Source organism: Heterodontus francisci, chromosome 31, assembly GCF_036365525.1.
Source record: "Heterodontus francisci isolate sHetFra1 chromosome 31, sHetFra1.hap1, whole genome shotgun sequence".
Taxonomy (NCBI): Eukaryota; Metazoa; Chordata; class Chondrichthyes; order Heterodontiformes; family Heterodontidae; genus Heterodontus; species Heterodontus francisci.
This window is the reverse complement of record NC_090401.1, coordinates 41,469,776-41,537,516: the sequence shown is the minus strand read 5'-3', so window position 1 is coordinate 41,537,516 and position 67,741 is coordinate 41,469,776. Positions and strand designations below refer to the sequence as shown.

Genomic DNA, 67,741 nt, shown 5'->3' with positions numbered 1-67,741 from the left:
TTTACCATATTTCCTTGTATCTGTTTTATTTACACATGGTTCTAACAAGTGTTTCAATGTATGTTAATCCTTGAAGGGCTCCTCAAACTGCATATGCCCGGGGAGGTGAGGGCCACAGGTATAAAAGGATGCTGCCTAACCAACATTGAGACAAATGAAATACTCATTTAAAACCATGATAGTGAGGTGGCATAGCAAATTGAGAGAATGACAGGACGTGAGCAGTTGTCAAAACCTCCCAACAAAGTTCCCAATCTCCATAATGGAGAGGCACAGTGCTGTGGCCAGTTACTTCCCCATGTTGGCCAGAAAGAAGGCGCCACCCCTGGTAGCTGGCTCACCATTCTGGGCGGGAAGTAATTCAGTGCCTTTGGCAGAGGCTGAGCATATGTTATTTATCTGCAGTCCAGGCCAGGGTTTACCTGGATACCTAATATTCTGAAAAATTGCTTTTATTCAGCTCCGTATTTAGAGGAGGAGAGGAACAAAATGGTGAAATGACATCTTTAAAGCCAGTACCAAAGCATGGGTTCCTAATTTTATAAAACAACCTGCTCTACTATTGCAGAGATTTGTAGAATTTTTATGTATATCATGTTCATAAATTGCAAATAAAATATTTTTGATATAAAAGCAGTTTTGTTCTCCCTTACTTCATATTAAGCATTAAAACATTTAAAGACAAACCTTTAATGAGTATCTAAAACCGTGAAATTACTCTGTGGGATAGTACAGCACAGAGAACTTCTGACACTAGATGGCATTGGGTGCATACATATAGATTTCACTGTATGTTCAGCATTGGCTTGCCTATCATGATGTTCTGCCCTGTGAACAGATTTTTATTGCACGTCACCTTTTTCATCTATATACAAATAAAAAGCTCATTCATCAGCATGCAGGCAAATTTTAAACTGCAATATTTATAACTGTTTACTTTCAATATTAATTCTCTCTGGTCTACCATTTCCCTCCTTTGATATATATTTTTATATATATAATAAATGGAATTGTTATCTTCCAGCAATTTCCCTCTATAGCTGGGTGAAGACAGATGACCTGGTCGGAAAGCTTCACATTTGCTGCTGAGCATTTGCCAGGACACACCAAGGGACCATTACGTCTTTGATCTTTCCTTTTCTCACTCTGGGAAAGCAATTTACCTCCGATTTGCGGGAATATAGCACTTCATATTGTACTGCTTGAGTTGTGTACCTATCATAACCTCTGCATCACCAACTCGTTCTTTCACACTAAACCCTGTCACCAGGTTTCATGGAGGCACCCAAGATCACGTCGTTGGCACCAGCTAGACCTCATTGTCACAAGGCGAGCCGCCTTAAACAGTGTTCAAATCACACGCAGCTTCCACAGTGCGGACTGCGACACCGACCACTCCCTGGTGTGCAGCAAGGTTAGACTCAGACCAAAGAAGTTGCATCATTCCAAGCAGAAGGGCCACCCGCGCATCAACACGAGCAGAATTTCTCACCCACAGCTGTTACAAAAATTTCTAAATTCACTTGTAACAGCCCTTCAAAACACTCCCACAGGGGATGCTGAGACCAAGTGGGCCCACATCAGAGACGCCATCTATGAGTCAGCTTTGACCACCTACGGCAAAAGTGCGAAGAGAAATGCAGACTGGTTTCAATCTCATAATGTAGAGCTGGAACCTGTCATAGCCGCTAAGCGCATTGCACTTTTGAACTACAAGAAAGCCCCCAGCGATTTAACATCCGCAGCACTTAAAGCAGCCAGAAGTACTGCACAAAGAACAGCTAGGCGTTGCGCAAACGACTACTGGCAACACCTATGCAGTCATATTCAGCTGGCCTCAGACACCGGAAACATCAGAGGAATGTATGATGGCATGAAGAGAGCTCTTGGGCCAACCATCAAGAAGATCACCCCCCTCAAATCTAAATCGGGGGACATAATCACTGACCAACGCAAACAGATGGACCGCTGGGTTGAGCACTACCTAGAACTGTACTCCAGGGAGAATGCTGTCACTGAGACTGCCCTCAATGCAGCCCAGCCTCTACCAGTCATGGATGAGCTGGACATACAGCCAACCAAATCGGAACTCAGTGATGCCATTGATTCCCTAGCCAGCGGAAAAGCCCCTGGGAAGGACAGCATTACCCCTGAAATAATCAAGAGTGCCAAGCCTGCTATACTCTCAGCACTACATGAACTGCTATGCCTGTGCTGGGACGAGGGAGCAGTACCCCAGGACATGCGCGATGCCAACATCATCACCCTCTATAAAAACAAAGGTGACCGCGGTGACTGCAACAACTACCGTGGAATCTCCCTGCTCAGCATAGTGGGGAAAGTCTTTGCTCGAGTCGCTCTGAACAGGCTCCAGAAGCTGGCCGAGCGCGTCTACCCTGAGGCACAGTGTGGCTTTCGTGCAGAGAGATCGACTATTGACATGCTGTTCTCCCTTTGTCAGATACAGGAGAAATGCCGTGAACAACAGATGCCCCTCTACATTGCTTTCATTGATCTCACCAAAGCCTTTGACCTCGTCAGCAGACGTGGTCTCTTCAGACTACTAGAAAAGATCGGATGTCCACCAAAGCTACTAAGTATCATCACCTCATTCCATGACAATATGAAAGGCACAATTCAACATGGTGGCTCCTCATCAGAGCCCTTTCCTATCCTGAGTGGTGTGAAACAGGGCTGTGTTCTCGCACCCACACTTTTTGGGATTTTCTTCTCCCTGCTGCTTTCACATGCGTTCAAATCCTCTGAAGAAGGAATTTTCCTCCACACAAGATCAACCTTGCCCGTCTAAGAGCGAAGTCCAAAGTACGGAAAGTCCTCATCAGAGAACTCCTCTTTGCTGACGATGCTGCTTTAACATCTCACACTGAAGAATGCCTGCAGAGTCTCATCGACAGGTTTGCGTCTGCCTGCAATGAATTTGGCCTAACCATCAGCCTCAAGAAAACGAACATCATGGGGCAGGATGTCAGAAATGCTCCATCCATCAATATTGGCGACCACGCTCTGGAAGTGGTTCAAGAGTTCACCTACCTAGGCTCAACTATCACCAGTAACCTGTCTCTAGATGCAGAAATCAACAAGCGCATGGGTAAGGCTTCCACTGCTATGTCCAGACTGGCCAAGAGAGTGTGGGAAAATGGCGCACTGACACGGAACACAAAAGTCCGAGTGTATCAGGCCTGTGTCCTCAGTACCTTGCTCTACGGCAGCGAGGCCTGGACAACGTATGCCAGCCAAGAGCGACGTCTCAATTCATTCCATCTTCGCTGCCTTCGGAGAATACTTGGCATCAGGTGGCAGGACTATATCTCCAACACAGAAGTCCTTGAAGCGGCCAACACCCCCAGCTTATACACACTACTGAGTCAGCGGCGCTTGAGATGGCTTGGCCATGTGAGCCGCATGGAAGATGGCAGGATCCCCAAAGACACATTGTACAGCGAGCTCGCCACTGGTATCAGACCCACCGGCCGTCCATGTCTCCGTTATAAAGACGTCTGCAAACGTGACATGAAATCGTGTGACATTGATCACAAGTCGTGGGAGTCAGTTGCCAGCATTCGCCAGAGCTGGCGGGCAGCCATAAAGACAGGGCTAAATTGTGGCGAGTCGAAGAGACTTAGTAGTTGGCAGGAAAAAAGACAGAGGCGCAAGGGGAGAGCCAACTGTGCAACAGCCCCAACAAACAAATTTCTCTGCAGCACCTGTGGAAGAGCCTGTCACTCCAGAATTGGCCTTTATAGCCACTCCAGGCGCTGCTTCACAAACCACTGACCACCTCCAGGCGCGTATCCATTGTCTCTCGAGATAAGGAGGCCCAAAAGAAAAGAAAAGAAGAATATTGTACAAGTACACTTGCCCCTTGCTTCTCCCTTTCCTGAAAATAAGAGCACCATCGTGTGACATACATACAAACATATGAAATAAAAACAAGAAATGCTGGAACCACTCAGCAGGTCTGACAGCATCTGTGAAAAGAGAAACAGAGTTAACGTTTCGGGTCAGTGACCCTGCTCCGCCATTCAATAAGTTCATGGCTGAACTGATTACTCCACATTTCCACCTACCCCCGATAACCTTCCACCCTCTTGCTTATCAAGAATATATCTACCTCTGCCTTAAAAATATTCAAAGACGCTGCTTCCACCGCCTGTTGAGGAAGAGAATTCCAAAGACTCACGGTCCTGTGAGAGAAAAAAATTTCTCCTCATCTCTGTCTTAAATGGGCGACCCCTTATTTTTAAACAATGACCCCTAGTTTGAGATTCACCCACAAGGGGAAACATCCTTTCCACAACCACCCTGTCAGGACCCCTCAGGATCTTAGATGTTTCATTCAAGCCACCTCCGACTCTTCTAAATTCCAGCAGATACATGCCTAGCCTGTCCAATCTTTCTTCATAAGACAGCCCACCCATTCCAGGTATTAAATTATTAAATACTGGTGCCAGTGCCCCATGAATCAAAACCCCTGTCTTCCACACTCAACTCTGATCTGTTTGACCCAATGCCAATTTGCACCTGGCTCAGGTAGTAATCAAGAGATTACCACCTTCGAGGTTCTACTTATTAATTTGGACCCTAGCTCCTCAAACTTCTTCAGCAGAACTTCAGTCTACTTATGTCCTTGATTCATACTTGGACCACAACAACTGAATCCTTCTCCTCCCACTCCAAGTTCTCCAGTCACGTGGAGATGTCCTGAACCCTGGCAGTGGAAAGCAACATGACCTTGGGAACTCCTGATCACGGCTGACAGAAAAGCATCTATCCCCCTGACTATACTGTGCCCTACCACCGCCACATTCCTTTTCACTCCTCGCTGCCTGGGTCATATCCTGGCCTGGAATTTCCCTCCACCCTGCACATGGATGACCCTGATTGGGATGGATGGCGATTCCACAGATAGTTTATTAGGTTCATGTGGAATATCATGTTAGCAGGAAATGTTATCTAAAAAGTTAACTGAATCCCAGAGTACTTAAGGAAGTGGCCCTAGTGGATGCATTGGTGGCCATCTTCCAAGATTCTATAAACTCTGGAACAGTTCCTACAGATTGGAGGGTGGCTAATGTAACCCCACTATTTAAAAAGGGAGGTAGAGAGAAAGCAGGGAATTATAGACCAGTCGGCCTGACGTCGGTAATGGGGAAAATTCTAGAGTCCATTATTAAAGATTTTAGAGCAGAGCACTTGGAGAACAGTGGTAGAATCGGGCAGAGCCAGCATGGATTTACGAAAGGGAAATCCTGCTTGACAAAATTACTAGAATTGTTTGAGGATGTAACTAGTAGAGTTGATGAATGAGAGCCAGTGGATATGGTTTATTTGGACTTTCAGAAGGCTTTCGACAAAGTTCCACATAAGAGATTAGCATGTAAAATTAAAGCGCATGGGATTGGGGGTAGTGTATTGCGATGGATAGAAAATTGGTTGGCAGACAGGAAACAGAGTAGGGATAAATGGGCCTTTTTCCGAATGGCAGGCAGTGACTAGTGGGGTACCGCAGGGATCGGTGCTAGGGCCCCAGCTATTCACAATATAAATGATTTAGATGAGGGAACTAAATGTAATATCTCCAAATTTGCAGATGACACAAAACTGGGTGGGAGGGTGAGTTGTGAGGAGGATGCAGAGAGGCTTCAGGGTGATTTGGACAAGTTAAGTGAGTGGGCAAATGCATGGCAGATGCAGTATAATGTGGATAAATGTGAGGTTATCCACTTTGGCAAAAACAGGAAGGCTGATTATTATCTGAATGGCTATAAACTGAGAGAGGGGAATATGCAGCGAAATCTGGGTGTTCTTGTACACCAGTTGCTGAAGGTAAGCACGCAGGTGCAACAGGCGATAAAAATGGCAAATGGTATGTTGGCCTTCATAGCGAGAAGATTTGAGTACAGGAGCAGGGATGTCTTGCTGCAATTATACAGGGCCTTGGTGAGGCCACACCTGGGATATTGTGTGCGGTATTGGTCTCCTTATTTGAGGAAGGATGTTCTTGCTATAGAGGGAGTGCAGCGAAGGTTTACCAGACTGATTCCTGGGATGGCGGGACTGACGTATGAGGAGCAATTGAGTCAGTTAGGATTATATTCACTGGAGTTCAGAAGAGCGAGGAGGGGATCTCATAAAAGCCTATAATATTCTAACAGTACTTGACAGGGTAGTTGCAGGAAGGATGTTCCCGATGGTGGGGGAGTCCAGAACCAGGGGTCATAGTCTAAGGATAAGGGGTAAACCTTTCAGGACTGAGATGAGGAGAAATTTCTTCACCCAGTGAGTGCTGAGCCTGTGGAATTTGCTACCACAGAAAGCAGTTGAGGCCAAAACATTGTATGTTTTCAAGAAGGAGTCAGATATAGCTCTTGGGTCTAAAGGGATCAAAGGGTATGGGACGAAAGCGGGAACAGGTTGCTGAGTTGGATGATCAGCCATGATCATAATGAATGGTGGAGCAGGCTCGAAGGGCCAAATGGCCTCCTCCTGCTCCTATTTTCTATGTTTCTATGACCACCCTCGATCTCCGCAAAAGGCAAAGTAAATTCAAATATCTCCTAATTGGCTCATTTTTTTCATCTTTCCTAAATTTCAGGAAAAACTTTTCGACTAGGAGTACTGACCAAGGGATCATATTTTTACCTGCAGTTGTAGCTGCAAGATTCTTTATGGGAAGAGTACTTTGCAAAGTAGTTCTCAAATAATGGAAATAGGAAGGCAACTTGTATAGAGTCTATAATAAAATGGTTTTGGGTAAGGCAAATAGCTTGCATAATTATCTTTATCAGTACCCTCACTGTAGTAGTGATGCATTGTTCCCTGTCCTTTTTCTCTGTCACAGACTCGGTGGGCCGAAGGGCCTGTTTCAGTGCTGTATCTATAAATAAGTAAATAAAATTGGACAGTACACAAGGCTGGTCTTATTCATCTGAATGTAACATTTTGTTGTGTTTCTTATTATTTTCTGCCAATTCTCTTCCCTCATCTTCTTATGAAGGCTCTTGTGTACAGTTTCAAGGTGAGTTCCCTCTGGTACCTCACCCAAGTTACCATTCTTCACGTAAACGCCCAGATAGTGAGGGCTTGAATTTAACTAAGGTGGACAGGGGGTGGGGAAAAAAAAAGATTCGATGCTTGGTGGCCCTAAGTGGGCATTACACCAGGAAGTTGAAAAGTAAGCAAGGCCCGGCCAATTTTAGCCATGGGGCTAATTATAAGATTGGCCAATCGCATTGATAGCAGACTGCCTGCCCACCTACACCACACAATTCCAGCACAAGACCTGGGCCATTATTTAAAGGTCTGTCAATACACCTCTTAAAGGGATTGACTCAATTTTAAGATTGCTTCTGGCTTCCAACATTATTTTGGTGTTTCTAGAAGATATCTGGAAAGTGGTGTAAGGTTGACACCCCCCCCACCCCCACCCCACCACCCTCCCTTCTCTGACACCTCCCTGGATGGTGTTTCTCACAGCAGTCAGGACCATGAAGGAAGGGCTCTTCCCACAAAATGGAAAGAGAATATCCAACAGTGTCAGCAGGAAAGCCTAGCCTGGAGATGGCAAAGAAAATCAGCTGCACAGGAAGTCCTGTATCCTGTGCTACAAGAGATTCAATGGCTACACTAGAACTGCTAGAAGCTACAGTATTCGAATGAGCAAAACACCTCGAATAATTGGAGATGTCATTGATTTAGTGTTTTGACAACTAATATTTTAATTCAAATATATACAGAGATTAGGATTTCTACATAAATTTACATTATACTAAGCTATCTGTACAGTTTTTCTGAATTAGTACATACATAATGTACACTGTACATATCCTGCGCTCAGCATGAACAGAATGTAAACATGTTATACAATGGTAAGGAATTAGCTTGAATGCATTTATGTCTTGACTTTAGTCTTGCTTGGAAGATGTGTTGCTTTCACATTTTAACGTAATGTACACTGTACACAATTCTGAAGCTCAAATTTTTAAGTGCGCAAATATTTGTCCGTTTGTTATACATTGCTGCAGAGTTCATTTGAATCTGTTTCTGTGTCATTACCATTGTCTCTGCAAAGGAGAAAATAAAAGAACAATGGCAAAAATTATTAACTCAGGGCAAGAAATTGTGTTGTAAGAGAACCACTTAATGCATACCAGCCTTATGGCCTCTCTATGTTTAACTAAACCATTTCAAGAAGGTGCAGTTCTGCCAGGTCTAGGTTCTTTGGTTACTGTGGAATTCTGCCTCCCCATCTCCCCTATCTATATTGTGTATTAGATTCTACATCAATTGCTACAGCCAAACTGTGCATGTGCAAACATGCCCAGTTCACTGAAAGTTGCAATTCATGTCCAATGAATGGTAAAATCCAGACAGGCCAGCGATGTAGTAGTCAGGTCAACCTATATGAAGCAGCATTTATTTGCTCTATCAGGACTTTGCTGGTTTTAATGACACCAGTGAAAACCACTGCTTTACGTTAGCCTCAGGCAACTCTGGTTAACAGGACGATTGCAAAAGCCAGGATAGCCACATTATGCAAAGCACCAAAATCACAGCAGAACTATAATTCTGTAGCTTAATGGTATCAAATCAATGTGTTTTCTTTGCTCTTGAGCCAACATAACATCAGAAAGTCTGATCTAAAGGTTAATTTGAAGCATTATCTCAATTACAGTGAGATACAATTGTAATCAGAACCTTATTCTCCACAAACGGTGCAGTGTATCTGGATTAAGTTTCTGATCATGTGTTACTTCTGAGGAATAGGCCAGTTCTTTCCCAGGCCACCAGTCAGGTCTACTTACAAAAGTAGAATGCTATATTGCACATTTTCCTACAATCATTGATATGTGGCAGAATTTTCGGGTGAAGAACATTCCCTCTTATATATGTCTACATAGGAGCAAAGGTTTTTTTTTAATGCAACCTGCAGGAAAAGTCCATTTTTTTTGATGTCATAACATCTTTCAATTTCTTATATATTCTGGTATGTAGACTGCCTAAATATTTACTTGAGAAATATTGGCCTTGATTTTGCAGCAAGTGAACAGTGTTCAAAGTTCATTGTACTTGCCCCAAGACTTTCTGTGGGCCTTTACATTGCGAGTTGTGGTTATTAGTCAAAACGGTACGGTGCCCTCTACTTTCTGGGAGCTGTGTGAACAGGGCAAGCAACGTTGTGACTCTTTAACTAATAATATTGAAGAATCCTTACTGAGACACGCAGAGTCTAAACCAGCAAGTATAAATTAGAATAGTTAATTCAATGTCAAATCATGTACAGAAAGTGAAATAAAGAGAGGGAAAGGGATGGTATTGAGAAAGAGAGAGAAAAGCGACAGAAAGAAAAAGTAAATTTTAACATTTCAATATTTTAAAATCTCCAATAATAATTAAAATCTGAAGGAATGAGACTCCACCATTGTAAAATTTATTTTTCAGTGTCAGAGAGGTTGTTTGCCAGTAATTAAGACTTATCACACTGTTAAAAATTCACTTTCTCCTGAATGCACAAGCCCTAACTTCTTCTGGTGTGTTTACTGGGTATCTACTGGGTAAGTACCGCTACTTCACGCTATTCTCTTTGTTTGAAAGCTGAGTCTCTCGGTGAGATGCTGTTACAGCGGAGCTTCAGGAGGAGCAGGGCAACGTGGACAGCAACTTCCTGATTTCTGCATTTAACTGCGCAAGTGCAGTCGCCAGAATTTCTGATAAATTTACAATTTAGTAACGGTGACCGCTGATAGCCTAGATTTTGCAATAAAAAATATGGTGAGGCTATCGTCTACTGAAGGCACTTGGAGTGGTGTTGGCACCAGAAACCCAGGAATTTTTCAGTTGTCCTCAGCCAAGGGGTCATGGAAGATGTCAGCAGGGATGGATAGAAAGGTAAAAGCAAGAATGAACTTGAAATTTCGTTATAAACTCACCGTAAATCTTCAAGTGCTTTCCTGTTCTTCATTCTAATCTCCTCATCAATAGGGTATAATTTAAAAATAATCAGTCCAAGTATAATTAGGAAAATGGGTGCTGGAGCAACCAACATCTTCAAGGTTAGGTGCACTGCATCAGGCTGGTCGCATCCCCGGGTTTGATAACCTGCAAAACTGCGGAAGAAAAAGCAAAGAGAAAATAGTTCCAGTAATTGCTTACTACTGTACCAGCCTGGTGACCAGATTGGCATCGCTGATGATATTGATAGTTTAAAAGAAATCTAGATCATTAAAAAAGACCATTGTCACTCATTCAAGAATTGACTGGATTTGCTGTCAAGCCCTTAACATTTGCTGAATTATACAATAGGGGTGGATAGATTATTCCCACAAAATATAGAAATAGATTGAGAAAATTTAACCTTTTTAACTGAACGTAAAGTGGAATAGATACAGTCAGTTCCCTGAATGTGTGGGTGCGTAGATCAATAAATTAACACTAAAGGTGGTCTGTCAGACATGTAGATAATGAGAAAGTACACTGGGCAAAATAAAAATCACGTGGCTCCATATAATACATTAGTTATTAATATTTACCAGCCACCGTGATTTTAATTGACATGGGATAAAGTAAGTTAATCTCCATGATATATATCTCTTACATTGCATAAACATAATGATGTAATGGAAAAACACACAAAAATATAATTTCACAGAGGTAATTTTGGAACCATTGTACAATCTATAGATTAATTCACATTTAAAATCTATTACTTCCAGCAATCATATTTATTTAGCCCAAGTAGAATACAAGTGGAACTGTGGGTTAAGATCTAAATTCCGCTTGTGCTGCTAACTCTACTTTTGCTTATGAGTTAACAGGTCAGCCCCTTAAGGTGTCTTTTTAGATTTGCTTTTGGGATGTGGGTGAAACTGTCTAAGCTGCATTTATTGCCCATCTCCAGTTCTCCTTCACAGCTCCACATTGTGTGCTTAATTATGAAAGTAAATCAAAAGTTCCTTACTCAAGGCTCAGTGTGGAGATTCCAAGGGACACTCCAGATGCAAACTTGGTGAAAAAGACATAGAAAGAGTAAAAAATTGCTTCATGTCCCACTGACTCTGGGTTCTTCAGCTTGAAATCATCAATAACATCAGGTAACATAGACCTGTTAAGAGGGTAAACAGGAATCTGTTTAGCATTGATAAACCAGAACAGTTAGAGAGATGACACAAGTTTTAATTACAATTTGTAACAGTAAAGTATCATGATATATTTGGAAATGGTGAAATCATTCTAAAAAACGGCACCAGGATAGAATTGTTATTTTTCATTTCATGCTGATTAACTATAATTATTGTGAACTCATAAACAGCACGATAATATTTTGCATACTGAAATATTCGTGTATAAAACTACACTGCAGGAATTGCTACATTTCACTAATATTCAGGCTTCTCCACTCATTGTTCACGATGTGCCAGTCATTGAGCAAACAGAAGGAAGAAAGGCTTTCATTTGTAGAGGTTTAAGTCGTAATTATCCCAATCAATAGCAGTTCCGAGATTTGTTTATCTATTTTATGTGCAAGAAATGTAATAGATGTCCATGAATATAGAATTAAGGCTCTGATTCTGAAACAAAATGTCAGCAATGATCATGTACACTAACGATTCTCTTCTCTGGGGAGGGAAAGGAATCAATATTCTTTAATTCAGTCAGTATGTTTATCTATGCAATGCATGCGCTCCTAAACTAATGGAAAGTATGAGGGGGTAGTATATGATGGATTCTCAGATCTCCCACTGTAACTTCAACACAAGATCAGTGGGAACTTTGGGAAAATTGCATAAATGACCATTTATACCATTTTGCCAAATTTTCGGCTGATCTCCCAACAAACTTACAGCAGGAGATTGTGAGAGGTCTGATTAGGAATATAGATCTCTCATGGCCCCATTCTGTTGCACTGCTGGGTCCTCAACACCCTCTGCTCTGCCAGTAAAGTTATTAGCAAAGAAATGAACGAAAAATATAGGTGACAGCACACTGGCTGTTAAAGTGCAATGTGCTCCATTTGGTGGCTTCACTTCTTTGTTGCACTGCAGATTTTTCACCAGGAAAACACAAACTGCAAAGTAACTGAGTCTTTGGTTTCTAGATTAAGTTCCTCAGTCGTTTGGAGTTCTGTAAAATACTTGCTTAAGCGGAATGACCAAGTCAGTGAAAGTAATTGTAAATTGCTGAGGAAATGTCACTTACCATGGCAACAGGAAAGCAGCTGCAACGCTTACTCCAGAGGCAAATGACACAACGTATGCTATGATTAGATTGCTCCTTACCAGAACGTTCAGGATAAGGAATGGGACAGCTGACTGAAAAGGCAATGAAAGAAAACATGCAGACATTAGAACACTGACCCTCCGAGACACTACTCAGGTGGCACTGTAAAAACGTACTGAGATTGCACAAAGAAGTACTGATCCAAAAATAACTGTTCTGGAGTTCTATACCTCCTTTGTAGCTTTGGCAACACCCAGAGACATTGGCCGGGGGGGTTTCTGCTTCTGCACTCACTGCCTTTGATTTTCCACCTATTCAAGTTCCGGCTAACAAAGTAGAAGTGGAAAACCTGGGCCATCGTCTAGAGTTAGAGAAATAAATAGGACACATCCTCCACCTCATGTAAACATACTCAGTAAACTGACCAATCCTGCACTGGATCATAAAGATAAAAGGAACTTCCTAGAATGCTGCTGACTTGCAAACTTGCAGTTTCTTTGTCCAGTGTAATATAATCACACATACAAATATAATTAAATCAGATCATTTGTCAGATTCAAAAATGTAACTGGGATTGACCAAGTAGTCAAACAAAGGTCCAGCATGTAGTCAATGGGTATGGCTGAGGCGACTACCCCTGTTGAGCTAAACACCAACAGTGAGGGTAATAAGAGCAAAATACTGTGCATGCTGAACTCTGAAATGAGAACAGAAAGTGCTGGAAATACTCAGCAGCTCTGGCAGCGTCTGTGGAGAGAGAAACAGAGTTAACGTTTCTGGTCTGTGACCCTTCATCAGAACTCTGTTTCTCTCGACACAGATGCTGCCAGATCTGCTGAGTATTTCCAACAATGAGGGTGATTAGTTTAACTTCAGTCACTGTGGCCCGGCAACTAGAAACAGACTCTTCGAAATAAGCAATGTGACCTGGCCATATTCTGAAAGAGGACATGTGGAAATCAATGCATTCCAAAGCAGTACTGGTTTCCACTTAGACAACCTGAACTGGTGACACAATGCAACACAATTCAAATCAATGTGAGTCCAGAGTACAGCCATCGAGTACAACATTGATGTATTTTTGGCTATGAACTTTTTATCTATATAGATAATAGGTCGTATGCTTCTTTGTGTGTTGATATTTTGGACGACTCCACTATGATGTTAAGATTGATTTGTTCAAAGTACATTACAAAGTTATCTAATTTACTTTTCAAAATACTTTCTGCTCAACATCCTCGTGCTGCACCTATTTGACATCAAATACAGGAGAACAGCAGAACTTGCCTGAAAATAAATCTTTCCTAAATCGGAAAGCAATAAAAAGCTTCCTGAAACGGTCGACACCGTTCCAAAATTCAGAGGAACATTCAAACCTGAACTGTTGTCAGATTTGAAATGCTTGGCCTTTTAAATATAACTGGCCCTTTGTCAATCTAGTGGCAATTTTATGCTCTCCCCCACGGTAGGTTTGGAGGCAGGGAGAGCATATAATTGCGTGGGCAATTGGGCAATTAATGCCCAATTAAGGGTCTCATCCCTCCACTGTTGGTATTAGCCCATGCAGGTTGCTTGCCAGCTTGGTGGGGGGGGGGGGGGGGCACAGGGGGTGGTCCCTCATTAAAAGGCACAGTGCCTGAACAAGGGACCAGACATCAGGAAGCGGGGTAATAAAAACAAGAAATGCTGGAACCACTCAGCAGGTCTGGCAGCATCTGTGGAAAGAGAAGCAGAGTTAACGTTTCGGGTCAGTGACCCTTCTTCGGAACAAGCAAATATTAGAAATGTCAAAGGTTATAAGCAAGTGAGCCGTGGGTGGGGCAAGAGATAACAAAGGAGAAGGTGTAGATTGGACCAGGCCACATAGCTGACCAAGAGGTCATGGAGCAAAGGCAAACAATATGTTAATAGTGTGTTGAAAGACAAAGCATTAGTACAGATAGGGTGTTAACAAACTGAAGATTGAACAACAGCAAGTACAAACATGAAAAAAAGTGGGTAAGCAAACTGAACAAACTACAATGAAATGAAATAAACAAAAGAAAAAAAATTGTAAAAAATGTCAAAAAAGAAAAAATAACTAAAAATAAAAGTAAAATGGGGGGCCTGTCATGCTCTGAAATTATTGAACTCAATGTTCAGTCCGGCAGGCTGTAATGTGCCTAATCGGAAAATGAGATGCTGTTCCTCGAGCTTGCGTTGATGTTCACTGGAACACTGCAGCAAGCCCAGGATAGAGATGTGAGCATGAGAGCAGGGGGGAGTGTTGAAATGGCAAGCAACCGGAAACTCAGGGTCCTGCTTGCGAACTGAGCGGAGGTGTTCCGCAAAGCGGTCACCCAGTCTGCGTTTGGTCTCCCTAATGTAGAGGGGACCACATTGTGAGCAGCGAATACAGTATACTACATTGAAAGAAGTACAAGTAAATCGCTGCTTCACCTGAAAGGAGTGTTTGGGGCCTGGGATAGTGAGGAGAGAGGAGGTAAATGAGCAGGTATTACACCTCCTGCGATTGCAGGGGAAGGTGCCATGGGACGGGGACGAGGTGGTGGGGGTAATGGAGGAGTAAACACTCCCCCCTGCTCTGATGCTCACATCTCTATCCTGGGCTTGCTGCGGTATTCCAGTGAACATCAACGCAAGCTTGAGGAACAGCATCTCATTTACCGATTAGGCACACTACAGCCTGCCGGACTGAACATTGATTTCAATAATTTCAGAGCATGAAAGGCCCCCCATTTTACTTTCATTTTTAGTTATTTTTTCCTTTTTCTTTTTTTACATTTTTTAACAATTTTTTTTCTTTTGTTTATTTCATATCATTGTAGTTTGTTCAGTTTGCTTACCCACTGTTTTTTTTTCATGTTTGTACTTGCTGCTGTTCAATCTTCAGTTCGTTAACACTCTATCTGTACTAATGCTTTGTCTTTCAACACACCATTAACATATTGTTTGCCTTTGCTCCATGACCTCTTGGTCAGCTATGTGGCCTGGTCCAATCTACACCTTCTCCTTTGTTATCTCTTGCCCCACCCCCACCTCACTTGCTTATAACCTTTTACATTTCTAATATTTGCTTGTTCCGAAGAAGGGTCACTGACCCGAAACGTTAACTCTGCTTCTCTTTCCACAGATGCTGCCAGATCTGCTGAGTGGTTCCAGCATTTCTTGTTTTTAGTTCAGATTTCCAGCATCCGCAGTATTTTGCTTTTATATCAGGAAGCGGGGTGTGGGGGGTCACTGAGAGTCACCCTCCCTGCCCTTTCTGTGGACACCCCCTACATCCCCGCCCCCACCCTGCAAAATCCCTCCCCGTCCTGACTTACCTGTGGCCTGGGTCCAGCACCTCCAGTAAGTACAGTACCAGCAGCGGCCACCGCCTCTGCAGTGGTACTGCTCAGTTCAAGAGCTGCCAGCTTCTGATTGGCCAGCAGCTGTCAAAGGGCGAGACTTCTGTCACTGAGGTTCTTGATCCCAGGAAAGGCCAAGTGCTGTCCACTTAAGTGCCTAATTGGAGGGCCTTCCCCAGAGGAGGCGACGCGGGGCTCTCACCGGCGTTTTTCCCAATGGTTGAGACCCTCGTTATCAAGATAAAATCCCAGCCTAAGTTTGTATTGAACGAGCTGGATTTGGTCCCAGATGTGTAAACACAGTATATTAATCCAGCATGCCACTTACACCCTGACAATTGTTTGAACAGATTTTTGAACGAGTAAATAATTTTGTTTAAAATTTAAAGCTGGCTTTCTTTCAGAACAGGACTGAAGATGGGCGAAGTGATGGAAGATATCATCTGGTAAGCAGAATTTCCAGCTGCCTGCACTGATGCAGGACGTGGGAAACTATCACGTAGATTTGGGCGCAGATGAGGAGACAAGACAGAGCAGCCGGAGAGACAATTATTTTCTGTGACCTACAACACAACCTTTTTTTTAAAGCTTGAGGCTGATGTGAGCTGGTGCAGGGAACAAAAGCTGTGCCTGACTGAGTAGGCCCAAGGCTCACTTGATAGCGAGCTTCGGGCCTCATTTACTTAGACTGCCGAGCTGCAGACACCTACTGGGAGTTCCCTGGCAGTTCACCCATTCTGGGCCACTGCGTCACAGGCAGAGGCTCTCTGGTAGCTCTTACAAAAGTGGGGAGCAATTGGGAGAGGGGTGCCCAGGAGGGCGGTTGAGGGAGCTATCAGGAGGGATGGGGAGGTGGGTAGGGCTGAGTGGTAACCAGCAGTGCTGCATAGATTAAATGTGGAGTCAGAAGGAGTATTCCTGCTCCACCCAGCTCCACATTCAGATAAATATGTTTTGAAAACGTATCTTTTTGGTGGCAGTCCATAGCAGTCCCTCTAAACGCCACTGGTTAGGCCACTTGTAGATCTGGTTTCCTGAACAAAGGTAGCCCAGGATCAACTGTGATCAGGCCAAACAGTTTAGTAAAAGGGGCATCAAACAGGTGCTAGGCCACTTATTTTAAAATGAAAAAGCCCAACACCTGTTTCAGCCATGGGTCCTCGCCTATATCAATATGGTGAGGGGTGCACTTCCAGCTCAGAGTGTGCATGTGCTCGCTGCACACCACAATGGACACTTTGGCCCTTGTTTTACCTGTATAATGGCACAACACCATTGAATTTCTAAGCCAAAATATTTGTTTAAATATATTATGTATCTATATATATAAAATTAAAAAGCAAATGTACAATCCGATGACCCAACTATATGCAAAGATTTGATATATATTCCATATATAGACAATGGCTAATGTTCAAAAGGGAGAAAAATCCAACTACTTTAACTTATGTATATTTCTTTAGTGCAACTGTACAATGATGGCTGTTGAGGATACATAAGCCTTCAATTCACTCAGCTGCAGTTAAACAGTGCCTTGACTCCTCGCACTTCATTAAAATAAACGGAATTCAACCTCTTTCCCTCTTCCCCCACCTCCCTAAAGTATTTTTTCCTGCCCTTCAAGTTTCTCCACTTTCCTATCTGGAGGTCTGACTCCTCACTGGGATACAGCTACGCAGGCACTAGTTGCCCTTTGCTGTCTTGCCCAAACAGCCATTATTTGTCAGTGAGAAATGACAGGCCCATTCGACCCAAGTCTTATACAATCTTCATAGTCCACAGAAACTCACTAGCCAGCAGGTTTTGCTGAAGAGCAATTGTAAGCTGGAGCTCTCACTGATTTATCCTGTCCTGAGCCCAGAGTCACTGCGGCAATTGCAGCACTGCCCTGGCGGAGGTTAATTTACCAGCACACAATGAGCGTCAAAAAAAGATTACACTTTCAAGTCTGGACTGCTAAACTGCTCACTTATCCCTAGATTAAATATTCCAGCAGAACAAATGATCACTACTTGAGCTGTCAATATTGCTTCTGCCGTATTTTCTCATCATTCACAACAAATGCTTCTGGCTTTTGTCAATAACTATTATCTCCACCAATACTAAAGCAGAAGATTTAAAGATGGCAGCCCTCAGAAGCAAACAATAAAACATCTCACCAGCCCGTCCGACATGTTTAAGCAGTGTGGTTAAACTTACCAAAATGCCAAAATACACAGCCGTTTTCTTGCCAAATCTGGTCAAAAACCATTGCCAAAAAGGGATGGTTAATGTTGCAGAAAGCTGAAAAACAGTGGAGATATTTCCCATTACATCATAGGATTGGATATGCTATGTTCAAATTCCATACAGCTGACTCCACCATAGGAATTTCATCTTCATTACAGCTTACCACATATTCATTTCTACAAAAGCACTCATATCTTTAAAAGACCCAAATGGGATAAGAATATGCTCATTAGAAAATGTCCATTTATTCATAATAGTATTGTCAGGGGCCTAATGTGTTCATAACGCCATGCTTATATTCACTTCAAAACTGGAGCAATTTTCTCCAAATGGACTATATGCAGTTCACTGAAGCATTTCCATTTTTGAGAAAACTATAATGGGATGAAAAGTAACAGTATCAATAAATGTAAAATTTTAACTATGCCTATGGAGAAGGTCACTCTCCAATCAGGTTGTTGGGTACATTCAGTGGCATTGCTCCTTTAGTGTTCATTGGTCAATGAAAAACTTTAACCTTCAGCCTGCCAAACCATAAAGACAAATTCAGTCCTAATATGGTCAGTCACATCTTGCAAAATACAGCATCATTTCCAGGCAACTTGTGGTGTGTCTGTGTGTGCTTAAGAGGGTATCCGGCACTATATTATTTAACGTTCAGAAGATGAACAGATTTTACCTATATTAACTTGTTGTAAGCTCATCTATAAAATGTAGGTGTCCCAAATAAAGTTTTACATGGCTTTTTTAATTAAAAAAAACTTAAGTTTCTCTTCACCCTGAAAATGTTGCCGATCATTTGAAAGGCTAGACCACAATAGATTTTGTTCAATACAATTTCCCCTTTCTTCTCATGACCGCGGGCTATACCCCACCTCTTAGAAAGGATCACTGTCTGCATCTCACCCTTTAGTTTCAATGCAATGGGTTTAACAGACACTAATACGCAGCATTCAAAAGGAGGCACCACCTTCCCCCCAGAACATCTCTAACCGCAACAAACTGATGCTGACAGTTACTTAGTAAATTTAACCAAATGCACTCTCCCTGGCAAAAGGCTCTTTGAAAAATAGGTTTTGTTCCAAAAACCCTGTGAGTGACATGACCATTATAAGACTATTACTGTTGAGACGTGATAATGAAGATCAGAATGTTGGAGGAGGACTAAACGGTGAAGGTCTCCAATTCTGTTCTGAGGAGTTTACACACAAGTGTTCATGCACTTTAGCAGCAAGCTGCCTCTGTCTCAGTGTCCCTTACCCTGAATTTGAATGATCTCTAGGGACCTTTATTCAATTTTGAATTCCATCAGCCACTTTTGAAACCTTTATTTTTACTGAAGTAAGTGTCTATCACTCAGTGAAATTTGTATAAAAGAATACACATGCACTTCTCCATATCACGATGCCTGGGAAACAGCTGAACAAAGACATTACTGTTCAGCTCAAGGACACACACACTCTATTCACATTTTACTATCTGGCCAGTACAAATGCTTTTAGTTACAATTGAAAGGAATGCTATTTGCTATGCAGAGTTGTTCATTATAATCTAAAGTTACTTAAGCAGCTTTAGAAGTTATAGAAATTTTGGGACTTCTATAGACAAAAATCTAATGAAGCAATACTCTTCAAATCTGTGCACTTTCTCTGCTGTTAAAATGATGCTTGTGTTTAGCCAGCAGCTGCATTTTTCTTGATCCAATGATTAAAGCTGCACGCCTGTGTCCAACTTTATATCCACCTTTTGTAAAGCATTATCCTCTCTATCTGACTATAGAAATACCCCAGCATACACTAGGGAGCAATTCTGATCAATAGCAGAGGATCAGTAAAACAGGCTCAGTTTCCTTGGATGATGTTTCTGGTGCATCCATTCAAGATTCGCATACTATTTGGAACGTTCTCATCTCCATGACTGCTGCCCGCACTCTGTCTCTGCCCATGGGAGTGCTATCTACTCCCACTAACGGAGACCTCAGGCAACGTCCTGGCTTCACCAGCATCAGTGCTGCCCGCACTCTGCCTCTACTCAGTTCCAATGTTTTTAATGACAATATCCGCAGCTTTCAAAAAAAAAGGCACTTCTCTCCCTCACACAGAAGACGCACTATCTCAGCAAATGCTGACAGTGACGCAGTAAACCTTAGACCAAAGTACTCCATGAGTAGAAGGATCTTTGGTCTCAGAAATATTAGAGAGACTTTTCAAATTAGAGTTTGGTAATTTCATTGCTGAAGATGCATCCAAGGAGCAGTTTTCTCTTGTTCCCTTCCGGCACCTCTCCCACACTCCTGGACAGTGTACACATGCATCTATTAGCTGATTCTTCCTTCACTGCCAACGAACAACATTTCTTATCATTCTGAATTGTAACAAAATTCTTACAAAGGGTTTGTACCCTAAACACTATCAGGTCTTTTCTCCTTTTGGTTGCTGACTGATCTGCTGTGTATTTATTCATTTTATTGATGTTTTTGTGGTGAGTGCCTCTTTGAATATTTTTCTACTTTTTTGCTCTAAATAGTCCAATCTGCACACTCTTCTTCCTGCTTACACCTACACAGTTCCTTACTCTAATTTGTTCTTTCCCATGACCTTGAAGCTATGGAATTCTTTATCTCCTTCAGCATTTCCTTTCTCCTACAATCTTCAGACCTTTAAAACTGAATCAGAGGTTCACCTAAATACCACTTCCTGATTTACTTCACCTCCAACTTTACATTGACTAATCTTTAGTTTCTCAATTAAAGTGATTATGAGAAGTGATAATGGAGATCTCACAGATGAAGTAGGACTAAGCTATAAAGGTTTCCAATACTGCTGCAAAGATCTAATGTTCATGCATCGCAACAACAAACTCACCACAGCACAAAGCTAGTGTGAAGTGTTATTCCTGTACAAAAAAAGTGTAGCTTACACACTTACCATGATAACCAGCAGTATATTCTGGAAGTCATTGGGGAATCCCAGTGTGTAGGAACAGTACAGTGCGTAATTCCCTTCCAGCAGCTAAAAGACGAGTAGTTCATATGTTTTTAAAAATAATTTGAAATACAAATCATGAATATATGATGGAAAACAACAAGTATCTGAACCTTAAAGCAGTACATTTCATTGTGGGAGAGTCAAATGTATAGCTGAAGCAATAAATTAAAAGTTGCCCAACTTCCCTTCACTCTTTCTCCTCCCACTTCATTTTAAAACTTGGAAAATAATTTAATATGCAAATCTTCAAACAAACACCCACCTTTTACTGCAGTAATCTATTTATAGGCGCGCCTGTTCCTCATGCAGTGTTGAATGAGGATTTGGCTGGCTAGTAACTCTTAGTTTCAGCAGTAATGCATTTGAACTTAGAATTAGTGCAACCATAGATTAGTTAAATGTGAATACCCAAGAATGTCACTAACACAGGAACATAAATAACTGTTGGGAATATTTGTGGTGAATGCTTAATTTATTTGTGTAATATTCCTGTGACTACTATTTTAACACAACTAGGATAGTGCCTAAAATACTGCCCCATCTCCAACTTCCCTTTCCTCTCAAAGTTTCTTGAACATTTGTCACCACTGCTCAGATCTGTGCTCGTTCTCACACAAGTCTCTGTTTGAATGACTAAAATCATATTTCCACCCCTCACACGGCACTGAAACAGTTCTAACCTCACAAATGACATTCGTTGTGACTGTGACCATGGTGCTTTATTCTTCCTTATTTTATGTGACCTTTCTGCAGTCTTCAACTTGATCAAAGACATTTGGAATTCGGTCGCAGATCAACCATGATGTCACTGAATGGCGGAACGGGCTTGAGGGGCTACTCCTGTTCCTATATTCCTACATCGTCGTAGTCTAACACCTCTCCTCCATCATCCAGCTCAGTGGGACTGCCCTCGCACACCAATCTGACTGTAGCCAGAGCCTCTCTAGCAGAACCTTGTCTTCCTACACTATCACCTTGGAAAGGCCCCATGGATTCACTCTTGCCCTCCACCTCATCTACATGCTGTCCCTTGGTGACATCATCCACAGGTCTGCTTGCACATTAATACTGATGACACCCAGTTCTACGTCTTCATCATCTCTCTCAACCCCTTTATAGCCTCTGCGCTATCAGACGTCTTGTCTGACATGCTGCCTTTGATGAGCTGTAATTTCTTCCAGCTAAACACTGGACAAGCCTAAGCTAAGGTCTTTGGCCCTCTGGCATAAGTGTCATACCCTCGTCCGACTCCATCCCACTCTTGGTCACTGTAACAGATGGAAACAGACTCTTTACAATATCAGCATCCTGTTTGGCATCGAGCTGATTGTTCAACCCCACATCTCTCCGTCACAAATACTGCACCAGCAGCCCTCCTATACATCACTTAACTGTCTCAGCCAACACGGAGACTGTTTAACATCTAAACTACACAGGATCATATTTAACAAGAACAATTTGAGACCCTTTTTTTGGACATTTTGTTCAGAAATATTATTCTTACCATAAAAGCCAATGACGTGAACAGGAAGCCAATGATCAGCTTCACATAAGGCCCGTGGCTCATTACGAGTTTCAATCCCTTCCAAAAGGAGTATGATTTCTGTGCCTTTCTGTTGCGGGGCTCTAGAGACAAAAATAAAGCTTATAACTAAAAAGAAGTTAAAACCAGTTGTACAATGAAATTCTTGAAGTACTGATACATAATTTTCTTCCGTGTTATTTTAAAGCAGTATAATTTAGCATGTGTTAAACATTCATATGTATGTGCTGATTGTAATTTCTCTCCTAATACAACTCACTTGTACTTTTATCCCAATACAACCCCTTAGAAATTACTACACTAGATCTTGAAAACCATTTCTCCAGTTCTACAAAATTAACAGCAATCTATTAGGACATAAAAGATGATTAAAGTTATGCAGATAAAATAGTCTGGTATTTTAGAATTCTACAGTGATGACGACAACATTGAAATGAGTTCTCTAATGAGGTGAAATATTAAGCAAGTTCTACTGTCCTGTACTGCTCCTTAACACACGAATCTCTGATTGTAAATGGTTATTAGCATCTGGAAATGATTTGTTTGTCTTCTTTCCGCTCATCTCAGGATCAGGAAGTAATGTGATTATCTAAGTATGATGTTGTAATTCAGGAGCAGGAAACAAGCTCAGATAAGTTTGCAAACACAACGCAATAACGTACATTATGTGAAAATTCATCAAAACACTTGCTAGCAGTGTCATGTTGTGAAAGTAATACCTGGCTGCTTTTCTACCCTTTGTCACCACACCTCTCACCCCCACCAATTAAAGTTTGCTAAACACATTCTCATGAAGTCAGTGCCATTTTGTAATTGTGTGCCATCCATCCAGTACTTTTTATCACCTGCCTTTATGTTTAAACAGAGGGATGTGGATGCATTTCACTATCTGCTTAGTGCTGCCTAGGCAGCCCAGGCAATATCAGCCATGCAGCAAATGTGGGGGAACAGCTTTACATTAACATTCTACACAGAAATGACAGCACACTATACATAACAGTGCAACACCCATAATCTACACTTACTGCGGGCTGATAAAGTGTTTGACTCGGCCTTTAATCGTTAAGATTGAATAAAGACTTGAATAAATATACACTTGCTCTGGTTAGAATAATAAAACTAAAGCATTCTTGGAGGTGATTACAGTAACTGCTCTTTTTGAATCAAATGCACTATGAATACAAATTCAGCAATTGCCCAAGTTGCCCGAGACCGAACCCACTTCACAATATGGGTACTACGGAGTAACCTTTTGTTACCAATGCCTCCAACCTCATTCGCTCTCCATATTATCCCATTTATGCCACCTGCTGCTGGATGGAGAAGACAAACAGCAGCTAAAATAGGAGAAAACCAGCTATGAGGAATTGTGAGCAAACTAGAGGGCAGAAAACCATGGGGCATAATGTTCTCCTCCCAGTTGGCTTGGAAATCTGGCCCTAAACAAAGAAAGTTTTGCAGTGCTGGCAGGGTCTCATTTCTAACTCCACCTACTTTGATAGAGATTTAGACACGAAGAGGCAAATCGGTCACTGATTATTTTTGTTCCTGTCAGGAGACAACTTTGCTAGAGGTGTGTTGGATGATACGTGAAGTTGCACCAGTGTCTTTGGGCCTCCTTTTCACATCGTGGCTCCTATTATTGAAGAAGTCAAGAGCATTGCCTATTTGTTTAATCTTTTGTACCAGGAGGTTTTGTTTAAAAAAACAAACATTTACTTCATGATTTCTGTTTAAAGTCAAAGTCTGTTGACTAATTAAAAACTGCAAGGAATAAAAAAGAGCCACGTGAAAAGTTTTATGCCTCCTTAATTTAAATAGAGCTCAAGTATCAGAAGGTGAACAGTTTGTGTTTGTTTTGGGAGGTTATGTACTTTCCCAAAGAATTCAAAGAGACCGTTTCATCCCAGCCCAGTATAAAGAAACTGACTGCAAGTTGATGAGAGTTTCATTTTTTTTAAGTGCACATTCTCAACCTTGTGGAACGCAAAAGGCTGCACTCTGATACTGAGGCCAGGATTTTATCTGGGCGACAGGGGTCTTGATGTCAGGAGAAAGCACACCGAGAACTCCGAATTGCCTCTTCTGTGAGAAACCCGCTGAATCTAGTGCCAATCAGCCACTTAAGTGGATAGTGGCGGGCCTTCTACAGTATCAAGGACCCTAGCGATGGATGTCACGCCCTCGGAGAGCTGTCGGCCAATAGCAGCATCCTATTGTCCAGCAGCTCTTTCACTGAGCAATGCTACCGCGGAGGCAGTGGCTGCTGCCAGTGAAGCACCTACCCGAGGCCCAGGAGGCTCGCTGGACCCAGGCCACAGGCAGGTCGGGCAGGAGGGGTCTTGTAGGAGGGGGTGTAGGGGGTCGTTAGCAAGGACAGTGGGGTGGCTCTCAGTGACCCCCTACTTCCCAATGCCAGATCCTCGAACAGGCACTGTGCCTTTTAATAAGGAACCCCCCACCACACCCCCCCACCCCCAGAGCTGGAAAGCAGCCCGCATGGCTTCTTGTGCCATGCTCCCCGTGCGGCAACAGGGCCGCCTGCCACGTGGCTAATTCCGGCAGTGACAGCATGAGGCCCTTAATGGTGCATTAATTGCATTAAGGGCCTCAATTGCCAGCGGGGCAGGAAAGCCATTCACTAGCTTTCCCACCCCAGAATAAATTGTGGCAGAAGCTGGAAGGTGGTGGTGTTCTCCCCCGTCACCATCCCACCCGATTTTATGCCCTCCCTGCCGCCAAGCCTGCCGCGGGGTGCACATAAAATTCCTCCCTGAATGTCACAACTGGTATTGTGCAGGAATTAGATAAATACTGAAGTGGGATATTTGCATGGCCATTGGAAAAGAGCAGGGGAGCGGGACTAACTCATTAGCTCTTTCAAAGAACTAGCATAGGCATGATGGGCCGAATGACCTCTGCTCTGGATCATTTTATCATTGAATGAATATAAGCAGTCACAAGGTAGTAAATGTGAATGGATTACTGAATATGCTGGTCTGCAGCAGGATGTTTATTAGCATGCCAGCAGAGCTCGACAACTATAAATGCCCAACCTTTGCTTTATCTGTGATAGGAATCGTTACAGCACAAGGTAAAGCTGAACAGTAAAACAGTCCATCACTGGAGTCATCTACACCTTGATATATTTATGCCTTATCCTTTATTTATTGCCATCACTGGACATCTTTAGAATATTTTATTTCTTAAAGTAAACATAGTTTAAAACTAACAATAGCAGTCAGGCCTGCAGAGACACATGATGAGAACTGGCTGATATGCTTCCCTAGACCCAATGCATTGAATTCAAAATTCTTGTCCTCATTTATAAATCCCTCTAAAGCCTCACTGTGCCCTCTCTCAACAACCTCCTCTAGCCCTATGTTCTAGCCTGCCGTTCGAACTCTGACCTCTAATATATAGTTCCATCCTCTTTTGCTGCACCCCTCTATTGGCTCTCTGCTCAAACTCACTTTCTAAAACTCTCCAGTTTGCTGCCACTTTCCCCACATTCAAAGACTTCTTTAAAATCTGCTTCTTTGGCGATGCCTCCAGTCAGTTCCACTAAATCTTCTAACGTTTGGCTATTCCGTGTGGTTCTGTGAAGCACCTTGAGACATTTTTTTAATGTTGGGTGTTGCTGTGACATGCCGCCAATGATACAGGACCGTTTCTGTGCAATTTTTAATGCCTCTGCAAAGTTGATCACGTTTGGATGGTGGGGGGAATGGGCAGTGAAGAAAGGTGGGTACCACCCACTGGAGTACAAATACAGAGTGGAAAGCACTTGGGAGCCAACAGGTAGAGGAGTAAAGAGAGATTATCTGGAGTGGGGGTGCAGGAGAAGTGAAAGGGAGAAGAAAGGAACAAGAAAGAAAGACAGAAGAAAAAAAAGACAGAAAGAAAGAAGCTTTGAATTTTCTTTGGAAGTGCATCATTCTTGAAAATGACATAATATTGGTCTCTATTGGCGGATGGTTTTTACAAAGAAACATTGGATGACTTGCAAATCTGTACTTAAAATGGTCACAGGGAGAGGTGAGTTTTATACATGAATCTGGAATATAAAGTGCTTGCTATTGAATGGAGCACAATTTCACTTTGAATCATAAATGCAAACAAAAATGTACTATTATTTTTTGAATGTAGCTTCACTGTCTATTATATTAACATATTTAAAAACAGACAGCATTTACCCTCTCTTTCCTGGACTCCAGCAAACAAAATAATGGTACATAGAACATAAACCCCACCAATAACTCCGGCTGCCATCATGTATGCACTTTTCTGTAGACAGAGAAAAGAAAACAGCATCCATCATTTTCCAGAAAAGAAACAAAATCTCGCAAATGATAAATTCCTATTTTACGCAATATTCAGTGTGGATTGGCCTTTGAAAAACATAGCTGAGACACATTGGTCCCAATTTTAACTCCCTCTGCCTGGTGTAAACCAGCTGGGGACAGTTAAAATAAGGGCAGAAACTTATCCTCTCTGATCCCACTATCTTCCTGCCGTGTTCCTTCCCAATGTTAACTGGCTCTTTTCAGCAGGCAAGCAGACAACTGCAGAAAGGCAGAGGGATCCTGTTTAAATATGCAGATCGGGGACTTCATTGCAACCTGGTATGCAACTTTACTTGGAGGTCTGAGCAGAGGAGCAGTAATGGCTTCCCCATCAGCCCAGATCTGCTAGGAGGGGGACCAGGGGCCAGAAGAGGCCTCGGTTTCCAGGGACTCCACCACCAACACATCCCCTTGATCACGTCCAGTGACCCACCCCTTCCCTTTTGACTGGTGGGGGCCGATCCTGCTGCTGAATTTCCGCTCCTGCCTGCCAGTCAGGTCGTGGATCTGGCTGAGTTCAGGCGGGTGGCCATGGAATTTATAGAAGAGGCCTGGTTGTTGAGATTGGCCGGGCCCCAATGTTGTTGGATTCTCCGGGCTCACTGTCCCCTTTAGGGCTCGCAGACACCATGCCGACCCCTTCCCATTACAACTGGACCATTGCATGAGCAATGCCATGTGAGATGAGCTCTGGATTGATGTAGCTACCTTCTAGGACCAGATGCTATCATAGCGGTTTTCAAGCTTTTCTGTTCAGGGGCAACTCTTAGAAATATTAACACGTCCACTTCTGGAAAGCAATTATCAGCTATTTAGAAAACTTTGGTATCAGACAGAAACTCAATTTGTTGGTATTCAACAATAGAAATATCATAATAGTATTTTAACACCGTCTGATGACTGCAGGGGCTCTAGAATGTACTCAGTTTGAAAACCTATGCGCTAACACACGAGGCAGGATTTTCTCCGTGAGCTTCAGGGCCCTGCCGTCAGGCTCAGCTGGGGGTCAGAAGCCCGCACTGAGTGGGGAACAGTCGCTCATCTGACATTTTCCATGAATTGGCCAATTAGTGGCCAGAGGGTGGGCTCATAGTCCATTTAAGGATGTTAGGTGGGCTCTCGAAGTTGGAGGGCGAATAGAAGGCTGTTCAGCACAGAAGCAGCAGCAGCCTGCCTTCGGAGGTAAGTGAGAGTGAGGGTGTCAAAACAGTGATGCCCTCTCTCCAAATATTTTAACTTTCAAATCAAAAATGGCCTCAGCAGCTGGGCCACCATTGTGCAGGGGGAACCCCTCCACAGGGTGGTCTTCAGCTGAAGCCAGGCAAGCAGGCAGGGCCTCTAAGCTTGCCTGGAGTGGTAGCCGACCCCCCGGCCCCCAATCTGCCCCCAGGTGCCCACTTCCAGGCAGCTAAACTGTTCCCCAACGCCTCCGGGGACCTGGAGGCTGACTGGAAAATTCCAGCCGACCTCCGACAATAGACCTTAATTGACCCTTAATTCATTGAGTCAACTACCCGCAGCTTGCGGGTGGGTAACCCCGCTGACCACCCCCCCATCCCACTCGGGGAAAATGTGAAATTCCACGTCCACCCCCATCAGAGCTAAAAATTCTCTCCACTGTGTCTTTAAACCTCCCCAGCAGTTTTTAAAAACACGAAATTGGATTGTGCTATATCTACCTTTAAAAATTGGAGACATGAATACCTACCAGTTGACTGATGGAAGAGTTGTGGTTGTACTGTGTACTGTTGACATCAATTGTGGATATTGAAGAGTTCATGCCATTTTTGTGAATGCATGGGGCATCAGCCCCACCTACAATCTGGCCCTGTATTGCTGTTCCTAATACTGTTCCCAGCACCTCCACTGTCATACCTGCAATGGAAGGTGGAAAAATCATTAACTTTACAGGAACCCACTTTCAAATACTTAGAAATGGAGAAACTGACGGGTTACCAACTCTAAGTTCTCTCAGGATCATGTAGCAAATAGCCCGTGAAAAAAGAGTGACTTGCAGGTGTTAGTCATCACAAATACCAAGATTTTTCTGTTCAAATCACAGATATTCCTCATTTTCTTTATAATTCAGAATTATATTTTAGCATAGCGGGCACTCAGCATTGGAGTTCAAAGGCATTAAAAACCACAGAAAATAAAATATCTAGTCAAGTGGTTGTTAAATCAGCTTCACATTCTGCATGTACTGTAAATAAAAAGTCTTATACAGAAAAAACAGCAGAATTCAAACTGACTGAGAACAGTGGGAACAAAACAGGTGGTAAAAAAAATCAAGTTTATTCATAAAAATCAGAACACACCTGGAAATATTCTGCTCGGTTTTGTTTCTTTAATTTTACTTTGTCTGTTAAATGTTTTGTAGTTTGCATCAAAAAACAAAGAAAAATAACCTTGACAGCCACTCAAATGTTATTTAAAAATAATTAAAATCGTGGACTTTAATAGTTGCGGTAAAAGAGAAGCTGCAATTAATCAGTCTCCTGTTAGACAACTAAAAACCATTAATAAAATGGAAAAGGCTTACTCACGATAAGCTGTGGCAGAATCCCTTTCCTTTTGGTCTGTGCTTATGAACATTGTAAGTGCAGAGTAAGGTACATGGAATAACTAAGAAAAAAAATGGAAAATTTTATTTGCCAACAGATCATTTAAAAAAAAGTAAATTTGAAGTTACAATCCAACATCTACAAGAGGGAAAAACAAAATATAGCAATAATAATACAGTAATTTAAGAATCGCAGCACAGAACATCATTACAGTAAAAGGTTTAATTACAAACTTAAGATGAAAACACTTGAGGTAACATTAAACCAATCTAGAATATTATCAAAAGATCATATAAAAGAAGGCAAGGTACTGTGCTATGAGTGTCAACGAGGAGAACCACAAAAGGCCGAGTCAGGCCTGATTACTGATTTATTTTAAATGATATGAACTAAATGTCAAGAACCTCTGCATGCCGCATATATTACATTACATTTCATGCTGGTGCTGCACTCCATGGCCTTTCTAATTGGGGTGACAGCCATACTCAGGAATAACACATGCCCTTGTATATACTAGGTTTAGCACAGCAGAATAGAGGGATTAGTGTGATGGAAATTGCAGATCGCTCAGCTAGTCCCAACTATCAGTGGAGTATCATATTAAATGCATAACCATGAGCCTGCATGGAGAACCTATTCTCCATTTGAGAGGAGTTAGGGAAAAGAAAGATGAACAAAACTTATGAGTGTTGAGACAGGCATGGAGTTTGCATTTACCGAAGTAATGCCAAAGGTGTTGAAATCACTGACAGGAGCTTCCTGCAAGCCAAAGCAGTGCAGGCACCCCATGGAATTAAATCCGTTTTTGAAGAACACAGATTAATAGGGCCCCTTCACCATCTGCAAAATCTATCCTGGACCTTGCCATCCTGGACATTGGAATAATAGGGAACATTATTCACACATTAGAAGCACTGAATCTTACGAATTTCCTTAAATAGAAGTGTCATTTTCCCAAAAGACGCATGGCAACAACCCAAAGGTAACACACGATCAGCCAAGTCAAGTAGGTGACGTGGAATGTTTACAGACAAATATCCATGGATACACATTATGTTACAGCGGGTTCATGTTGTCGAGTCAACTTCGAGAATTCGGTTCATACTTCTGGCATTCATTATGGAATAACTCTGCTGCTGACTGCTGTATTAACATGGATCAATTTCAGATTCATAAATGGCAAACTTTGAGCCCCTAAAAATGGAAGCAAACCAAACTCCCACAAAGTAAATACGCTTCACTATGTGCTGAGTGACCTTTACTGGTTGGATGAAAGTTGAGATACTTTTAGCAGCATATTTATTAGTTTAAAAAAAATCTTATCCAGACCTGTTAGCAGAGGGGCCTGGAAATAATTAATACAAAATTGTATTTTCTATCCTATGAATCACTAACTGCAATAAAGGCAAGCTCCCTTGCTAAGTACTTACTGTTTGCAGTGTTTGGAACAAGCAGTAGAAGACCAAGTACCAAAGGATTTTTCCAATGTCGGATATATTTCCATCTGGTACATACCACAGGAGAACATAAGAGGTTACTGCGAATGGTGTAGAGCAAATAATCCTGGAAAATCAAGAATTCATTAAAATCAAAAAGTATTTTTTTTAAAAATGCCACTAAGAATTACCTCTTCTGTTGTACTCATCTTCCCCATTGCTGACCCCATTTCTGCATTGTATGTCCACAATGCATTGTCCAAACTTGGCTTAGGCTACGATCATCAAATACCACACACAAGTAACATTAAGGGCCAGATTTTCTAGTGGCTGCAGAGGTGGGACTGGAGGTGGCTGGACAGAAAAATCACCGTGGGTGAACTGCTTACCGGTTTACTGGCACCTTCCCACCTCCAGGCCATTTTCAAACAGGCTGGGTCAGGTGAGAGATGGCGACTTACCCCCAAGCAATGGGTAGTCACCCCCAAGCAATGGGTAGTCAATAAAGGCAATTAAAGGGGCTATTAAGGCCCTCTCTTGCGCTAACTGGAAGAATCCTGGGGCCAGTGCACCAGAAACATCTTAAACCACCACCCTTGACTGAACCCCATCCACCTGGTGCCAATGTATAAAGATGGCCAAAGCTGTGGCTGCTCCATAATAGTGATCTGGCAACAGTGAACATTTTTATTTTCAAAACTTTCGAAAGTGGTGAGAGGGCACCTCCACCTTGAGGCGTCCTCTCTCTCCCTTACCTGTACCTGCAGCGCTCTCAGTGCTTGAGGGCCTCCTATTGACTATCCAGCTTTGGGAGCCCGCCTGCCATCCTTAATTGGATGGCGAGTGTGCCCTCTGGCCATTAATTGGCTATTGCTTCAAACATTGCGTTGGGCGACTAATTCTGACATGGTGCAGGGTTGGAACCTGGATTTGATCAGGACTCCAAAAGAAAAATCTTGCCCCCAATGTTTCTGACTGCAGTAACCATCGGGCAGATTTTATGTAGGCCATGGGGGTCTTGGCCATTGCCTGAAGAGCTGGCGAGAGCACTGTGTCGCCTCCGTGGGGGAAAGTCTGCCGTATTACGTGCCAATTGGGCACTTAAGTGGGCAGCGGCAGACCTTCCCCGGGATTAAGGACTCCGGAAATGTAAGTCCCAATTTTTGAGAGCTGCCAGTCAATCAGAGGCCGGCAACTCTATTACTGAGAGGCACCACCGCGGAGGTAGAGGCTGCTGTCAGTAATGGACTCACTAGAGGCCCAGGATTGTCAATGGACCCAGGCCACAGGTGAGTCATGGAGGGAGGGGTTTCACGGGGTGGGGGTTATGGGGGTGGGGATTGGGTTTGCAAACTACTGACTTATAAATCTTTAACATCTAAATGGGCAAAATGGATTGTCATCCTGCCAGACGCTGTTGACTTTTCTTTTAATCTGTAGTGGACAAATACCCTATGATGCAGCAGCTCAGCCAGTCTTCCCTCGCTCCACATCAGTTAGAGTGACAGTAGACATAACAATGAACTGATTATTTTTTGCCACAGTGCCAGGTGCTGCTTGGCAAATGGGTTTCGGATGGCAGTGGGCGTTTCATTACAATGTTCAGAATGAAAAAACAGAAAATTCTGGGACCACTCAGCATACCAGGCGGTGTCTGTGGAGAGAGGAAGGTCAGGTTTACGTTTCAGGTCAATACGAGATGTTACCATAAGGAGGAACAGAGCCATGGAAAAGGGGGCGGGTTATAAAGAATGGCCCATGATGAAATATCAGAAGTGATGGTGGTGTGACTGAAGGAGGCAATTCTGAGAGGAATGATTGGTTGACTTTTTTTTTAAAGATACCAGTTAGATCACACTAACTGCAAATATCTTCAGGAATGACTACATTTGGTCAGAAATAGACAATTTAAAAAAAAACTTTGCAAGACATGGTGGTTACTTTGAGTTCAGCAATTATGCTTAAATATATCCTTCACCATTGGCCCTACCCATCAGGTGACTGGTGATGGCCCTCAGTATAGCTGCCATTGCTCTTGTCAGATTACGTAGGCATTGCTCCACTTTTTAAGACAGTCACAACAAGCATCAAAACAGCTGATACACCCAAAAATAGCTGTCACTATGACAGCTGTGCTGGGGGGAGTTACTGCCTGTGACAGAAGTGCTGAGGCTAGGACATTCATAAACTGCTTGAGCTTCTGTGAAACTTGTCCAGCACGTGCACCAATCCAACAGTTATTCTATATTTAGCAAATAAATGATATGTTGTTTCAAGAAGCTCATCTTTAAACCTATGCATGTTTCAAGCCTTGCTCTTATTTCCACGCAGGCTGTTTCAACAGCAATCCCAGTGTGGATTTCACAACTGCCGCAGCTATGAATGTAACTTCATGCTCAATCCAGAGTAGAAACAACTAAACAGACTGGCAGTAACACTGTGTTAAAATTTAATGTAGGTGAGACATCAATAAATTTGCACCAGGTTAATTGAAAAACAATTCAATTTAAGAATAAGAATTCAGCCATTATAGATTTGCAGTTTGCCATGTGAGGATGCATATTTGTAAACTTTTCTGCCTCCCATACCCAAATTTTTCTTCCCATTCAGTTTCCCCTCCCTAAGGCACAACCAGCAGATCTTTGGTACCTTGCCCAAGCTGCCATTCTTTACCAAGCTACTCAACCATGAAAGGCATCATAGTCAAGCCTGGTCCAGTTCCTACCTGAATTCCAAAGGCACATGCTTTCCAGCAGGGGTAACTGAGATCAGTCGGAGCGCTGTAACCGCTGCCCCAACTCAAATCTGTTAATTGACAGAGAGCGAAAAACTTCATTGCGATTTTCAGGTCTGGTCCAGTGCTATACTGGGTTGGTGTTTTTACTCAGTAAACCATTGTAGGACCGTCAATTACAGCAGTGAAATCAACTCTCTTGGTCCAGGTGGGGGGCAGGTAGGTAGCAAGTTTGAAAAAAAAAAATTAAAAGGAGTTTCAAGCAGGTAAACATGGATCAAAATAAAACTTGACATTTCTGAGGGTTTAAGATGTAAAAGTGGTCAATATAACGGAGGCCAATATATTTTAGTGAACTTGTTTTAAATTAATGTGGACAGTCCAATCTATCATAAAATCTAATGGCTCTGTTTTGACATTTCTTTTTCCCTTAGGTCAATACGAGATGTTACCATAAGGAGGAACAGAGCCACGGAAAAGGGGGTGGGTTATAAAGAATGGCCCATGATGAAATATCAGAAGTGATGGTGGTGTGACTGAAGGAGGCAATTCTGAGAGGAATGATTGGTTGACTCTTTTTTTTAAAGATACCAGTTAGATCACACTAACTGCAAATATCTTCAGGAATGACTACATTTGGTCAGAATGTTTAGAATTTGCTCGGTGATACACCATGACAGAGTGATGGGAGTTGGTGAATGTGAACTTGATCTATTTTACATTATAATTATAGAGGAGCTGCAGATTGGTAATAGGATGAGAAAGCTTGAGGCAACAGGGAAGCAGACAACCGAAAGGGTCTTAGTCACCATGGAGGTGCTTTTATATTGCTGTTTATAAACTTCAATGGCCAAGGCTTAGGGACTCAAGTCTTCTGGAGTTTAACCAGCGAGGACCAGTCTAACTATTAAGAATCTGGTCTTGAGGAGCAAAGTGAGAAAAATCACAGTTCCCAGTGCCATGGAATGACGTTACCTTCCTGAGGTAAAAGATCTCTTTGGCATCTAGTTGGCTCCAAAATGACATGCCTGGTAATGGAAGGTGAACCACACCAACATCCGCAGCTGTTCTGCAATGTTCCAGGGCATTGTTCCATGAAGTTAGAATATAAAAGGCTCCCGAGAAAAACTTAGCTGGGAGATGGGGATACTCTTTACATGTTGTTGTAGATAGAATGGGTGGATGTTCACTGGATCAGGGATGGGTGATCGTCAGTACACTGTGGTTGTATGCCCACTGTAAGGTGCACTGCCCTTAAAAGAAATGATCTTATTTGATGAGAATAACTCCTCATTCCTCTCTGATCAGCCTGTCTTTCTAAATCTATATAATATCCTGAATAGTGCTGTGGCAGGAATCTGGACTTGACCACACGTCATGTAGCGGTGAATGTTACTTTGTGTCTCCTGTATTCCAAGAATGAAGAGCACAGCACTGACCTATTCCTGACTTACCACAGAGCGCCTTTGTTTTAAATGCTCTGCTTCATCTTTTAATAAAAATGTTTTGGGGGCATCAGACAGAATCAATTATGAAAGCAGCTGTCAAATCAAAAAAAAAGCAAAGCATTAAACTGTGTTGAAAGTATGAGCATACACACCCAAACTGCTTTCATGCTGAGACACCCTTAAAGCAATCTGCTGACTTAGGACAGTTGGATTCTTACAAGTAACAGCAGCTCTTTCTATAGGCGGTAAAAGTTAAATTTTTCCTGAGGTCTTGCTCAATGCCTGCGTTATTTGGAAAATGTGCTCCTCCCAAAGTTCACTGTAGCTGTTTGTGTTCCTGCGATGTGCAATTATATAGAACATACAGCACAGAAACAAGTGGTTAGGCCCAACCAGTTCATCCCAGCATTTATGCTCCACTTGGCCCTCCTCTCATCTTTCTTCATCTATCAGCATAACCCTCTATTCTCTCCTCCCTCATAGGCTTATTTAGTTTCCCCTTAAATCCATCTATGCAATTTGACTCAACTAGCAAGTTCCACATTCTCACCACTGCCTGGGTAAAGAGGTTTTCTGGAAACCTGTGTGTTTCTTCTGCTGAGGAATGGGTGATTTAGAATATCATATTATTCTCAAACAGTTCTTGACAGGGCATATAGTGACAGATTGTTGCCAATTTCTTTTTTTAAACAGTGGATTATTAAAGCATGGAATGCCTTACCAGAAGTCACTCCTGAGACAGAGATTATAACATCATTTAAAACTTAACTGGATTTAGTATTTGAGAAGAAAAATGGGACAACGTTAGATGGCTCCAGTTGAAGTTGCTAGCTCCATCACAGATGTGGTGGGCTGTAATTTCAATGCCCAATGCATTCCTGCGTTAAAACAAACACAGCAACCAGATGAGTATCAGAGCTGTTCACCGAACATATGGCCTGTATTGAATCCATTACACAAGTGGAAAATAACGTGGAGGGACCCCTGATTTTATGCATCATAGACAGGTACATCTTGCACCTCAGACCCAACACTTTTAGTATTTAGGGTATCACCTGTCCAGGTCAGGAGTAGTCTTTCCATCCAAGAAATATATTGGACACTAGGAGTTTTTTTTCTTTAAATAAAGATTATTTCCTTCTTTGGCTCCTGGCATGGAGGCATTACTTATCAAAGCTTTCAGTGAATTTTCATTGAGAAAAAAAATCAATTTTTTATGGTTATCTTAAACAATTTTACTGCCGTCTCATCAGCCAGTGGAAACAATCACTATTTATCATAATTCTTCACAACTTTGAAGACCTCTATCACCACCTTTTGAACTTTCTCAACTCCAGCTAAAAATGTTTTAATTTCTCAAGTCTCTCTTCATTGCTACACCCCTCCCTACCCGCCAACCTCTGCCACTCCCAGCAACTATCTTTTGTCAATGTTCCAAGGGATTGGGTGTCGCTGTGTGCTGTAGGCAAGAATTCTCACAGATAGCAAGGATCCTAACCCAGAGTGCAGCAATGATCAATGCCCATAAGGAGCAAAAGCAGAAGATAGAAGCCAGCATTATAGCTTAGGAAGGAGTTGGAAGAAAAAGTAGTGAGGTGTGTGCCAACTGGGAGATCAGGAGTCACCCTCTGATAAATCCAGGTAACTGAAGCACACCTTCACTGTTCCAATGGTTTGCTCAGTTATGACTCAACTAGTAAGGACCTCACCTATGCTGCTGCTCAACTCATGTCCTGGACCTTGCACATATGTCATTAGCTGTGGAAGAAGAAGATAACCTCAATCTCCCTTGAGCTACCCTAAGACTTCTCTTTCTGGGTCAAAGTCAAATGACAAAAATCTGGCAATTTGTGGGATGACAGCAGAAAATAATCATGAAAGCTGCTGGATTGTTGTAAGAACCTAACTGATATACTTATCTCCTTCAGGTGAGGAGAGCTGCTTACCCTTATTTTGTTTGGCCTACATGTGACTCCATTCCCACATAATGTGGTTGGCTTTTAATACCTTAAAGATATCTAGGGATAGGCTATAAATGTTTTGGTAGTGCTGTCCAGCTTCCAACAACAACTAAACAAAGACCAGACTGCCTTAAAATCATTGCATTGAGGAAGATGTTAGGAAAGTGAGGTGCAGTGCTGGTAGGTGCAAGAAAATCTGCACATTGAGGATGGAATCCTTTCCCGTTGATGTTGGCAATGTCATTGAGCAGCGTAGCATGCACAACAACATGGGTGTGACCTCTGATGGCTTGGACCTACAGGAATCCTGTCACTCTGTAAACTGTAGAGTCCCTTCAGGCTACCACCACTATCTGTGGGAAGTGGATGAAACTGCTTGTTCTGGCAAACAATCATCCATGACCTGCTTAATATATTTGTGCACAGCTGAGCGTCAGTGGTATTCCTAGTGACGACATGGAATGACTCCATAGCAGTGAAAGCTCAGGGCAGTTGTGACCTTCACTGCCACTTGCAAATCCACAAAGATGTGAAAATAGTTTGCAGTGGTAGGAAAATCAACCAAATAAAATCGAGTCAAATAACATTTTTCCCAATCTTGGTGCTGGCCTCCATCTTTTCTCTTGTGCACTGCAACGACTCGTTGCTCTTTTAACTGCTCAGAACATGACCTGATACTGACGATATGGAAATGCCAGAAAATGTGACCAGAAATAAGAAGTCTGAATGGGTGTTAAAATGGGCAGAGTTCCAGCAGAACAGAACTCTTGCCCATTTTGCACCCCTGCTGATCTGATTTACGTTGGTACAACAAGCAGTTGGTAGTGAAAAATCCAGACTGCAGCCTCCATTTTTGCCCAACACAAGTGCCAATTGGAGGCCAAGTACAAAACAAAATAAGTTCATAAATCCATTGAGCTGTTCACTCTTACCAAATAAGGTCTGGAAAGTGAAATCAAGCTGCTGTAAGCAAAAGGACACAGCATCCTTCACACCAGCAGCGGTGGAGTCCATCCCTTTCCAGCCAAAATTGAGTTCAAACAGGGTGGTCACATTACAAAGGAAGATTACGTTATTTTTTTGCAGTGGGAGGGAGGAATGAAAATAAATCTCCATATACAGTTTTATTTAATTGCACTAATGGCCTGCAAAGATGCAGTTATTTAAATGTGCATTTAAAAAAACATATACACAACACACCTGTGTTACCAGCAACAGAAAGCAAAAGATTACCTTTACAAAGCAACACTACCCCTTCACAAAGCCAGAGAAATCAGATCCACATCCAGCATGCTACAACTTTCAAGGTCACTGCTCGTTAAGAGGCAAGGCTTAGTAAAACAGCCAAGTTCACATTCCGTTCTGGAAGAATTTAGAATTTGTATTAAAAACTATTGAATGTGGGAAATTTTAGTCTAAGCCACTTATCGAGGAACTGACTGGATCAGGTGTAACGCTGGTCAATAAATAACATCGTTACAGAATTGTATCAATTGTGGGGGATGGGGGCGGCCAGATCCCCCTGACCATTTAAATGAGCCGCTGTGTTTAATATAGTGGTGGCTCCGCGACGTGTGGTCTGCATGGCCATTGTTTTGGCAGCGGGAATGTAAAATGCAGCCCGATCAGTTTGCAAATAAGTTAGGTGAAACCCAAGTCACTAAACGTAGATGCAATCATAATACTATTGCGGTTTTTTTTTTTAGCCTTTTCCCAATTTTCTCCTTTTCTCTGCTGAAACTTTGGCTCTTATGTGGGTACAGTTTTATTTAATTGCACTAATGGCCTGCAAAGATGCAGTTATTAAACACAGTGATTAGATATCAGGCATTAAAACCCTAATGTCCTGAAAGTAGCAACCTTCTCCAGCTAATGCAGACATGTAGTTAAAAAAAACACTTATAAAAAAAAAATCAGATTAAATCTTTAAAAGACCACCAAGGTGTGGTTACGGTAGCCCAGCTACTGAGAGTATGTTAATGAATTCAACTTCATGGTGGACGTCACAGCTTCAGGCTTGTCATTTTTGACTGAATGTAACCTCTTTCTGCTACAACATTCCATGAACATCCCACAGCTGGGATCACTCCCTATTGGCTGATACTGATAGTGTGTTTCTCTGTTTAGACACACCTCTCTTCTCCTCCCCCTTCTCTTCTCAGCTTTCCTCTCACCACTTATGAATTTGAGGTCAAACTCAAGAACAAATCATATACAGAGCCAGGGCCCACAGAAAATTTCTCCCTGCAAGTACTGCTGAAGTAACACATTTAGGATATCATGCTGGTCTAAATAGATCAAAAAGCATTATGCAGAGTTAGACGTTGCTAATTTAAAACTAACCAGTCAGTAAAGGTTTTTGCGTTGTACATTATAAGCTCTACGGGCAGAGAAAGGTGTAATATTATTAACTGATCATGTCATATGAGTTTGAGCTACGTTAAAAAATGTTGTAAGGAAAAAAATTAATGTTGGAACACGAGAACTATTCAAGCAGACAGCAACTGTACATATTAGAATATTAATTATAATTCCCAGGCCACACTATGGCTGAATTTAGTGCGGCTATTTGGAGTGGAAATGGTGGCATGGGGGGGGCGGAGAATCGTGTCACAGCATCTTCCTGGAAATCCGGCATCATGACATCGGTTCCGGATTTAGTCAGCGGTGGGAAAGCACCAAGGTGGCTCTGCTGCCCCGACGTGACAAGAATGCAATGCAAGTTGCTCAGCACGTACTTTTAATACATTAGCATCTAATTTATCATGATTCAATGGGGGGGCGGAGGGGCTTGGGATTAAGTGGACGACGGGCGGTCCTCACGTGCCTTCGGATTCCCGGCTGTTGAAAGCCGGTGGCAATGAGGCGAGGCTTCAGCACCACGATGGGTAGACAGCCACGACCAACACTGCATAGGGGAAGGTGGGGAGCAGAGGCCATTGTTGGCCTACCGTGCTGTGCGCTCTGCCAGAAGGTGGATGCGGGGAGTTGTGGACTTGGGTGACCTGCAAAGTGGGGGGATCGTAGTCTCGAGTGGGAGTGTTGATTCAGCAGGGTCTCAGGAGATCTGCAAGGTGGGGGCTTTGTTTTTGATGGCTGTATCAGGTGTCTAAACTGTTGGGTGCCCATACTGCTGGATAGAGGATTGGCTGTCAGCAAGGGTGGGCACTGAGGGCCATCAGGAGTCTCCCAGGAGAAGTAGCCAAAGCAGGGCCATCTCTGCATCGTCAGCGCTCTGGAGGCCCACTGATCACCTGGCATGGGTCTCATACACCCTGTCTTTGTGGACCCCCATGGCATGATGTGGCGCCTCCAATGGAGGGAGGATCGGAGGCAGCTGCACCTGTCCGTGAAGCTCCATGACGAGAGCAGCAGCCACTGGCCACGCCAAGAAGGGCCCACCTGCACCAGTGTGTGTACCAGTCTCGAATCGGCTACCTCCAAATGTCCAAGCGGCATTGTCAGCGAAGACTACAGCTCTCCAGGGAGGCCGTCACCGACTTGTGTGCCCTGCTGCAGGACAAGTTGAGATTTATAGGATTTGGCAGTGGGGCCACACTATGCCAGTGGCCCTGAAGATCACGGTTGCACAGAATCATTCTGATGATCCACCAAAGTCTCCCAGGCAGCAGCCCCCCACTGCATCAAGGAGGTGATCAATGCCCTGTTCAAGAGGGCAGGCGACTATGTGTGCTACCAGAGCTACCCTGACAGTCAGGTTGAGAGGGCCATCGGATTCAGGGCCATCGCTGGATTTCCACGGGCACAAGGTGTAATAGATTGCATGCATGAAGCCTTCAAGGCTCCAAGGAACCAGACAGCTGCCCTCAACAACAGGAAGGGCTTCCATTCCATCAATGTGCAACTTGTCTGCGACCACCAAAGGCATTTCCTGCAGGTGTGTCCTGGCTTCCCGGGAAGCAGCCATGGTGCCCACATGCTTCGATAGTCCCAGGTACCACAGCTTTTCAGGCCCCCCACACGCCTTCAGGGATGGATTCTCGGAGACAAGGGCTACCCGTTGAAGACATGGCTACTGACACCTGTGAGGAACACTCGCACTGCAGTGGAGGAGAGGTACAACACTTGCCATGACTCCACCAGAACGACCATTGAGCAGGCCACTGGGCTGCTGAAGATGACATTCCGTTGCCTAGATCTATCCGGTGGAGTCCTGCAGTATGTCCCAGCGAGGGTTTTGTCTATCATGGTGGTCTGTTGTGCTCTGCACAATCCAGCACTGCAGAGAGGGGAGGCCTTGCATGACGAAGACATGATTGAACGACACTCCTCCATGGAGGAAGGGGATGAACAAGCAGCACTGACTGTTGCCACCCTTAGGCCAGGCAGATTGTCTCTGGTCTCCTTGGCCTGTTGCTCAATCTCATAATTACCTGCTTTTAGCCACCATGATGGCACTCAAGTAAAAACAATAAAGACTCACCTCAATGCATGCAGTCTGTCGCCTCCTTTCAATTTGTCATCCGTGTCTAGTACTCAGCTGAAGCATGCGCTATGGCCCATGGGAGATCATATTCAAAATGAAAGCTGTGCCCACAATGGCATCCACGAAGGGGGAAGGGTGAAGTCAGCAGCTTACAATTAAGGTGTGATAGAATAATCATTTTTACACAATGGAAGTTAATTGCAAGAACCAAAAAATTTAAATGATGCAGCAGAAGTCAAATTTCAAACACTCGTGAATCCCCAAGTGCCTCCAGGTGGTTTTCTTGATATGTTTGAGTTCTTCTACAAGGTACTACCCCAGCGGTAGGAGCTGGGCTGTTGATCAGGCTGCCCTTTGGCATGTGATGACATTGGTGGCCGTCCTCTGGTTGCCTGAGGCCTGGAGGGTCCCGGCTGCCTGAGGGTTCCCTGCATAGGGGTAGGACTCTGTTTAGGTGTCGTGGCTGCTGGAGCTGGGCTCATGGGCTGAGGAACCACTATCCACACTCTGAGGGCCCTGAAGGGAGATCCCCAGCTGTGGGGATCAGCCTCTCCTCCTCTCTTTCAAGGCTCACTTGAACCTTCCTGCTCACCAGAGAAGGATGAGGAGCTAGAGAAGACTCCAGGTGCCTTGTTCTTTTCTAGCCTTGTCACTGCTGTGTTGAGCTCACACCATTTGTGGGATCTGGCTCTTGATGGAGGAAGCCATGCACTCACGTGCCTGAGACATGGCAGCACACATGGCATGGATGGACTCCTCCATCATCTGCTTATGGCTGCACATTTCCTCTGGCACCTCTGCCAGATGTTGCCTTACCTCTCTCTGCAACTCCAGCATGCCCTGTGCTGTCAACACCGGAGGCTCATCAGCCTGGAGCTCCGCGTGGGCCTGGCCACCCACAGTTCTCTGACTGTCAGAGGCCTCGGCTGTCTCAGCCTCAGCCAGGAGGTCGGGCACATGTGTGGTGCTCTCACCAGTTTATGACCCTGATTCTACAGCCGAGTGGAAACCCACCGATATGAAAGTATCTGCGCTGATGTAAGGTCATGGGAGTCATGGGACAGTGCTTCCTCAGAGTGCTCCTCCTCCTCATAGGTTGACGGCTGTCCCCGTTCTGCTTGAGTCTCCTGCCACCGCGAACTGCATGAGAGAACACAAACGTGTGGGTTAGGCTGTGCAGATCTCGTCATGCCAAACATGCGTGATGTGGGTCTCCAGAAGTGAACTCTATATCAATGGAAGACAATCCTCACTCTCTTGCGCAGACTCCAGTCTCTCCATCTGATATAGAGCGGCCGCCCTTGGTCCCCGCTAATTCTAGTGCCTCCTCCTCTGCTGTGGAGTGAAGCTGAAGATCTGGGATGCCTCCGCCAGCCCGGGATGTCTCCCTCCAGTTATGGACCCTCTTGTCCTGCAAGTGGAAAGAGAGAGATAGTCATACTCTGCAAAGAGATTAACATGACAGTTCTGCTGGTGGCAGCCCCTTGTCCATACTGGGGTATCACATATATATAGGCCATGCTCTTGTCTGGTCTCAGGGGAGTTAATGGGGGTGAGCTGTGAAAGAAGGTGACCTGTGGCCAAGATGCAGTCATGCATCTGTCAGGATGAGGTGATGCTGAACCCCCTTTGCCAGCGCAGTTATAGAGTCTCCCTCCCCATGTTCTGCTTCCTCCTGCATACCCACTTACAATCCCGAAAAAGGAGGGAGTTATGGCAGAATGAAGGAGATCGTTGACCCTCTTGCAGCACTGTACCCAAGTCCGGGCGGTAACTCCACGGCTGCTAACTTCATCTGCGATCTCCATCTAGGCTTGCTTGGTCAGGTGGGAGGACCTTTTCTTGCCATTGATGGGGAAGGGGTCCTCCTCCTGTTCTTTTGCAGCCTGGAGGAGAATCTTGAGTGAGGCATTGCTAAACCGTGGGGCCACTGTCTTGCCTCTGCCATCCTGTAGGGTCCACCTCCAGGAGTGGGGAGCAGGTGGGTTCAAGAGTCACTCTAACACCGGTCTCAGTCGGCAGAACAGCAAGCTGCAAATCCACCCAAGGCAGCAATGCAAGCAGAGCTGACAGGGCTTTAAATATGGTGCAAGCACCTGCTCCAGAGTGATCCGACACCGAATTCAGCGTCTCGCATCCCATCTCAGCTGTGTGATTGGCCCCACGCCATTATGTAAAGTGACCACCCGCCGCATGATCGCAGAGGGCTGGCCACCCATGTGACTAACGCCAATGGCATACATTTCCGGGTCCGCCACCGGGACCCGTGACGGGCTCACTAAATTCAGCTCCATAAATCTAGTGCTAAAACTGAATTACCAAGTCTTTCAAAAATCTGAATGGCTGATATTTAATCTGCATTAAAGGCACTCATCCAAATTTGCAAAGCTTGGATCAGTTTCAGACTTTGGATCAAGCAAATTAGCTGGCTCAAGTCTCCAGCTTTCTTTTAAACGTATAGATCATTAAACGCTCTTTTTAAAAAAAACTGAATTAGAGTTCTGAGGTTTTTTTCAGGTTAGTTGTCAGTTTAAAAAAAAACACATTTTTGAAAGAAAAAGCCCAAATTCTCCCCATTTGTGACACCAAATATCAGGTCCTCAGGTGCACACCATCACATTTTTAATGTCTGCACACACATTGCATGCTGTACATGTATCCTGGGTCCCAACTTCCAGTGTCATACTCAACTTTTGGGGTGAGTTTAGTATTTAAGCAGCGACTGCTCCTCTGTGGAGGTCAAACTCATTCTATCAGATTTGTTGGTGCACTTAAGGCCAGTTTCTTTTTAAGCTTACGCTGGGTTGTTTTGTGAACTGGCAAGTATACAGTTAGTGCTTAACCAGTTGTAGAGCAATTAATGGATTTCAAATTCTCACTTCCGCCACAGTCCAGTCATATCTGTAACCAGATGCTTCCTAAGTTTGCTAAGGTCGTCCAGATTTGCTGAATTGCAATTTAGGAATTAAATAATTGTTACTTGTTATTTAGCTTAACTGCACCTTCGAGTCTTCAGTTTTACCAAGGCTCCAAATACAAACTGATTTTTAATGGATGTGTTCCAAATTTTACCTGGGTATTTTGGGGTCGATAGTCCCTCCCCAAATTTCTCTTGGCTTTTGATGCTAAAAATATAATCTTAAAAAAACCTGTGTTTTATAAACCAATAATAAAGGATCCTTAAAGAATCAGACTTTAAAAATCTCTAACAATACAAAACATGAAAATTCTGCCTTGTGAATGTTTTAAACAGAGGTTAAGGTTTAAATCAGGATTTGCTTCCTCATGTTATTCTTGACACAGGCATATTACAATGCCCCTTGCTTCTTACTTTTATCCCTTCATATGCCATCACAGTATTTTTTGGGATAGAATTACTCAAGTCTGCTAGTTCGCGTTGGTTAACATAACATGTGCAGAAGCTAAACTAGATACTAACCCAGCCCACTCTATTCCAATCTAATCCAATCCTCATGTGCCACATAAGCTGAAATATACACTGAAACATGACATTTGACTTTCGTAAACTGGACAAGAGAAAACCATAATACAACAAATCTGTCAAGAAGAAAAAAGGTCTTGTGCTTGTATCACATGCTACTAATTTAGGCTGAGAGTTTGCTCTGGTGTCTGCATAAATTCAAAACTACGCTGGTTGTATGACACTACATTTGAAACAGATACTCATACTGGAGATTTAATAGAAGTGTACATGATTATGACAGACTTAGATAAGTTATATTCCATTAACAAATGGTACAAGGACTTGGGGACACAGATTGAAAGTTTTGGGCAAAAGATGCAGGGGGAATATGAGGAAGCACTTTTTTTTTACACAGCGGGTGGTAATAACTTGGAACTTGCTACCCACAAGCAGAGACTATCACTAGCTTCAAGAGAAAGTTGGATGGCCATCTGAGAGAAATAGACCTGCAGGGCTACAGGGATTGAGCCGGGAAGTGGGACTGACTGGATAGCTCCGTGCAGAGCTGGCATGGACTAGATAGGCCAAATGGCTTCTTTCTGTGCCACAAATGACTCTATGGCGCTGTCTCTGATTAAACCCTCAAACTGAGGGCTATTGAGGATTGATGTGTCTGCCCTGGTCTGAGTTGGATTTAACATATCATAAACACGTGGACTGATTATACAGACAAATCTGACTCTACTCGTCCCTCCCTTTACCCCCTACCAACACAGTGACCTCAAACCACTAATTGGATTTGTGTGCTCTGGATGAAATAAGCTGCACAGAATTAGCATGTTGCTTTACTCTGAAAGTCGTAGTTTCATTGCATTTGTACAGGTCAGGTATGTATCTGCACTTAAGCAGTGATACTGATTTCCATGAGAAACTGGAGCTTCAGCAACAAACAACGGTAACAGTGGCATCAGTGAAGTAGCCCTATCTACCGTTCCTCACTCAAGAAACCTGTTTCATTGTAGTTTGAACTAGAACAGCAGCAATTTACTTGCATCTGGAATTTAATGAGAAATACTGGATGACTGATTATTGTTAATTAATATGTAACATAGGTACATTTTTGTTTCAATTAAGAGTGCTCCTTAAATCAGACAAATACTGCAGACAGTTTCCAGAAAAGTGAACTTTCCCAGGCATGCGATCATTGTTTTTCCCACAGTGTTGACTTCAGTGGATCTGGAATGAATCCAGTGTCTGTTTTCAGATATGCATGTGCCAGAAAGAAATATAAACGCTGTACTTTTTTAAAATCTTGCATGTTCCACTGCTACTCCAAAATTCAGTTGCCAGTTATTTCCTTTCAATTGCTCCTCAGACAAAGTTCAACAATGGAATTTTCTTCTGCTGTTGTGAAACCAGCCACTGAAAACACCAACACACCTCAGACACCAATCAAAAAGCTAAAGACATAACCAACTGACGTCCAAACAGACCTTTAAAATACGTCTGTCACAAGATGTCTAATATCTTGCAGGAACCATCCATGTGATATTTAGCCCAAGATCTAACTCGATCCACAACCTGTGCAATCTTGGTCTTGCATCAGGCTATATTTCTGAAACTATTTCTACATTATGTCTTGTGCCTGTAAAATTGTTGCTGGTCTGATACGCTGGGATTTTAAAATGGAGCTACGATTGTGAGGATGTTCTTTGTTTGGAGTCTGTGGATAAAGGGAATATGCAACACTGGATATGGGCAGACGGGAGTTAATTACTAGTGGTCACAGTTATTGAAGGGTGCATCATGACAGATGTTAGGTATAAATTTGAAATCAATTCATCACAAGGTGGGTTCTGTCCTCTTCCCATCCACTCGGGTGATAGAAAGAGTTTAGGTCTTCTTCAAGTGCACACATTCCCACTGTGATCGGAGGGGTGATGAGCTGTCTAGGGGGTGTTTTTGTGACTAACATTCCCTGTCCTTGAATTCAGTCTGTACACCCACATATTCACATCATGGTGATATGATGAAACTGGGTTGAGCTGTAACACGCACATGACATTCTTCCAAAATTGAGCTAAAGGATTTTTAAAAAATTGGCTGAAGATTTTCAAAATGCTGTTTTGATTAAGAAAAGCAGTTTAAACTATGGGCTGAATTTAATGAGCCCGCTGCCGATCCCAGTGGTGGGTCAAGTAAAGGGCGCCGTTCCCATCCAACAAGTTGGCGCCGACCCCACCGCGATTACATGGTGGGTGCCCATTTTGCATGTGACGGGAGGCGATGCGTTGATTACGGCCACAGATGACTCCGGAGCAGGTGCTGGCGCCATATGTAAAGGCCTGTCAGCCCTGCAATCACTCCTGTCCTGCATACGGTGCAGCATACATCTTTGTCCTACATCCCCCCCACCCCGCCCCCCCCCCCACCCCCTCCATCGACAGAAGACAATGTCAGAACAAAGACACAGGGTGGCCCTGTGGTTCAGTGATGCCTCCTGCAGATTCTCCTGCAGGCTATAAGGGAAAGGCAGGAGGTTCCTTTCCCCCCATGAAGGTAAGAAGAGGTCTTCCTGCCTGACCAAGCCAGCCTGGGTGGAGGTCGCAGAGGAGGTCAGCGGCTATGGAGTCACCCAGCACATCTGGGTCCAGTGCAGGAAGGGGGTGAATGACCTCCTGCGTTCTGCCAAGGTGAGTGCTCCATACCAGTCGCCTTCTTGAGGATTGCATGTGACTATGCGGGAGGTTGCGTGACACGGGGAGGGTGGCAGTGATGCAGCATAGCTCGAGTGCCTAGGGGGTCTGTCTCTTTCTGATAGATGCATGGCTGCCTCTCGGTCACAGGCCACCTTCCTTCATAGCTCACCCCCCCCTTAACTCCCAGGACAGTGAGTGTCAGCAGGAGAGACTAACATTCCCTGTCCTTGAATTCAGTCTGTACACCCACATGTTCACATCATGGTGATATGATGAAACTGGGTTGAGCTGTAACACACACATGGCATTCTTCCAAAATTGAGCTAAAGGATTTTTAAAACATTGGCTGAAGATTTTCAAAACACTGTTTTGATTAAGAAAAGCAGTTTAAACTGTGGGCTGCATTTAATGAGCCCGCTGCCGATCCCAGTGGCAGGTCAAGTAAAGGGCGCCATTCCCATCAAACACGTTGGCGCCGACCCCACCAGTAGGGGTTGAGGGGCTGAAAAGAGCTGAACTGTCATGTTGATCTGTGTGCCATTCTCAACCATCTCCATCCTTCCTCTTGCAGGTCAAGAGGGCCCATAATAGGAGGGAGATGTCCCAGAAAGGTAGAGGATTCCCAGATGTACATCTACCGACCTCTGCTGAATAAGAGGCCTTGGAGCTGTGGGGCATCCAAGGTGACTGCTCAGTAGGCAACGGGGAGATTGTTGGCATGCGCTTTAATGTTGGAGACCCACATAGCGCTTGTTAGGCATCAGGAGAACTGCATGTGGGTGTCCAGGCCCAGGCTGAGCCCGGGATCATGACGAGCCTCTGATGTCAACAGAACAGGGCATGCTGGAGTTGCAGAGAGGGATAGGACAAAATCTGGCAGGGATGCCAGAGGCCATGCGCAGCCACAAGCGGACAATGGCAGAGTCCATCCATGCCATGCCATCTGCCCTGTCTCAGGCCTATGAGCGCATGCCTTTTTCCATAGAGAGGTTGGCGACCCTCATGAAGAGCCAGATCCCACAAATGGTGTGCAGGTCTGCACACCACCGTCTTGGCCATGAGCTTGATGCAGCAGCGGCAAGGCGGAGGCTGACAGCCACATCTGGGGGCTCTCAGGGTGCTCCTGGCTCCTCAGCCCCTCTGCCAGTGAGCCCAGCTCCAGCAGCCCTGATGCCTAAGGAGAGTCCTGCACTAGTCCAAGACACCCTCCCAGGCAGCCAGGACCTTCCAAGCCTCGGGCAGCCAGAGGACGCCCGCCAAGGTCATCAGAGGCCAAGGGCAGCCTGATCAGCAGCCTGCCTCCAGCCCAGTTGTTGCCGCTGGGATCATATCGCGTAGGAGCGCCTGCAAACGGATTAAAAAGTGCAAATAGCAAGACTTTGCGTTTCATGTGTGTGGATTAAACCTTTTGTGTTACATAATTAAAAGATGCTTTGTTGAAATCTTTAGGCTTCATTGTCTAAAAGCCATGTGCCATTATGCCTTAATAGTGAGATGTTAACCTCACCCTTCTCCCTTAGTGCTATGTCAGTGTGACCACATCCTACATTAACATCCCAATGAGATGAGAGCTTTCGTTAACACATGCTCTCCCACGAGCACCAGCAGACATTGCAACTCGCAAGACAGGGGCCACAAATGGGATGGACATGACAGAGCTCAGGAACTAACGCGAGTCTTTATCTCACTCTCTGGGCTGGAATTTATAATTTTGCTGTCAAGATCGGCGATGAGATGAAAAAACGGCGGTCCGCACGCCATAGAGCCGCCGCTATCTTCCGTTCCGCGGCTCATTTGCAGCCCGGGGCGGGCCGCCCACCCCAATCACGTAGAGGGGGCGGAGTGTCTGTCGCCGGTAATGGCGTTAGCTGCCTGTGCGCAGGTGCTGATGCCATTTTGAAAGGGAAATTTCCCTCCTGGGAATTAAAATAAATACATCTCTTTGCCCCTCTCCCACACCCCCCAATAACACCTAAATTAATTATTTTCTCTCTTCCCCTGAAAACATTTAGCTTTACCATCTGACCATCTCTCCCCCCCCAAACTGCACAAACTTTCAACTCCAACTCTTCCCACCATCCCTTACACCCATGACGTCAATTTGACCCCGTTTCCCCAGCCCCCTCCGCACTGAGAAACTTACCTCCCCGCCCCTTCCCACAAGTGTTCTGCCTCATTTCCCCGGTTGGGGATCCGAAGGGGCGGGAGCGCCGGATGCAGGGCCGAAGATTGCAGTGAGACATCAGGCGGCGACGTGAGTTTAATTAAATCAATCATTTTAAGTTATTTAAATATTCAAATTGGGGTCCTGCTGGGTGGTGGGGGATGGGCCACCATGAGGCCTTGCCGCTGCTGGTAATATCGGACCGGGCACTCCTGGTGTCAGGATGTCAGCATCTCAGCAATTTAAAATAAGTTCCTGTGGCTTTGCAGTGACAGTACCGCCATTGTGTTTTCCTGCCATTAAAAAAATCCAGGTGGACAGCTATGTTGTGATTCTCCGGCATCCCCCCCCACCCTCGGCCACCATTCCCGCCCTTGACGGCTGCACAAAGACCATCCCTATGAGTGTAAGTTACTGTGGGCTGAATTCTCCTGGCCACATGGAGACAGGATCTGAGATGGGGGTCAGAAAAACAGTGTGGGGGTGGAGGAGGGGTGGGGGGGGGGTGGCGGGGTGGGTGCTATGTCAGGACAGCTCATTGACACATTCCTGCATTCGGAGAGGGGAAACCAATTACCGCAACTAAGGCCCCACTTAGGGGCCATTTTACATTGACATATCACCGACGTCAGAGCTGCACCCAACCATGTGTTGAGGCCACTGGCTGAACTGAGGCGACCTCCCGGCACAGGCCAGGGGGCTATCGGAACTGAAGACTCCATGCTCCAATGGCGGGGCCACCGAGATGCAGACTGCAGCCCCTTCCATTTAATAGTCCTTCGGAGGGGGTTCCCCTCCAATCCGATGGCCCTACTGGCTTCGGGCCTTTTTATTTCATTCATTTTCCTCATGACACAAAGGGCGCCTCCATGCTGGGGCCTGCCTTGTACCCGCCTGCCAGCACCCTCCTATTCCAGTGGGGCTGTCAGCCTGACATCGCTGCAGGCCCTCTGATCAGACCTGCAGCATCGGAAGCCCGCCGGCTATCCTTAATATCTTAATATTATGGTGATCGGGGAGGCTGCCAATTAGGATGCTGCCCCCTGGAAGGTTCCGCCAGCGGGTATGCTGACGAAATGGATGGATAGACCAGGGATGTTTTTGAGGACGATAAAACCAACCACCATAAATAGTAGAGATCATTGAAGAGAGATTGCTGGGCTCTGCTTGAGTGCTGCTTTCCTCGGGCTCTACATATAAATATAAAAAGTGGCTTTAGAGAGACTTGGAAACTTGCTGATCGAAATTAATCTTCTGACATTTAGATGCAAGCAGCCACTGGTCAGCAGGTACAACATTTCCAGTGTTCCAGCTGCTCAGCTCCTCCTGGCCTGATACCACTCCCTAGCAGCAAACTAAAACTGTGTTTCCTGTTCAACGTATTGCTTACAGAATTTTGATACAAAAAAATAGAATGCAAAAAAATGACATTGATTTCAGTACAATTCTAATTTGAGTAAACTGGACAGGGCTTTTCTTTTTCAGGCAGGGCTGTCATACTGAGGGCCTGTTCAAAATTTCTGGCAAAGGTTCAGTTACTTTTAACACATCAAATAGTCTCCAGCAATTTCAAATAAACCACAGCATTTCCTTCCAGATATAAATCTTTGAGCTGTCGCAGGATCACTTAATTCGGTAATAGTTTGCTACTTCAAAAGATTATCATGTTCAAATCAAACTGGAGTCCAAAATACATGGTGGAATGGTGAATATTATTATCCTTGTGGGTGAAGGTCCTTCATTTTCTGGGGCTTGCAGTGAAACACTTTTGCCCGTCATGCTGGTGTTCAAAGTATGAAATAGTCAATCTTTTGCAACGAAATTCAATCCAATCTTCAGAATCTTCTAATCCATTATCAAGCACTCAACCAAAACAAATTCCAAACTCGCTACAAATTTCTTACATTTTTTATTGTAACTCAGATTTATGTGGTGCTTCTCCTATAATAGAATTCTTCAAACACTTTACAATGGTGAAAACTGAACATCAAGCAGAGAAATGAAGGGATTTTGTTTGGAAAAACAAAGGCATGTTCAGATGGATAGTGTTTTACAAGCTTTTTAAAGGCAGAGCAAAAGATAGCAAGGCAGCATGGTTTTGAAACAGAATTTCAGAGTAGTATGTAATGAGTCAATGATCAGCCTCCAACAGTTCAGTGGAGAAGTCAAGTCTGGGCAGCGAACAAACAATAATTCAGAGTCAGAGGAATGGAAGGCATGGCAGTTGGATTAATAGCTGGAGAAAGTTACTCAAATAGGTTAGAATGAGCCTCTGGATATGTATAATGGTCTCCAAATCAGCCCAGAGTTTGGGATTAGGTGAAGTTTTCAACGGCTGGAGTTGGGCAGCAGAGTGGCCACCTGGGTGCATTAGAATAATTAATTGCCAAATGAACAAGTATTTCAGCTGTGAGGGGAATAAGGCATGGGCATAAGTGAGCAATTTTCTGGAGGTGGAACAAAATGGTTACAGCAACAAGTCTGATGGGAGGATGAAAGTTTAGTTCAAGGTTTAAATAATTTTGCTCAATCACATCTCAACGACAGCCTTAACATAGTAAAACATCTCAAGGCATTTCATAGGAGCATTATCAGACAAATTTGACAGTCACATAAAGAGATATTAGGGCAGAGGACCAAAAGCTTGGGCAAAGAGGTAGGTTTTAAGGAACGTCTTAAAAGGAAGTAAGAGAGATCAGGGAGGGAATTCCAGAGCTTAGGGCCTAGGCAGCTGAAAGCACAGCACCTAAGGTGGGGCAAAAGAAATTGGGGATGCACAAGAGTCCAGGTGGAGGAATGCAGAGATCTCAAAGGGTTCAAGGGCCAAGATTGGGAGGGGCCAGGCCACGGCGGGATTCGGATACAAGGATAAGAATTTTAAAATTAAGGCATTGCTGGATTGGAAGCTAATGTAGGTCAGCGAGCACAAGCACGATGGGTGAATGGGACTTGGTGCAAGCTAGGATATGAGCAGCAAAGTTTTGGATCTCTAACCCACCGCCCCACAGATCAGCAATGAGACATGACGATAGTCAACCTGTTGCATCTGTAATCATCCCATGGGTTTATTTAATATTGTCAGGCTGCTGACTGATAATTAAAAATGCCGAAAAATAGTGGGATAACATCAGAAGCTCCAAGACCAAACTGTCGCCGCCACCCAAAGACTATCGCTCTGAAGCTTAATGATTTACAACACCCACACACTGACCAGCCACCACGAAATCTCCTTGGAGAGGGAGAAAAAAAACTTTAGATGCAAGCTAAAACTTTACTTTTGGGAAAAATGGCGCAGCCATGAAGCCAGAATTTTGATTCTAAAGACATTAAAGGAAGAATAATTTTGCCTTCCTCCTTCAAGATGGTGGGGGTGGGTCTGGGGACAGCATGATTTCAGCATAGTTGTGACACACAGTGCAATTTAGAGTGGAGCCCAGATCTGTCAGGTTTCTAGCTGATCTTAGTTATGTAGGAAGGCTGGTCTGGGAGCACAACTATTTAGAGTGTGTCTCGGAACAAATTTGATGCACTCTGAAAATTCCACTCAACTCTCCCTTCTTTGGACCATTCTCACTCACCTGATGGCTCCAGATAAGTGTAAGCTTAAACGTAATTGATCCCAGGGGATTGATTACCTTTAGAAGATTGTCCCTCCATTCCCTGCGGGAGGTCTCAATTTCTTCAAATATTTTAAATTTGGGCCTCATAAGGCCCTTGGGGCGTCAGTGTGCCGCTCTGATTCTCCAACAGCAAAGCTGGGCGTCTGCCTCTGTTCTACTGGCACAGAATATCTGCTCCAAAGATCGGGGGCAGGATCACAAAGAGGTCAAACTGTCAGGCAGAAGTTTCATTCCATTGCGATCCGTGTCCGAGCCATGCCGGGTGGAAATTTTAGGCTATTATCTAAACTCCCTGATCAGCAGCAAATTATTTGTGTTTGCAAAAACAGAACTTTCTAACTTTGCTACTGAATTCAAATTGAAACATTTTTATCATGAGCTCAGGAATGTTGTTAGAAGAGAATCAGCACATTTCTAATACTGTGAAATAAGACAAAAGTAATGGTCTATGGATTTAGTTGTGTGGTCTAAGGCCTTAGTCATACCTCTTGCCCATGGGCCAAATAAGACATTTTAAATGAGTTAAAATGACACAGATTCTTACTACAAACTTCTCACTATTATAAGACATTCTATGGTGACAACAGAAGCTCCATTATAGTCAGTCAGAGCTGAAACTTTGAAGGTAAACCCCTGATAATCACAGCTTTTGACAGTTCCGAGGCATTTGTAAGAATGAGGTTTGACTTTGGACTGCCACATTTATAGCATAACATTACGACCTGCATTGAAGTGTGATCAGTGAGCCAACATTAAATAGGAAATGCATGGTTTATGCAAATATGCAGACTTAAGTTTGTATAGCCTCTTGTTTTGCATTTAGTGAATAACTTTACACAGATAAAAGTTTTTCCACCCCTGCTGATTCTCATCAGTAATATACATGTGAAACTCTGAATCACAAAAACCTTCTTACCATGGCAACAGTCTCCCGAATCTTGTCCATTTACTTCTGCTTATGAGAAAACCAACAGATGGATCAGTGATGGCATCCCAGGCTCGGCCAATGAAGAGGATCAAGGATGCAGATGATGGATCAAGCTGTGTTACAAGAAAATGTGGATACACAGATAAGCAGAATAAAATGACTCTTTTTAACTGTACAAAAATAAATTGGCCTACAATAGAAGATAAATGTACTGCACTGTTCAGCACAAACATTTGTACCTACAATACATTTTATGATTGTCCAAATGCTATCTGTGACATTCAATGCATGGGTTAACTTACTATCTTTGCAAGTATCTGTGAGCAACTACAGATGAACTTAGCTGACAAGATTCATTTTGCTGTTTTTCTCCTCCTCACCAATTTTCTCCCTTTTCCTTATGGAATTAACTCCATCTTGAGCTACTGTCTGAGTGCTGAGTATCCTCTGGTCCCCCATTCACTGGGCCATTATTCATGTACCTTATTGACACTCATTTTCAAGGCTCACTTTATCATGGGGAAATCACAGCCCAGCCTGATCCTGTCTCTACTTAACCCTCACACACATTCATTCCCAGCAGAGATTCTTGGAGAGCAATAAGGAGCAGGAACCTCAAATTCTCTCTCGCTAACCCAGGTGCAGAGGTCAACTGTAAAACCCCTACCAACCAGCTAAAATCAGCTAACTGAAAACAGACTGTGGATTAAATCTGGCATCTTTTTCATCATATAGCATAACTGCTCATTGTATTGGAGATGGGGGACTGGGTGGAGGAAGAACAGTAGAGGAAGCATTTGATACATAATGTGCATATATAGCAGCTAATGACTTTTGAGAATTACTCATTTAATTGAAATGTCTTTATCTCCCCCATGCAGAAATAGCTACACGCCACCATCATAGTTGAAGATATTTCTCAGTTCCAGAAAATATTTTTTTGCAATAATTAAATAATGCGATTGCCAGTATAGAATCTACAAGCTTTCAGCAACTTTTAATTCACACAACTTCAGTATACAATATAGGTATCAGAACATGCTGGGTGTAAATACTGTATTGGTCCAGACTTGTGGTGAATTCCATGCATAAGATTTGCAAGTTCAAATAATCAGCAAGACTCATCAGGTATTTGGCATAAAATTATCTTTTGAACTGCCTGGCACCATTTCCCTAGTGATAACTAATATTAGAAATGTAAACACTGACTATTTCACATTGCTGACTGAAATGAGAAGTGCAATCATTAACCTGGACTAACTATTTTATGAAAACAATGCATATCAGTATTATTGAATCAGCAGGACTCACCTGTGCTACATCCAACAGGTAAATTTGTAGGAAGAATCCAATGGCACATCCTGTTATCTGGTAGGGTGCTCCACCAATAGCATAACATAGCTTATTACATACTGATAGATTCTTTCTCACTTCCCTCTGAAAGGAAAGAGTGAGATATGTTTTAAAAAAACAATATGAGCTATCACACATTGGGCTACACTATCAATGATGGCATCTGCAGGGAGTTTCTATCTTATTTGCTGACAATATTCAAAAAAGTTCGATACTGGCTCCACTGTCTATTTGAATCAAGAACAGCTATTATTTCCACGTTCTATCAGGACGGACAAATACGAGAATTATTACACACAAAATGCCCGATTTCATCTGTGTTCCTTAAAATAATTTGTCTGTTATGTCTGTCCTATTTTTAGGGAACACCGGAGATTTTCGGTCTAATAATTCTCAATAACAGGTTTTTAAAAAATAGCTCCACAATAGGTCAATTGGTAATACTAACATATAGTGGAACCATATGGACCAGAGGTTCCAGGTTTGATTCCCAGTGTGTGTTGAGTTAACTGATCTCAGCCATCATGACAGTTCTGACAGTATGATTGATCCCAGTACTCTTGTGTAGTGTGGAGGGTGGATGTTGGTACAGGCGAGGAAGAGTCAAGTTTCCTGCTCCTGATTACTAACCGGTGACTAGTATTAGCCAATATACTTGCGTGGACAGGATTGAGTTCAACTATGATGTCCCCAGAACTGAGCACCTTATTAACACAAAGAATTGCCGCTCGAGCAATACACCAGAAGTACCCAGGAATAAAAAGGGAAGTGTTAGATGGATACAAAGTTAGCTGAGTAATAGGAGATAGGGTAGTGGTGAACAGTTGGTCTTTGAACTGGAGGAAGGTATACAGTGGAGTTCGCCACGGGTCGGTACTAAGGCCACTACTTTTCTTGATATATATTAATGACCGAGACTTGAGTGTACAGGGCACAATTTCAAAATTTGCACATGAGATGTGAACTATGAGGAGGATAGTAATGGACTTCAAGAGGACTTGAATAGGCTGGTGGAATGGGCAGACATGCAGTAAATGAAATTTAATGCAGAGAAATGTAAACTGGTACATTTTGGTGGGAAGAACAAGGAGAGGTAATATAAAATAAAGGATACAATTCTAAAGGGGGTGCAGGAACAGAGAGTCCTGGGGGTATATGTGCATAAATCATTGAAGGTGGCAGAGCAGGTTGAGAAAGTAGTTAAAAAGGCATAAGGGATCCTGGGCTTTATAAACAGAGGCATAAAGTACAAAAGCAAGGAAGTTATGATGAACCTTTATAAAACAATAGTTTGGCTTCAACTGGATTGTGTCCAATTCTGGATACCGCATTTTAGGAAGGATGTCAAAGCTTTAGAGAGGGTGTAGAAAAGGTTGACGAGAATGGTTCCAGGGATGAGAAACTTTAATTACATGGATAGATTGGAGAAGCTAGGGTTGTTCTCCTTGGAGAAGGTTGAGAGGAGATTTGAGAGAGGTGTTCAAAATCATGAGAGATCTGGACAGAATACAGAGAAACTGTTCCCATTGACAGAAGGGTCGAGACTGAGAGGATACCGATTTAAGGTGATTGGTTCCTTTGCCAATGAGGAAATGAGGATTTTTTTTTAATGCACTGAGTGGTTAGGATGTGGAATGCACTACCTGAGAGTATAGTGGAGGCAGATTCAATTGGGGCTTTCAAATGGGAATTGGATAAGCACCTGAAGAGAAAACATTTGCATGGCTATGGGGAAAGGGCAGGGTGTGGGACTAACTGAGTTTCTCTTGCTGGAAGCCTGCATGGACATTACAGGCCAAATGGTCCCCTTCTATACTGCAACCATTCTAACTGTATACTGATTGATTCTTTCTCACTTCCCTCTGCCTTCAGCAGAAGAGGAAAGAATTAGCATAAGAATAGGACAGAATTCACAAATAAAAGCTCATGAGAAATGTCCAAAGGCATTTTGATACCAGAAACAGAAACTCTGTCAGTCACTGAAAGTGAAGGGTTTTCTAACTCCCAAAGAATTATTCCGGGGAAAACAGGTTACAAAACAGAGTTACCGTAAAAATAGAAAACACACACAACTCAAAATAATAGATGTATGAAAGCTCAAATTCAAGTTCGTAAGTGGTGTACTTTTGTACTGCACTATTCTAAACAATTTGGTTCCACAACCTTTCTAATTAAGAATTTTAGACTATTTTCGACTTGCTCTGTCCACACACTTACTTGTAATTAGAAAATGTGCTGTGAAGTACTTACTACATTATAATCTAATCCCGCTGTTAACATATCAAGCCACAGAGTAAACATTCTCCAGCAGTAGAATCTGCAGCACCACATTACATAGTGTATTTACACTGAATTAAACAGGCCTGAAGGTCCCTTATTCAACTGCCTGTTTGTACTGTTTTTAGCAGATTCACAAATGGTTACCAGCGAAAGTGAATAGCATGGTCCACATAATATTAAATTAAACAGAGGCAAAATAGCACGAATTCCTGCTCCTGTCGCCATTCAGTGACTCGTGCTGCAAAATTGTGGACACCAGGCAAGAACGGGAACTGATTCAGCTGCAATGCCCTGCTGAGTCAAAAAGCCTGCTGACAATCACTGATGAAGAATAGCCACTTGGGCAAGACATTCATCGACAGGTGACATCCATAGTAATCCAACATAAGTCAGAAGTTGTGATGGGGGGAAATCTCAGTTACTGTCTTCCTCTAGTGCTCTAGTTTCAGTATTATAGCTGACATACTACTTTCTGGTGCTCAAAGTGTGCACAAATCATTTCAGAAAACATATAATTTAATTGCTCTAGGGTTACAAGCACAACTACAACTTTGTACTTTGCTTTGGGTCTGACCAGTTTAGGGGAAAATCTTGAAGAGGGCAGGGGAATCTAAAAGTGTAATATAAATTGAAATGAGAGTCTTGAATTCTTAGTTTCCCTGGAATAAAAAGGCTGTATTATTTACCCGAATTCCTCCCAAATCCAATGCACTCCATGCATTTTACTGGAGTAAATGGATGGTTTGAAAAGCAATAAAATGATTCTGGCATGCAAGATTGTTACTTTAGATCCAGAAACAAATCAGCTGCTGATTTATAACCGGGGGATTCTGTTGCCCCCTTCCCTTGCACTTTTTAAAGTAATTGAGCAAAGTGCAATCTCTGAGGTTTCCTCCCAGGGAAATGACACTGTCTTGGGTTCTGAAGAAAGGTCAAGTTCATGTCTCAGAAACCCACCAAACTGCTGTGGTCTTATTTCAGATCTCCCTAAGTTTTATCTGAAGCAGTTGGTTATTTCCACTCACACTTCTTCAAGAAGTGTTGAAGAAAGATGGCGCTTAAATCATGCAAAAGCAAAATACCGTGGATGCTGGAAATCTGAAATAAAAACAAAAATGCTGGAAATACTCAGCAGGTCTGGCAGCATCTGGGGAGAGAAGAACAGAGTTAACATTTCAGATCAATGACCCTTCATCATAACATTTCAGATGAACGATTCAGATGAAGGGGCATCGACCTGAAGCATTAACTCTGCATCTCTCTCCTCAAATACTGCCAGACCTGCTAAGTATTTCCAGCATTTTCTGTTTTTATTTTGCTGCTTGGATCATGTAAAAGTCAAACATGCTCCCTCTGTCGGGTCGCCTAGAAGTAAGTGTACAACGTTACATATCTAATCATCGCCTCCAGAACTTAAGACTAATGGACACTGCACATTGAGGTATAGTAGCTCCCAGGGCTGACTTTTGAAAAGTTTACTCACTACAACAAAACAAAATGTAGAGGATGTTAAACTGCACGGGTTAGGCGGATTCGTCTTCAAATCGGGGCATAAACGTCTGTTGGCTCACTTGATGGCTAAGGGACATTTTGCACAATCATATGGATAACAGAATAGTTTGCAATGATCGCGGTGGCTGCTTCCGGCAATCGGTTTATGGGGAGTTTATAAGGCCGGCCTGTTGGGGAGTGAGTGGCCAGAGAGACACACACCTCTAAACGACAGGCCAATCAAACAGCGAAGACAGGGAGTCCACAACTTGCTGGCGAACACATGGCAAAGCCAGGCATGGGGCGATTCGCCCTCATTGCCTTATACGAGCAAGCATTAGATTAATCCCCAATGTATAACACCGTCTCTCTTCAATTATTACCAAGGGAATAACGATATTTCAGAGGGCTTTTCTCAACTTGCTACAACATTGCTGGAAGTTTTCGTTCAAGCTTCACACAAGTTTTTCTATTACCCCTCCCTCCCCTAAACGGTTTCCAATTGAAATGCAGCGTTTTTGAGTTCGCGTCTCATTCACCAGAAACCGCGAGTTCACTCTGGCTTCCATTGAAAAAAGCAATGGAGTCTCTGCTTTCTTATAACTGACAAAAGGAAGCATGAGTTGTAAAAGTAGTTATTAAAAATTAATTTGGATCACAAGTTGGAAAGTTGATTGACCGGCGCTCTGAGGTGCCACGAAGCTGAACACACTGATTTTCAAATGACAATTTTGCCCCTTTAACTGGCTTTAAAAAAGGGGGAAAAATCACCTCACAAAAATTGTTTGATTTTCATTAAAAGTATATATTTTTAAGTAAATGTCGTTCCACATTCTGGATCAGTACCTTGTCAGTTATTCCTACTTTTTGAGTCCTGTAAAGTTTGGGAAGCAGTGGTTCCTTTTATCTTTACCTGTTTCACTCTCCGATCGTCCGGCGTTATTGTCTTGGGCTGTAGGAAACTGGCCGCGGCGCTGTAAGTCTCTCCACCTTCTCCCTTTGCCATAGTACATGGAAGTGGCTTTAGTTACGGCTCGTCATCGTAGACTTGGTGAATGAACGAGTTGTCTTTCTTTTCCCGCCCATCGGTTTTGCTGTGGCACCCACGTAAGCAACAAAGGGTGTGATCATTTTTCCTTTGCTCACGCACGCTGATAGCATATCCTGACCGGGAACTGCTGGCTGCGCTTTCACAACATAGTACAGCATGAAACATCCAATGCAAATCCACAGACATGGAACACATCGTTTCATGATTAAACACAAACAAACAAAAGGTGGGAAAATTACACATCTGTTCTGTCGGTATCTGAGGTGGGAGGGGGGGGGGGGGGGGAGTTTTAACTAAGAGACTCTTGATCAGAATAGAAACTTTAAAAAGTGTTTTCTAACTCGGGGTGTCCAAACACGTGAGACGTCTACAGCTCGCAGACCCTGTAATTCAAAAGGCCATTCAGCCCCATGTAGGCTTTTATGCTTGTTTGCATTTTGTGAGCTTGGAAGTTTGGAAAGGGCTGTTCTTGGCATTGTTGCCCACATTGATTCTACTACATCTTTAATTGTACACCAGGATCTGCTAGTATAAGGTTCTCAAACTGCAGTCTGCAGATATAGGGAGTCCATTGAGACTTTCCCAGGGGGGTCCACAAGATAATTCAATGGTGGGCTTAGGCGGGAGTGGCGTGTGGCCACATAGGCCTGATTTTAACCCTGTCTAAGGGTTTTGAGCGAGTTAAAATCGGGCCTGACGCATGTTTAGTCCAGAGGGGGCTAACTGTCTCAGCTCAGAAGGGAGTACACATGGATGCGTGCCAAGAGCAGCATGGTGGACATCAGTTAAGTTCGCCCTTGTTCAGTTTTTAAAAAATGTTTAAGTACTGCATATTGTACAGGGAGAAGCAGGCACACCCGTCTCCCTGATATCTAAGTAAATATGTTTTCTTAAAAGAATTCTTAAAGCACTCTTTACATACAGCATTTTCATATTATGAATATTATATACTATTAGAATTTAGACAGGGGTCTGTGATTACTAACCCATTTGAAAAAGGGTGCTTCAACAAAAAAGTTTGGAATTACTGGTTTAAGCAATTTGTGATGTATGTAAATTCATTAAAATTTTGTATGTTGTACTGGAGGCTCCATGATATTTACACAAAGATTTTTTTTTAAACTTTTGCTTCAAAAAAACTGATCTGTATTTCCAACATTTTCAGTTTGATTTCAGATTTTCAATGTTTGCAGTTTTATAAAGAATCACAAGACAATCATGCTTGCCTTATTTCTTCTGGATTCCTGTGGTTATTTTTTACAGGCGTAAAATACATTTATGTGTAAAAAAAAACTATTTGTCACACAGCCAAAATAACATCTAAACATTAGGAATCACAGTAATTTGGTAGATCTTTGGATAAGTAAAACAGCCTCACTATTGAAGATTAAGATAGATCAAGAAGTAGAAAATGTATATCTGGTGGGGTCCAGACTTCAAATGCCACTTTACACAGAAATCTGTTCTCTTTGTGCTGTTAATTATTGATTGCTAATTAGTTGTTAAAGGAAGGGAAAATGGTATTTTGGAACATCACAAATGAATATTGCGTGGTTGTTTTGGTCAGTGAACTGACCGTTATAATTTGGTGTTTTGTAGTATGTGGCATTATAGAGACCTAAGGTTTTGGATTTGTATAGGATTTTTATCAAATATTTGAAGGTTCATGCTGGAAGGAAAGATAGGGAAAAAAAGGAGTTCCACAGTCTTAAGATCCTGAGAATATTGAGTTTGAATAACTGAGAGTGCGATGAAGCATGATTTCAACACTGCAAGGGGGAAATTGAATAATGTAGGATAGTATGTTTGCAGCACAGGAGAACCAAGAAAGGAAAGTTAAGCAGCCAACTAACCATGGTAGTAATGATAAGTTAGGAACAGGTGGTTGTGAGAAAGATTAGAAATTAGAAAAATGCTTCAATGACATTGTATATGTGAAGATATAAAAATTAACTTTGTTTTTATAACAGAAATGTAATGTTAGCTAACAAAGATTTAAAAGTTGTATGCTAGAATTGTTGACAAATTCAGAACTTGATATCAAGTATGAAACAATGCATTTAGAAATTTAAAAACTGATTACTTTTAATTGATATCCATATTTTGATTGAAAGCTTTGGTTAGAAATAAAACACCCAGACTTAAAGGAGCTAAATGCCTTTATCTGGTACTATTGGCAATAAAGCTGCAAATGCAATGCTATGATTCCAACAATTTGATTAGAGATGTATATTCAAACCTGCTCTAGCCTTTGATGGACTTTGGCTTTATAGAGTTAACAATTGCCGAGGAGGGGAGAAAGGTTTGACGCAAAAGAAGCAACCAAATGTGTTGATGCAAAATATATATGTGCTCTAAAATTCACAGCATGTGTATTTTTGCACTGCCCACATCTTTCATCTTATTCTGTCTGTTGACTTACAGTGGTGCATTATGTTTGTGGTTTGATGCTAAGAAGGTGTCAGAGACAGGAGTAATATGAGACTGCCATTTTTCATCTCTTGCGTCTGCATCCTGGGAGCAATACATATCTTGTGTATTTTTAAAAGGCTATTTCTGACCCTAATAATCTTCTAACCCAGTACACTGCTGTGGAAACACCATTATATGGATCTAATTTATATTTATTAGTGTTATCAAATAGAGTAGTGCTTTCAGAGTAGGGGTTCAAATCTCTCCACACATGCATACTCTCTCGCAAAGCTCATTGACTAACTATTGGTAATGAAAAATTTGCCTTTTTTTTCTGTCCCCAAACCAGGGGCACTGAAGCCAATTGAAGTAACCCAATTACTGCTCGACTGAGGCCAACCAACTCAGTGCGGACTGGAGAGTGACCCTGGGACCTTCAAATCCGAATGGCTCAACACCACACTGGGCGGTGGGGGAACTACTGTACACGTTTTAAATTACAATTGTAGCAAATTATAAATGTAGATTAGCACATCTGCTATCTCACTAGGATCACATTTTTGATGTGGACAAGCTGAATGCATTGCAGTTATTTGTCAGTAAGTCGTCAGGGATTGGCTGCTTCCTTCTACCCGGGGAAAAAATGTATGCACTCTTGCAACTAAACTAGCAGTTGGACCTCTTACCATCTTGCTCTGCACCTGCTATTATGCATAGGGAAGGGAAAAATGTTGAAGATCTTTACGGAAGCACATTGTGATCTTCTAAGCTTGCGTGCTGCTGTCATTTTAAAGAAACAGGACAACCCAATTTTTTTAAAGACAGGACAGGACAATCCTAAATGATTTCAATTGTGCCAATTTGTTTTTAATCCAGGATTCAGGTGCCTTTGGGTTTTTTCACATTGATGTTTGATTTGGTCACTGCTGAAATCCATAATGTACACAAACCTTATGATTCCTGTAAAATTGGAAAATCTTCAAGAAATGTTATTGTAAATAAGAGCAATAAACTTTTAAGCTGCAAGCAGGTCTCCGCAATCAAGCATGTTGCCAGTATCTCTGGCTGAGCAAGTTCACTAAAAACATAAACATGTGCGCATAACCTTTTGTCTTTTACTTCTTCAGTTTTTTTTCCTTTAGGATGTGGAGTATGATTCCAAATGTCCCAACAGCCCTCTGGTACATTACTGAAGTGGGCTTTATGTATATGAAAATATAAGCAGTGTACATAGGCTGACTATTCAAATTCCTCAGAGCAGGACTGGATCCCATGTGTACTCAAAGCTCACATACATGTACTTTCCAGCAAGGGTAACATGATAGGGATCAAGAATAATTAATACTCAGGCTCACTGCAGCGAACTGAAATCAGCTATCTTAGGCCAGGCAGGGATCAAACCTGTGACTGCATAGTCTGTATGGCACTGAACATTACTAGTACACACAAAGCAATCAGGATATCGCTATGTTTACTGGGTTCTTCTCTCATCAGTTGTCTGTCTCACTACTAATTTTTAAAATTTGTACTGGTGCATGTTAGTGATGCAGACATACTATCCAATTTTTCCAATTGAACCAGTTGTGCATTTCATACTGTACGTTTTACTTTATAGAAAGTGATTGTGGAGTAGGGGTGCGGTACAATTGCATAAATTCTGTACATATGTTCAGCTTTCTGTTTATACTGTCATGAAACCCTACATGCCAAATGGAAAATATTAATTTCATTGTTTGGAACCTTGCCTGAGACTTTTACTGGAAATTGTTACAAATAACTTTTTTAGATGAAAAGCAGCCAAGATGGCCACTGCAATTTACATATGAAACACCAACAGAGTAGACTGGAGGCAACATGACTGATTCAACCTAGCTAGAACAATGGGGTGCTTTCTGATTAAATTACCTGAAATGGCTTTATCAGTACAGTCATCAAGGGCCATGAACACCCATTGACTTTGAAAGAGCCAAACCCCACCAAGTGTGACTGGACAGTTTGAGGAGTAAAGCCTTGAATATCAGAGAAGCTACCAGAAGGAGCTGATTAAAAACACAGTGGTTTGGGAATGTCATGTGACTGCTTGTGCAGCTCTGGAGAGACTAAGCTTTGACTCAAAAAGCAGAGAACAGTAATTGAGAAGCAATCCACAGAGCAGCTCTCTCTCTCCTTTCTCTTTCTCTCCCTCCTTTTTTCTCTCTTTTTTTTTCTCTCTCTCTCTCTTCCTCTCTCTCTCCCTCTCTCTGTTTTCTCTCTCTTTCTTTCTCTCTGTCTCTTTCTCTCTCTGTCTCTCTTTCTCTTTCTCTCTGTCTCTTTTGTGATCCAGATCCAGATAAGACCTGGCTGCAACTGGTAAAGCCAAGTCTACAGGCCACCACAACCAACAACTAGGGGACAAGGGTCTCAGGCTGCCTTCCAGAGCCTGAGAAGCAAGTCCGCAACCATGCACGTGGCCCAGCAAGGACTTCAGGTCTACAATTTCAACTAAGGACTCTGGGACTGATACTCAGTATTTAAATTCTGTTCATTCCGGACTCTAACCACCGAACTCTGTTTCTCCCTCTGTAATCTATTTGTGTGTATGTATGTGACTTTCGTGTGTCGTAATTTTAACTGGTTTAGAGTGTTAAGAATAAGAAACATATCTTTCTTGTGTAAACTCAAGAAAACCTGTCTGATTGGTTCTTTGGCAATTATATTACAGGAACAGGAACAAGCGCTCACTGAGGTGGTAAGTTCAATCACTGTGTAAAAAACATAACACCTGTTGTAGGGCGAAAGGGGGAGCCTGAGACCCCTTCCTCACCTGGCTGTAACAAGACTGAAAGGCACCCAGAGACAAATAAATCACCCCAGAGCACTTCTGTAACCTAGGTCAGCTCAACTCTGGTGAATTCAGAGCTACGATAGGTCATGTAATGCTCAGCCATAGGTTGCTTAGTAATCGTGCCACCTTATTTTTTGCCAGTGGACTGACCTTTAATCCCTTTAATAACTAAACTTTGACAAAATAATAAAAGTGGTGCAGACTAGATAGACAAGATTTTCTTAAAAGAGAATTGCTCTCATCTGAAGGTCGTTTTGATTTGTATGAAATCTGAACTTACTATTTACATTTTGTTCCTAATTAAATTTGACTTTCAATACAGATCATGGGGCAGGATTTTACCTGCAGTCTTCTGAACCCCGCCGACAGGCTGAAATGTGGGTCAGAAATCCGCACTGTGGGCTGAGTTTCATGGGGCCCCCTGAGACGGGTTCGGAGACGGGGGAGCAAGGTGGGGTGGGGTTCATAGAATTGCAACGGGAGGCAGGGGGTGGAGGGATTGTCACCTTCCCATCACAATGTAATTTTGTGGAAGATGGAACAGGCCGAAGACCACCTTCCTGCCCTGAAGCCAATTGAGGCCCTTAAGTGGCCTATTAACGGCCACTTTAGGACCTCGTCCTGCTGCGGCTGGGATTTATCTGTCGTGTAGGGAGGGGTGGGTGGTGGTGGTCCTCCGTCACCATGCGAAGGTCGCCCAGTAAAACAGCGTGACCTCCCTGCAGGCTTGAAGTGGAGGGGACCCCCTCTGAGTGCAATCTGTGTCTCATGAAGGGCCCCTGTCATAAAACCTGCACCTCCCTGAACTCCACCCCCTCCAGTTGCCGGGGCCTGCCGGTCTGTCCCCAGTGACTCTGCTTCATTTACCTTGAGTCCAGGCTCCAACGCCTCGGCCTGGGTCCAAGGCCTCTTACAATATTGGCAGTGGCCACTGCTCTCGGTGGCCTGTGGTTGGCTGGCAGCTCTTGGATGCGGGACCCCATTTTTAAAGGGATGGGGATCCTAGTGCCGGGCTGTTAATTGGCCCGGCAGTGTATAATCGCTCTGGGTGGGGCTCCGAAAGGCCAAGGCAGGAATACCCCAGCCTTCTTGGCCCGTCGCTGGGAGCCCCACTGTGGGCACCCTGTGTGGGCAACAGTCACTCATTGTGATTTTCCCCAGGGTGAACAATTAGCAGCCAGAGGGCAGGTGTGCCATCCAATTAAGGATGGTGGGTGGACTCCTGAAGCTGGAGGGCTAATCAGAGGCCTTGCAGCTTGAAAGGAGCACTAGGCTGTGATGGCAGGTAAGTGAGAGATAGGAGGCACCCTCTGTCCGACCTTTTTAAAGTTTAAATTAAGAAATGGGTTTTGCAGCCAGGCTACACTGTGGGTGGGTGGAGGTGTGGGGCAACGTCTACAGGGTGGCGTGCAGTTGCTGCAGCACCCAGCAGGCAGGGAGGAGTTCTAGGCCTGCTGCCAAGGTGCTGCCTCGAGGCACCTAAACTGGCCCCAGCCGCCTGTGAGAATCTGGAGGCTGACTAGGATTTTCCAGTCGACCTCCTTTAATTGGCTTGAAGTGGCTCTTAGTGAGCCGCTTCGCTTACCACCACCCTCCCATTCTGCCTTCGCGAAAATGGCCCTGGGGCATGATGGAGCTGTTTTGAGCTCCTGCCTGCATCTGATTCCAGCCGGGCCGAAAAATCAAGCTCTGTTTTTTTTTATTGTAATTTTTTACTGGCCATATTTAATTGAACACCAAAAGTGTACAAGGTTCAGTGTAAGCACAGTGTGATAATGCATGAAAATGGCACCATGGCTTGGTTTGTGAGTCAGCTTGGCTAATTATACTGCATCTATCACGATCAACTAATTGCTGAGGAATCAAACCTGACACAACATATGCTACTGCTAGAGGCTAATTAGGACCTACCTCCCATTATGGCACATTTGGCAAATATATTGTCCAGTGTTGAACCTACCAGTACAGACCAGGAGGGTCCCAGGTTTGATCCCTGCCCTAAGCTGTTAGCCCTAATGACTGAGGTAGGGAGGGGAATAAAACTGGGGAGATTTCACCATCAATTGATTCCAGTTGAAAAGTGCACACGAGCAGTGTCAGCGATTACAGCATTGGGTATGGTTGTGATTGTCCCACAAATGTAAATAGTATACTGATACTTAGGCTGGAATTTTACGTTGGGGTGGAGGCCCTGTCCACCAGACTAAAGGTTG

General features: G+C 43.3%; 1 protein-coding gene across 2 annotated transcripts; it reads right to left on the bottom strand.

The window, feature by feature from the left end:
- Nucleotides 1-7,714: 7,714 nt before the first annotated feature.
- Nucleotides 7,715-60,374, bottom strand: mfsd2ab (MFSD2 lysolipid transporter A, lysophospholipid b). 2 transcript variants are annotated; one of them, XM_068011376.1, is made up of 14 exons: nucleotides 60,155-60,374; nucleotides 55,429-55,554; nucleotides 54,106-54,230; nucleotides 30,687-30,819; nucleotides 29,239-29,317; nucleotides 28,401-28,567; nucleotides 26,543-26,633; nucleotides 22,308-22,429; nucleotides 20,744-20,827; nucleotides 17,787-17,870; nucleotides 12,217-12,329; nucleotides 10,979-11,122; nucleotides 9,951-10,127; nucleotides 7,715-8,084 (listed from the first exon to the last, which is right to left on the bottom strand). In XM_068011376.1, the coding sequence occupies exons 1-14, from the start codon at nucleotides 60,245-60,247 to the stop codon at nucleotides 8,030-8,032; spliced, it is 1,593 nt and encodes a 530-aa protein (XP_067867477.1). In that variant the 5' UTR covers nucleotides 60,248-60,374; the 3' UTR covers nucleotides 7,715-8,029. The 2 variants fall into 2 exon arrangements, with proteins under 2 accessions (XP_067867477.1, XP_067867478.1); XM_068011377.1 differs by lacking the exons at nucleotides 55,429-55,554; nucleotides 60,155-60,374 and adding exons at nucleotides 42,297-42,422; nucleotides 42,536-42,693 and having other exon boundaries at nucleotides 54,106-54,224.
- Nucleotides 60,375-67,741: the final 7,367 nt, after the last annotated feature.

Coding starts and splice junctions, on each gene's coding strand:
- mfsd2ab (XM_068011376.1), bottom strand. CDS start 60,247: ATGGCAAAGGGAGAAGGTGGAGAGACTTACAGCGCCGCGGCCAGTTTC. Junction 28,568..29,238: donor GGATTCTGCCACAGCTTATC/GTGAGTAAGCCT, acceptor CTTCCATTGCAG/GTATGACAGTGGAGGTGCTG. Junction 10,128..10,978: donor ATCTCCACACTGAGCCTTGA/GTAAGGAACTTT, acceptor TTTCTTCCGCAG/TTTTGCAGGTTATCAAACCC.